Genomic DNA, 72089 nt, shown 5'->3' on the forward strand with positions numbered 1-72089 from the left:
AACTTTTGGGAGTCACTATCACTAATGGTACACCTTAACTCAAAGGTATACTCCCACTATTTTTGGCGATCTTATATAAAAATAATTTCAAAAAAATATTAAGGTTAAGGAAATGTGGAATGAAACATTATAAAAACGTTCTTTCCAAAAATAAGTGTTACAAAAATCCACAATTCCCCACCCTCGCCGAAAATATGAGTAAGTTTCTTGACTCAACCAAAAAATGATCAAGCTGATATCCTCTCGATTTTTAATAGAATTCACGTTTGCACAAAATAGTCACTCGGCCTTTCTCAAAAGTGAATGAACTCGATCTAAGGACGGCAAATCAAAATTAAGGCAGCAACCCCATATTACATCAACCCAAGTGTGATATAACAACTGATTTGCGCCATAATTCATTTATAACACCATTCTCAGCAAGTCAATAAACTGCGAGATAATTTGTTCGCATCATATAACTCATACGATTGCGATTTTTTAAAATAAAATTTAATTGAAAAATATATTTTCATAGAAAAATTTTTGGATCGCATTTATATGATGAAACAACATATTTATTATCAAAGTTCTTAGTGTGCATGTATAGGAATTTTCACATAGAAAATGCTCATATTGCCTTTTCTCTTTGACTCTACTAATCCAAGGAGAGGGATCTCATTAGCGAGAAAATATTCAATTTCTCAAGCTCACATCCATCATCCTAAGCCTCAATGGCATATTTTAGTATATCATTTCCCCACCCGAGAAATAATACCACTGAGTCAATGAGTGACCGTCCAACTTCTAAACCTCTAGGAATTCTCACTAACACCACTACTTTCAATAAGTCTTAAATCAAATTAGGTCTAGACTTATTTAATATCGCATTAAAAGCACTAATAAAAAATATTGCTTTTTGCAACAAATGCAGTATGCGACGTTTTAGCCGCTAACTAGCGATATATCTTTATTTCTTACATACTCAATATTTTTCATATTCTCCAATCCACTATAGGAGAGAAAAGAAAAATTTTGTAAGAAATTATTTTAGCCTAAAACCTGTCTTGCATCAATGTAACCACAATCAAGATTTTTAGGCTTAATTTAAGTCGTACCTAATTATTCAGACTTTTGCCATAGTTACCATGCAAACCTCCAAGGTGCTTGGTATTATTACTCTCAACGGGTGCTCCAAAGTTTATATATCTGCAAGAACCTATTTGTTCTCGCTAGAGAGAAATAAAACTTGAGCAAGATTACCAGTGCTAGTACCACATAGAGGTGCATTGATGAAAACTTTAAAAAATGAATGTGCCAATTAAGAATGTCCTCAATACTCCTGCGCACTCAAATTTTAATGTCCTGACTCGCCAAACATACTAGCAAATAGAGAGGGTATATACTTATCTGTGAGTTAATCTAAGTTGCTTCAAGATTATATGCTCAACCTCAAATATAGGAGCAATTAATCTTTGCGTTACAAAAACAACACGCAACTTCTGTTATTACCCACAATATTCAAAGGCAAAATAGTGGTTTAGCTCTATCTGACAGTTGATCCCATCAACTTCCATAAAAAATTATAGTGCAAGCGTCCTACGCGCACTTCCAATTTTACTCTAAACCTTTTAGAGGTTTCACAATAATGATGGTCTAAGACAATCTGACACTCACAATAATCTTTATTTGTTTCCAACTACTGCTCATGGAGGAGATTAATGCGACGATTAAGTCATATAAATAATCTCTAGATTTTTTTCATGGTTATCTCAAAGTTACTAAACTATGAGCATCTAATTACACACACATTTAAGAAATTTGCCGCGTTAATCTAAGTCAGAATAAAAATAATTAATACATGTCGCAAGATCGAAAATTCGCTAAGCTTCCTAATCATCTCTTGCGCCTCAATGTCTAATTATTAATTTCTAATTTAATTTTCGCGCAAATTTATATCGTATAGGAGCTTAATTCCAAATTAATCTCAACCATACTCCCACTAGGATAACCAATCTACCGAGTTAGTCACATAAAAAAAAATTATTCTCTGATCGAAGAAATTCATTTGAGCCAATCAGAAGCATGGACTAATCAAACCTGGGCTACTTAATCCTCTAATTTATCACATTCTAAAAAACTGAAGACAATTCTAAAAAATAGTCTAACAATATAAGTGATAAATTAAGCTCACAATCACATGCAATCACAATACATGTATGAAAAAATAATCATCACATTTCATTCAAATAATTATTATTCACAAAAATAATAATCTAGGCAATTTATAACGTAAAATAAAATGCCAAACAAATGTGACAAAAATAATATCATGGCAAGTATGTATTTAATAACCATAATGACATACAAAAATATTTCAAAAAAAAATATTTTATGCCACAATAACATGCTGAATAAATAACTAAAATTAACATACACACTAACAATAAGCTCTAGCCCAATGGTTGAGCTTATAGCCCTTGTGTGTGAGGTCTTGGGTTCAAAACACCACCCAAGCGTTTTGTCAAAAAAAAATTGTTCTTAGACAGCCAATGGGCCGCACCTTCTTGGGCGCCCAACTACAAAGCAGGCCTGTGCCTGCTGGGCTCACGGCCCAAATCTACAAGCACCCTTAACAGGATGTGATACGGGCCGAAGTATTTAAAAAATGGCCCAAACTAAAAAAGTTTTTGTTTTGTTGGAAAAAGATACATGGGCCTGGCCGAAAAACTTGATTTAATAATAAACAACCCATTTGTTTTACTGCCTACAACCCAAAACAAATTATGAAACAAGCCCATAGCCCAAGTCCGTATAGAAGAACAATTCATCTGGTTCCTCAAATGTAACCTACGGTTACTATTCATCATCTTCCTCAACGGTTACAGCCTACAATGCATGTAATGGAAAAAAAATTGTAACCGACGCCATCCCCATCGTGCACCCATTAATGGCTACTTCGAACCTCCTGGCAGCGCCGCCCCACCCTGCTAGTGTCACTCAGTTCACTGGTGCGTGCAGCACCTGGTGCGCGCTGTACACAGTGCAGGTGGGCAGCACCGTGCCGCACCACCAAGATGCATCGTGCACCTCTGGCTAGCAAATCGTGCTACACTAGCCTGGTGCTTGACTCTGTGCACAGCAGAGCCGCTGCACCTACCTTGGCGCACCGATCGCACAACAGATCTTTCTGCTCCGACATGCACCACGGCGCTGCACCGAGTAAGCTGCTTCACGGAAGCTCTTCAGTACCAGCCTGGTGCAAAACAAAATGCTCTACAGGCAGCAGCGGAACTGCACAGGCCAGGAGCACCGCCTAGTGCTCGACGCAGTAAGCAGTTCCGACCTCGTGTGCGGCATTGCATGCAGTAGAACTTAGCTCTGCGCACGGCCAGGGATTTTCATCTTCCTGGTGTCGCAGCTCAGCGCAGCAGAGGGTGCACCATTGCACCTGCGCTGCTTGTCGCACCGTGCTGATGGGCTATGATCCTCCATGGCTGAAACTGACTTTCAGTCGCTTTACAAGCGCTGTACTGTGGCAGCATTGCACCAACGCGGTGAACGCTGCAAGTAGGTTGTACCCACGGTGCTGCTTGTGACGCAGCACCTGCTACGGTGCTGCTTGTCGCGCAACACTGCTGGTTGCGCAGCACCACTTTGGGCGCGCAAGGCTCTGCGCTTAGCTTTGTGTGGGTGGCAATCACTGCCTATGCAGCGACACTTCCATCGTAATGATCAACTCGTCGGCAACAAAGGTTACAAATCATCGTGCATAAAAAAAATCACATAATAGAAAAAAAAATATTCTGTAAAAGAAATCACTACAAGCACGACAAAAATAGATCGAGAACAACTAATGGGCTCTGATACCAATGTTAGAAATATTAGATCAGAATACGTCGCAGAAGCGATATTACCTTACAGGAAATATCTCGGATCTAGTGCGGTTGTTCCACAGATTATCCAGTGTCATTGTTCGTTCACGATCTTTGCATTGATTGTGGAGTGTGCTACGTGGTAATACCAGAGCAACACTCACACATTTCACAGCCTAGATGCCGTGACTAGGGAGAACCATTTGAGAGAGAAAGCTTGTTTATCCAAGTCACATTTCCAAAGAGGGGGAGAGACTATGTAAATAGCCTCTCTAGTGTAACCCCCCTTTCTGGCCATTAAGAGCCAGCCATCAAGCCTCATGAAGTGGCTTAAGAGTCACTTCATAACCCCAAGAGGAGGTGAAGGGGTGCCCACTATGGGTGCCCCTTTCTTACAATAAATAATATATAATATGAAATAATTAATTCTATTGTAGTCAGTACGTACGTACTCTTCTAATTTGTGTAAGCAGGCCGGGAGCTGGAAGCCAATTAATTAATTGTATTATAAGAAGCTTGATTGTGAGATGAAAAAATTAACAATTCAACAAAAAGTGGCAACTACTGCTTCAGTACCGATCACAAATGCAAATCAAAATGCTGAAATTCATCAAATATTGGATCAGGAAGCTGCAAACACTTTGTATTTTGGAAATCAACATAGAACGTTGGTAATTAGCGTCAAAGAAATGGTTGAAAGCAGCTTCGGCCCTCCCTTATCATCAAGCCAGTGTTGTATCTATAGGACTCTAGTTGATCTTTGCAAATTGAATGAGGAAGGATACACTCCTCAGGTTATATCGATAGGTCCTTTTCACCATGGCAGCAAAAGATTAGAACTCATGGAAAAGTTGAAACTGAAATATTTTCAAAGATTCTTGCAGCAGACTGGCTTCAACGTGGAGATTTTAGTAAACGCCATACAGCTGCATGAAGAAAGAGTGCGTGGTTGTTATGCAGAAACCATCAAGTTTAGCAGTGATGTTTTCGTGAAACTAATTTTGATGGATGGGATCTTTATTATTGAATTTTTCTACGGAAAAGGGTTCCAAGAATTAAGTAGTGTTATTTGTGAGAACCACATACTGGTAAACCCAATATCATGGCAGGTAATCAATATGGACTTGAGGTTACTTGAAAATCAACTTCCTTTCTTTGTTCTTGACATATTATTCGGCCTTGCATATGCACCGGATGATGAGTCAGTGAATTTTCCCTCACTTCCCTTGCAATTGTGGTCTTTGACACCTTTCAAGAACAGAAATTTCCTGGAAATTATCTTGAAGTGCAACCCATTAGACACTTTGTTGATTTGACCAAAGCATTATTAGTTCCATAATCTAGAAAGCTATTAATGTCACCACATGAAAGTAATGATCTTGGTAGATCAACTGATCATTTATATATTGTATGTAAGAGTTTTATTTAAATTAAATGTCCCACACACCCATCTTGATAAAGTTTGGAATAGTTTAAAACTTATCAATTAATAGATGAGTTATAATGGGATAAGAAAACTTCTAAGAGATAAGATTAACTCTATATCTCTAATCACATCAAATACAAAGTCTTAAATTTCTTGATGGTCAAAAGTCTATAAATAGTACTGAAGGGTTAAAGGGTTCTCACCTACAACATCAAAGTGCCTCTAACCATCAAGAGATACTTGTGAGGCTAAGTTGCTACGGTGATCCTTCTCTCATAGTCAGATCAAATTCTTCATCAAACAGATAGAGAAATGTACATGTTTAATTATCATTGTTTTATTATTGTGGATCATAGAAAATCAAATATCTAATTATTAATGTTCATATTAAAATCTTTAACATGTGGTATCAGAGTTTCAGGTTGTAGATTTTTTATGATCTCAATAAAATATACAATATTTGATTTCATATGTACTTTCGCATCTGTTATTTTATCATGCGAAAGAATAAAAGATTGCCTTGTTTATTTGAAAGGAAAATTACGATATCCTCTATTTTATTGTTTGTTTTTCAAAAATCAGAGCGATACACATTCACTAATGTATTCGATTTCTAGTGCATCTGTCTCTCCTTTTGCCATACTGTGCATCAACTTTACTTTTGGTTTTATTCCATGCTTTCTCTGTGTATTGTTTACATTGATTGCGTGTTGAGAAAAATGTTGTATTGTATCTGTGCTGGGTAAAGGGGTTGAGAAACAGCCGTGAATGTATGATGATGAAGCCGCTGTGTGTCGGCAGCATGCGGTGTAAGGTGGCCTTGTCACTATGCCGGCAAAGGGGCAACGTAAAGGGGCAGCGCAGAGGAGCTATGTAGTCTTGAATCGGCGTTGCCCCTGCCTGATTGAGAATCTCGTCTGGGCTTATGGTTGTCGGCACTGGGAGGAGGCTGGGAACCTCCTTCGCGACGGTTCTGTGATGACGGCACAGAGGGCTTTAAAGTCCAATGGCTACCGCGTGATGTTAGTTATAATAATAAAAATAAAAAATAAAAAATAAAATTCATTCTATCTTTCTTTTATGCATGTTATTATTGTTAAATACATGTATTAAATCTTTTGTACATGTTATTATTAAATACATGTATAAATTGTTTATTTTGGCTCTCATTATCATGCCATGTATATTTGTTTATCTAATATGGGGCAAATGATTTACATCAAAATTAAAGAAAAGATTACTTGCCCAAAAGTACAAGATTTTCTTAATTTTGGTGAAAAATCATTAAACTCCATAGTAAGGTGGATAAAGTTGGAGTGAACAATTTGTGTGTCAAGATCTACTCCCAAAAGAGGGTCTTGATGATATTACTAGTTCATCCATTAAAGTAAAAGTTAGGATGAACAATTTGTATGCTAAAGTGTACTCCTAAAGGAGAATTCTGGTGATACAGCTAGTTCATCCATATAATTTAAAGTTGGAGTGAACACTTTGTATGTCAGAGTTTACTCCCAAAGGAGAATTCTGATAATACAACTAGTTCATCTACAAAATTTAATAATGATGAAAACACTTTGTGTATCAAGATCTCCTCCCAAAAGAGGGTCTTGATGACACTATTAGTTCATTTATAATTGATTAAATTCTGATTATTATTTCCGAGTGTCAAACTAAAAGCATTAATGTGATTAAAATGGCTTTTCTTGCAGTAAGTATATGAATATCTTTACAATATTTTCTATACAGAATTGACTCTAGTATAGAGAAACATGAGTATGTCAAATTTATACTACGATTTTTAGACCCTAGTTTATCTATTTTAAGTCTTAACATCAATTATTATTGATAATGGTGATAAGGGTCAGAAAAGTACAATGTTTTAGAATATTGGATTAATTATTACATATCAAACTATAGGAATTTCTTAGTTTTGTACATAATATTTACTTCAGAGGCATTATTATTTTATTAAAATAATGAGATATGAAAAAGTTGGTAGTATGATTGTTAGCTAGATACAAATTTCTGTTGCTAATTTGTATGAAAAATAATTTGTATCTTTTGGGAAATGAAGGAAATGATGGTAATAAAAATATAAGAACTGTGTCAATTGAAGTTTGAAAGAAACAATGACACATGAAGGTTTATGTGCCATAAGCATGAGACATGAGTCAAAGGGAAGGGTAAGCATTTTTTATGTATAAGTTTTGAATCAAATCTTATACAAGTTTATACATTCTTTTAGATTGAACTTTGAGTGCAAATGTTTATATGTATTTTGCCTGTATAAGTTTCAAATTAAACTCTATAAATGTTGATAATTATTTTAGTGGTTGAACTCGAGCACAAATGTTCAAATTTTAAAATTGTTTCAAAATGCTATTGATGTTTGTTCCAATATTTCTTCCAATAAAATTTGTATTTATCATACATTCGTATTAGTATTTTTGTTAAAAGTTTTTCATTTTCACTCGTGAGGCATGTATTGGAACTAAATAAAAAATTATTTATGAAATTTTGTTTACAATTTATGGCATAGAATTTAAAACATAATTTGTGACATAAAAGTTTGGAGAATATCTCAAAGAAAAGTTGTAGAGATTAGTAAATAAAATATTTTCCGCATTTAGATTTTTCTAATATTAGGATGTGTATTGATTTGTACAAAAGGAAAACAAATCAAACGTATCAAGAAAAGATGGTACAAATAATAGAAAGTTTCTTGAGATAATGCATATAGACGTATGTAAATCTTTTCTTTATATTTTTTTATAGATATAAGTATTTCATTACCTTTATAGATGATTTTCATGGTATGGAAGTATTTACCTGCTACATGAGAAGTCTCAAGCCATTAGTAATTCATGAGGCACTTCTCATGGGGAGGAAATGCAGCTAAATAGAAATGTGAAAATCATCGAATTGGATTGAAGTAGTGAATGCCAGAAAAAATATTATGAGCCAAGTTATAACCTTGACCTATTTTGGTAACTTCTTGAAAAGATGTGTAGTAAAATTATTAAAGACAATGGTATATATCTTAAATTGTGTTCCCAGTAATTAGTCTCAAAAACTTTTGAGTTGTGGAACTTGATTTAAGACTTATACATGTATGAATAGTCAATTTAAAGTAAGGCTTTACAATCCAAATGAAAGAAAGTTAGATCATATAATAGTTAATGGGTACATTATTAATTATTCATGAAGATCCAAATGATTTAACTTGTATTGTCTCTATTTATAGTTTGGATTTTGAGAAAATTGAAATGTTAGATTCCTTATGGTTGGCAAAATCAGTGAAAGTATAGAAACTAGAGATGTGATTGTTGTAAAGTGCATTTTTGTACTTCAAAAATGCTTATAGTTCATTTTATAATATCTTAATGATAATATGGAACAACAAGCAAATAATCATTTATCTCATTAGAGAAACATCATTGAAGAATTGGCTATGGAGACATCAGAACAGGTAACCTCATATGATCTTCTTGATTTGATTTTTGGTTAGGTTGCATGGTGTATTTTCAAAATTTGAATTTAACATAGAAATAAATGAAAGATTGTATATGTGTTCACAAATTATAGAAATAAGTGATTTTATAAAAAACAAATGCATAAAAGAGTGATTGAAATCTATGAATCAATGTAAAGTCTGTAATTTCATCTAAATTATCTGAAATGTATAAGTCGAATGTAAATGGGTGTTGGAGACAAAATCCTGACTTTAAAAGGCAATATTGAACGATATAAAGTCAGATTTATAATCAAGGATTTCATTCAGAAATGTGCATTGATTAGAAAGAGATTTCTAAAAAACTTGTAAGAACTCATTAAAAATCACTATGGCATGAGTAGCTCATTATGGTCTAGAGTTACATCAAAGAGATGTAAAAACAATTATAAAATGAAAGTCTGAAATCTACAAGAAACGAATAAAAGGAATAGTTAAAAGAAGTAACAAATTTTCTAAAAAAGATTGGTATCTGAAATTTGATAATACCAATATTGTTTTACAATTAAGAAAAATATTGTTAATATATATACCCATAAGTCAATGAAAGTATATTTGTATTTATGGTAATGCATGTATATGACTTTTAGCAAGTATGAATTATGGTTTGTAGTATGGTATGAAATTTATGTCTCTAAGGAACTTTAAAAATTAGTATGGTATTAAAGTTATGTCTCTAAGGAACTTTAAAAATGAAATTATGAACGAGACATCTTTTGTAAATTGGGATTGAATTTTAATACCAAAAATATTAAGTGTTAAGATTGTGTCAGTATAGTTGCATAGAGTTTTGAAAGATTTTACATAAAGAGTCATTATTCAATAGATGCTTTAAAAATAAAATGTAACATGCTCAGTATTTTACAGTCTAGAAATGATTAGGTTGTTAAGGAAATTTTATATATGATTGTTATAATAAATCTGATAATTGTACAAACCTGTATAAGGTTGAATGTTAGTTTTTCAGTTGACATTCTTGGTTGTTGCCAAAGTAACCCAAGGATGTTTGACCCAAAAGCTGTGAAAAGAGAGCAATGCTATTTGCAAGAAATTAAAGACTATATTATTGCTTTAAGAAAAACTGATACTTTTAAGGTAACTGGATATTCAGACCTTTGTTTTTGTGAGATTATTCTAATGATGAAAAATACAGTTATGATTATGTATTTTTCTATCTAGTGGAGTTATTTTATGGAAAAGTATGAGGCAAATCCCTTACTGCTTCATGTGCAGTAGGGACTGAGTTTGTGGTATACTTTGAGGCCACAATGTATAGTATCTGACTGAGGAAATTTATTTTAGGATTTGGAATTGTCGACTTATAACTAAGCCGCTAAGAAAGTATTGTAAGAATTGCTCAAAATATTTTTTTTCCGAATGATAAGTATTTAATGAAAATTTAAATACATAAGTGTTAAGGAGAAAGTATAGAAATAAATATGTCCATAGCAATATTGTATTAATGATTATACCTTAAGGGGTATGTTGAAAAGATGGGTCATATGCTTATATCCATGATGTGAACATGTTAAAGAGATCATTGAGATGTTGAGTATTTTGTTACTGAAAATTAAAAGATATCTATTATGGTTGTTTCTATTTTCTTTTCTTTCCACTTTATATATATATTGAATGGTATGGATAAATGATGACAAGATCATAATGTCTATGATAGACATGAATTGGAATCTAAGGTATTACAGTATTAGCCTTAATTATCTCAATTAAAGATCGTGTTAAATTAAGTTACTAGTGTTACGGTACATGGAAGAGAATTTGTTGATCATATAATAGAGGATCGCCATGACGTGCATTGGTAGCTGGTTTGACATTGATATTATGGAACTCATTAAATGTATTTTGAGCTATAAGAGTTTCAAGAAATGAATTTGAGCAATATGGTTAATTTTCTATGATAAACCCATGAACGGAAAATATTATTTTATGAGCGTATGGGCCAAGTGGGAGAATGTAAGAATTTTATTTAAACTCAATATCCCACACATTCATCTTGATAGAGTTTGGAATAGTTCAAAACTTATCAGTAAATAGATAAGTTATAATGAGATAAGAAAACTTCTAAGAGATAAGATTAACTCTATATCTCTAATCACAGTCAAACACAAAGTCTTAGATTTCTTGATGGTCAGAAGTCTATAAATAGTACTGAGGAGTTAAATGATTCTCACCTACAACATCAAAGTGCCTCTAACCATCGGGAGACACTTGTGAGCCTAAGTTGCTAGGGTGATCCTTCTCTCATAGTCAGATCAAATTATTCATCAAACAGATGGAGAAATATATGTGTTTAATTATTATTGTTTTATTATTGTGGATCATAAAAAATCAAAGATCTAATTATTAATGTTCATGTTAAAATCTTTAACACTGTAAGCCAATTATACGAGGGTGGAGTAAAGTTTAACCTTATAAGATCATGCAAATGCTTACTTGACCTGACAAGACACTTAAGAAACTTGGTTGGTTTGGCTAGAGCATTTTTCTTTCCATCATCTAAAAAGCCAGTCCTATCAGATGAAAGTAATGATCTTCCTAATGCTAATCATTTATATACTGCAAGCCAGTTGTACATGGCTGGAGTGAAGTTTAAGGTGAGCTCAAGCAAATGGTTAGTTGACCTGACATTCACCAACGGAACTTTGGAAATTCCACGCATTGATCTTGATAATGATACGTAAACTATTTATTGAAACGTCATAGCATTTGAGCAATGCCATTATCCACGTGATTCACATCTTTCAGACTACATTGTGCTATTGAAGTTACTAGTCACCACTCCCAAAGACGCAGAATTACTTATTAGAAAAGGAATCATAATTAGTTGCCTTGCCAACAGCGGTGCAGTGGCATCTCTTTTCCATAATCTGGATGCGAATATAATATATCATCCCAGTACCTCTGCTTATCATGGTTTGTTTCGAGATTTGAATGCATTCTATAATAACACTAAGCATACCTGGAAGGCTACCTTGAAACGTGATTATTTCGGCACTCCTTGGAAAATAGCTTCTATTGCAAGTGTTGTTGCCTTATTGCTGCTCACTCTCAGACAATTTATATGCTCCATCATCCAACTTTAAACCCGATGGATTCGAATGAAGTGATTTTGTGTGTCTTTGTTTCTTATTAACATACAATTTTATAGCTTTGTTATTATTTATACTGTTGGGATACTGGGCTTGTCTTCATGAGAATTTATTTATATTTGCACCCATAATTAATTATCTTGTTGTATTTCTATATAATAACTTCTTTTTTATTGTCAATTGCGGAACAAAACGGAGAAAATTACATTTGAACATAAAAAGTGAGGGCATTAAAATATTGGCTAAAAAACCATTCGATTGTTTATTATAATATGTCTAAGTTTTAACAATAGAATGTTCAGTTGTAAAAATAATAGGAAAATTACAATATCTATTTGCATGTAGATTTGGGGATCAAAGTATTATTATTTTTATATTTTAAATAGAATTATTGGTGTTCAAACAACTATTAAGGATGGAAAAATTTTGTCCCAAAAATAAACTATTTACTTGGTATAATTTAATTTGTAAGATTTAAATTTTAAAATTGATCTTTCAAATCAAGTTATATCACATGGATGATATGTATTGTAAAAGCTTTTAAATATAGAAAAAAATGTTTCACAAGTAATATTATTTATATAAATAATATATATATATATATATATTAATTAGAAAACGTGGCCATCCAATTCTTCTCACAGGAGACCCAGGTCAACATGTTTGTTTTTGGGACAACCAGATTGATGTTAAGATATTTTCATAATGATAAGTCACCACACGTGTGATGCCATGATAGGTCTTGAGTTTAGATAAGGTGTGGAATATTAATGCATGGTCGTCCCGCATCCATCAGCTACCATGAGTAATGCTGTGATAGGCCGTGAAATCAACGAAACCTCACATAATAATAAAACTCTCTTCTTGATCGTTGACTCAGTCCAGTAGTACTCTAAACTACAAGTCTACGACTTTTGTTGATAGAAAAAAGAACAGAGACGAGCTTCATTGTGATCTCCGTTCATTGATCACTCGCTTCATCAGTTGATCTTACTGACAAGTTAGAGACGGTGTGCGGCGACCAAAACCGAAAGTGTTTGCTTGTTTGGGTAAGCAAAACATTCACCATCACCATCTTTTTCTCCTTTTTTTATTTTGTTCCACAATTCTCCTATGTTTGTAGCTTATAATATTCTGCTTTATTTAATTTTTTATTCAGTCGTTCACCCAAGTTAGTCTCGAGTCAATCAAAATATATAATACGTTAGATCTACTTTATAATAAAAATAATTTTATAATCTTATGTACCAACCAAATCATGTCAGATTTTACTTTTATATGATTCATTTGCAGCCAAAGCATTTCTTGTTCCATATATGCCATTTGGACCTCTTTGTTTTGAATATTGAGCTATTAATTAATTAGGGTATTATTTTTCTATGTCTATATATAATATATATGATATGGTTAACTTACTTTGAATGACTAATAATGAGGTTTTGGTCATGGTGGGCAGGTAATTATTTTGGCTAAACTTTTAATGGTAATGCTAATTTTTCATTTAACGGCTTTAAAAGAAATGAATTTATAAAATTGAATTTATTTTTAATTAAAAGAAAGTCAAGTTTTATAAAATTAAATTTATTTTTAATTAAATTACATAATTTTGTTGGTTGATTGAATTTATTTTCTGCTAGATTATGTAAAAATGTCATTTTCTGAGATTTTTATTTTAAATTCAAAGAACAACAAGGAAAAAATAATTGGATAATAAAACACTAGTAAAAGAGATGTAAGGGTTAGTCTATCTGATGACTATCATCACTTCATCCGTAAAGGTGTTGATCAGAGAGCCAAATATTTGCATTGCATTAGTTTCTAGTAACTAAGCCATGTATGCAGTAGTACCATCAATTATATATCTTTTATCTTATTTACTAATTAATTTGATTTTGTAATTAATTATCTATCATACTACTGATCTAATCTAATCATCATGATCAGACCACCCAATTCAAGTTAGTCTTAATTAGCCCCGTCTATATGGATCTAATTCCATATATGTTATTATCTGGTCCTCTTTGTTTTGAATAAATAGATATTAATTTATTAGGTTACAGAAATTATAAATTTTTATGTGTAGTTCATCATCAGCTAATGCCCTCAACACGTTACATACAAATTAATTAATGCATGCATGCATGGCTTACCGATTAACTATAAATAATATGTAATACGAAATAGTTAATTCTATTGTAGTCATTAGTACTCTTCTTTGCGTAATCAGGTCGGGAGCTGGAAGCCATTAATTAATTGTATTATAAGAAGCTTAATTGTGAGATGGAAAATTCAACAATTCAACAAAAAGTGGCAATTGCTGCTGCTTCAGTACTCACAAATGCAAATCAAAATGGTAAAATTCATCAAATATTAGATCGGGAAGCAAACACTTTGAGTCGTGGAAATGGTGGAAATCAACATAGAAAGTTGGTAATTGACATCAAAGAAATGGTTGAAAGCAGCTTGGACCCTCCCTTATCATCACACAAGTGTTGTATCTACAGCATTCCGGTTGATCTTCTCAAACTGAATAAAGAAGCCTACACTCCCCGGGTTATATCGATAGGGCCTTTCCACCATGGCAGCAAAAGTTTAGAAACCATGGAAAAGTTGAAACCGAAATATTTTAAGAGATTCCTACAGCGGACTAACTTTAACGTGGAGATTTTAGTAAGCACCATAAAGCTGCATGAAGAAAGTGTGCGTGGTTGTTATGCAGAAACCATCGAGCTGTTTAGGAGTGATGATTTCGTGAAACTAATTTTGGTGGATGGTTGCTTTCTTATTGAGTTTTTCTACAGCTTATTCTCCCAAGGAATCAATAGTGTTATTCGTGAGAACCATACACTGCTAAACCCAATATCTTGGCACGCAATTATGTTGGACTTGCAGTTACTTGAAAATCAACTTCCTTTATTTGTTCTTGAGATATTATTCAGCCTTGCATGTGCACCGAATGATAAGCATCGGCCTTCCTTCACTTCGCTTGCAATTAAAGTCTTTCATGAGTACTTTCAATATCCGGAATTTCCAAGAAATCTTGAAGTGCAACCAATTAGACACTTTGTTGATTTGACCAAAGCATTTTTACTTCCATCATCCACAATGCTAGTGCTACCACATGAAAGTAAGGATCTTCCCAGTGCTAATCATTTATATACTGCAAGCCAGTTGTACGAGGCTGGAGTGAATTTTAAGGTGAGCTCTGCAAGCAAATGCTTACTTGACCTGAAATTCACCAATGGAACTTTGGAAATTCCATGCATTAATCTTGATAATTCGACGGAGACGACTTATCGAAACATCATAGCATTTGAGCAATGCCATTATCCATGTGATTCACATCTTACAGACTACATTGTGCTATTGAATTTACTAATCAACACTCCCAAAGATGCGGATTTACTTATTAGAAAAGGAATCATCATGAATGGGCTCAGCAACAGCGGTGCAGTGGCATCTCTTTTCAATAATCTTGTCACTAATATAATATATTATGGTGGGGACTCTGCTTATCGTGATTTGTTTCGAGATTTGAATGCATTCTATAATAACACTAAGCATACTTGGAAGGCTACCTTGAAACGTGATTATTTCGGCACTCCTTGGAAAATAGCTTCTACTGCAGCTGCTGTTGCCTTATTGCTACTCACTCTCGGACAATTTATATGCTCCATCATCCAACTTGTGAAGATGTGAAGAAGCTTTGTGCATGAAATTCTGGTACGTAGGACATAACATTTTATTTTACTCCTCACGTTTAGAAATTAATTTGTTAGATTGCTAGCTACATCTTGGAAAATTTGAAAATAGCATGCAGAAAGATAAGTGCTGCTTAAAATCTATTAGTACGGAGCCTCAACTCTAAATGCTGTATATATACACCCATTTTTACAGAACGTATGCTGCATTAATATCTTCTAACTTCAGCACATCTTCATTCTTTACTCTGTTCTTTATTTGCTGAGTCACCGATTGCTTTGTGATTTTCCAAACCCACCCTTGCATTTGCTAGAACCACGCATGAGGTCTTGGATTTTATGGTGATTTCTTTGTTGTTAAGTTGTGTTTTCCTCATTGCTTACTCAAGACAAGTTCTATGGCTGCCAGTTTATACAAATCGTTCGATGAAATGCCTGAACCCATGGTCGTGTACAACATACGCTCAGAATAAACAAACTCAAAGCTCGATGTTATTCCATCCATGATTTACATGACGCCCGTTGAATAATTGTGTGATATCAATGTTCTCTTTGCAATCAAGTTTTGGTTGCTTCATTTTGAAAATTTTGTGATTTACATTAAGTTCAATTGTTAAATTATGAATTTCTTTTGCAGGATCACTTATATGGGCTGAGAAAAGCAATAAGTGATAGATCATGATATGAATTTCATGCTATCAACCCGATGGATTCAAATGAAGTGATTTTGTTTGTCTTTGTTTCTTATTAACATAAAATTTTATAGCTTTGTTATTATCGATACTGTTGGGATACTGGGCTTGGCTTCATGACAATTTATTTATATTTGCTCTCATAATTAATTATGTTGTTGTATTTCTATATAATAACTTTTTTTTTATTGTCAGTTACAGAATGGAGAAATTACATTTGAACATAAAAAGTGAGGCCATTCAAATATTGGCTAAATACCCGTTCGATTGTTTATTATAATTCACTACAAGAAAAATACTTATTTGTGGCTAGTTAATTCTAGCGAAATGACTATTTACAGCTAAATTGAGTCTATTTTGATCACAAATAATCTTTTCGCCACAATTAAATGGCCACAAAAGCCCATTTTTATTGTAGTGATTTGTCTAAGTTTTAACAATATAATGTTCAGTTATAAAAATAATCGGAAAATTATTATTATTTTTATATTTTAAACATAATTATTGGTGCTCAAACAACTATTAAGGATGAAGAAATTTCGTCTCAAAAAATTATGTTTGAACGGTTTTATTGTCGTTTGAACGGTAACTATTAAAAATTAATTCCAGAGACGAAATTAAAAAGTTTTTGGAACAAAAATACTCGTCCTTCTAAAAGAAGTTTTAATAATGATATTTGTACAACTATTTTACAATATATTTTACAATTAACTAATATAACAGTACAACTTCCTAAAAATAGTTGAATTTTAAAATATACATAAAATTTAATTGTAAAATAGTTGTATAATAAATCATGTGTATCATTATTCTTTTATTTTTATCACTTTAATGTTGTTAAATTACGATTGAAGAAGTTAATCCTATTTAAAATATGCGGTCCCTCAAAATTATAATCTCGGCTTTGTCACTAGTAGGGGTTCAATTTTTGCTCACATCCAAGAAAACCCATTACAAATTAAGGAGTGACTAGTCAGTGCCTACCAATAAAAATAAAAAAAAAAAAAAAAAAAAAAAAAAAAAAAAAAAAGGAGTGACTAGTCAGGTGCAATAAAGCTCCCTTTTTATACCTGCCAATTGAAAACTGACACATAATATCATATTTAAAAAGATAATATATATATATTTATAAAAGATTTGCCCAAATCTTACATTCATATTGTCTTCTTCACCATCATCGATATAGTCGATAAGGAATGCTATTTATCATTTTATACCATATATTTTATATATTTTAATAATATTTTTTATTTTTATTATTTTTTATTTTATTTTATTCTTGTTAAATTAATTGAGTTATTCTTTTTATCATCCATACACTACATGTTTATTATACAAAAAATAAAAGAAAATTAAAATATTTATGGTGTGTAATATGTGAGAATGATAAATAAAATTATTCATTTTGAATTAGGTATTTGGTTGAACTTATTACTCTTATTCATGGAGATCATGGTGTATGAAGATTTAGTTAGTAGGAATGCAATTTTTATGAAGACCACACAAGGAGTGTAAACATGGCGATGAACCAACAACTAAATTAATAATAGAAAATCTTGCGTTGAGAAAAAAATCATATTCTCGCTCTCTCTCTCTCTTTTCTCTCTACACAGTCCTCCCCCAAAAAAATAAGACCAGATGAGGGGTGTTGGAGCTTTGGCTCCTCTCTCCCTCCTCCCTTCTTCGCTCATCCTGCCTCCTTCTTTTCTCTAGTTTTTCTTTTATTTTCTAGTTTTATTTGTTTTTTTGTTCACAGTAGGGCGAAATGCAAATATGCTATTCTCCGAGGCCAAGCGACTGCCACACGCCCCACCGCAAGATTCCCAAGGCGCAATCCTTCAAACGGACAAAAAATTTGATCGAACGTAGCGGCGCTTGAGCCATATGTGAGGCCCAAAGTATGCACGTGACATCCACACGTCACTATAAAGGGAGCTCTATCACCACAACAGTCTCGGTGTTTGCATTTTTTATATCCTCTAAGGTTGAAAATGCAGACCTACAGCTTGGAATCTACAGGTTTCCAGGTTGTAATCCTCTATTTTCTCATGTATCTTTTACGTTTTTTGTTATCTCTTTTGTTTTAGGTTAAAAAAAAATATACATAGTCCCTTGGATTTTGTCTATAGAGTGTGTCCTCTCTCTGTCTTAGACAGAGTGTGGGGTTATTTAATTCTATTTTGGGACAAAGTATGGGGTTTGTTAAATTTGTCTTAGGACAAAGTGCTATTTTTTAGACGGTTTGTCTATAGAGAGTTACAGCAATGGACTAGACCATGTCAGTCATAAAGAAATTTATGTATTGGGGAGCCTTAAAAGCAGTAATTGACTTGTATTCTATATATCTCAGATCAAATTTATAATGTCCCGTTATGAATTAATAGAATTTGTTCTATCTTAAAAAAATAATAATAAATTAATTAATTAATTAATGGAACAAGATTATGAACCAAGCATCGTATACAAATCAATTCATTGGGGAGAAAATTAACCTATTAGAGAAGAAATCTTAGGTGCCATTTGGATATTGAGTTGAAATAGAAGTTGAAAATTGAATAAAATATTATTCGAATATTATTTTTTAATATTATTATTGTTTTGAGATTTGAAAAAGTTGAATTTTTTATCATATTTTATGTGAAAATTTAGAAAAATTGTAACAATGAGATAAAATGAAATGAATCATTTCTTGTATCCAAACGAAGCTTAATCTTGGTTAAACTCTCGTTTTGGATAATGAGATGAGATAAGATAGTTTTAGATAGAAGTTAAATAAAATATTATTAGAATATTATTTTTTTAATATTATTATTATATTATATTATAAAAATTAAATTATTTATTATATTTTGTATTAGAATTTGAGAAAATTATAATGATAAAATAAATGAATTGAGATGATATCTTGATTCAAACGGGACTAAATAGTACTTTTCTCCATTTTCCTAAAAGCCAAATGTAGGAAAAAAACAGTGTTACATATAGCTTTAAGGTGGAAAAGAAAAGAAATTTGAAAAAATTGTAATGATAAAATGAATGATATCTCAATTAAAACGGGCCTAAATAATACTTTTCTCCATTTTCCTGGAAGCCAGGAGGAAAAAATACAGTGTTACTGTGTTACAGAAAACTTTTAAGGTGGAAACGAAAAGACAGGTAGTTTTTTAATGAATTGAAAAGTGGCCCATGCAGGTCTCGAACCTGCGACCTTCGCGTTATTAGCACGACGCTCTAACCAGCTGAGCTAATAGGCCTCATTGCTGTTGTGTTTTTTAATAAATATGCGAATCGTAACAGCATCATTTTGAGTTCATTGACGTGTCTCTTTCTTTTCATCCTCGTAGTTTCTCGTTTCTTCAGTATTTTCTTTCTCCAGATTCCCCTCGAAATGGCAGCAATTTACAGCCTCTACATCGTCAATAAGTCGGGTATCTTGATCTTCCACAAGGTCGGTTCCTTTCTGTTTCTCTCTTTGTCACACCATAGACTTGGGTATTGTTTTCTATTTGTTTCCCGACAAAATATTTCTTTTTTGAAAAAGAAATTCTCTTGAAGAAACTGGGTAGTAGTGAGAAAGATTAACCTTTAAGTTGTTTGAGTTCGAATCAAACTGTTTTGGATTCTTAGATTAAGGAATAATTGATTTTCTCTCTTTTTCAATTTTTTTTCCAGCTACAAGACAGATGGGTATTATGTGTATGTGTGTCTATGTATGCGTGTGTGTGTGTGTGGAAGAAAACTTCCAATTTTCCTTGGAATCTTTGTCTAGTGAAAGAGTGGTCGCTTATGTTCTTTCCAGGAAAATTTTCAGTTTTCCTTGGAAACTATTTCATATTATGTACTTTCAAGCCTTGCGTTTGTTTAATATTTCATATAAAAAATAATGAATTTTTTTATATTGGGAATACGGTTTGTTCGATGAAATTTGTTTGTGCACACCTGCACGCTTGACAATTAGGATTATGGATCTGCTGGACGGATGGACACTAATGATAGCTTGAGGGTGGCGAGTTTATGGCACTCGATGCATGCGATCTCTCAGCAGTTATCGCCAGTAGTAGGTTGTTCAGGGATTGAGCTCCTTGAAGCGGATACATTTGATCTCCATTGCTTCCAATCACTTACCGGTAAATTTTGATTTAACAACATACAATGGATCAAACACTGCAATTATTAAGGCTATTTTATAGTAGGTGTTAATTATATACAAGAAACTCGATAATGCGTCACGCAATTACGTGTTGGTAATCTCTCAAGCCTCATCCGATCACCAACGTGTGTGTTAGTTACTGTGTTAAGTTTTTGTTAATAGTGTTGTGTCATCTCAAGCTTTGTTGAGGTTGTGATCTAGGAGATTTCATGATGAAAAATTTATGCATGCATGAAACTGGAGATATTTATTGCGGTCTAAGTCTTGTATATCTAGTAAGCCTCATATGAGTGTGGACTGGTACTTTTGCGTATCTTTAGTTACCCAATTATGTCAAAGTATTTTATTTTTTCATTGTTTTAACCTACTGAAACTTAGTTTTATGAAGAAGCATTCTAGAATCTAATGGTACCTGTTGTTGCACGCGGTCATCTCAAATATTTATGAAGACTAGGAATAATTTTTTGGGGAGAGGCTAGCCCCCTGTTGCGAGCCTCCAATGTGTAAAGGGGAGGATGCCATATGTTTGAAAAAATAATCCTATGGGTAAAAGTATGCCACATAAAACAGCAAATCAGATTTGGATAAATTCTTGCCAAGGGTTTTCTTGAAAAGGACCTTAAGGTGGAAATCAATGCTTAAGGCCGTGTGCGGTGGCATACCAATGGTTGTGTGGCCTCTATATGAGCAGCAAAAGATGGGCAGGGTGGATTAGTGAAGGAATTGGAGGGGAGATTATCAATGAACGAGTCAAAAGACAGGCACTACAACAAATTTGAGATTTTGGGACGAAATTATTTAGGGATGAAATTTTTTTCATCCCTAAAAGTCATTTTTTGAGATGAAATTTAAATTTCGTCCCAAAAAATCGATGAATTTAGAAAATCGTTTGAACGTCAAAATAACCGTTCGAACAGTATTTTCTGTGACGAATTAAATCGTCTCAAAAAAATTTTCCCGTTCAAACGTGAAAAAATACGTTCAAACAGTAAAATTTGACGGATAATTACTTTATTATGGCGGGGAAAGTTCAAAAACGTTCGAACGAGAATTTGTTGTGTTCGAACGGAAAATATTTAGTGGCAAATCCTGGCGGGAAGGTTTCTAAACCGTTCGAACGGAATATATTTAGTTAGAACATATTCAAGCACCACATTTATACATTCGAGAGTATAATATTAATCTCGGTACGAAACTCAAAATATAAAAAATATCAATCATATATACAAATTCATTAATTAATTTTATGTAATTAATTTTAAAATATTTTAATGATTTCTTTTACGTTAAATAAGATTTTTAGTTAAATAAATATTATCAACCACATATATATTAATCAACCAAATAAAGCAAATTATCAAAATTCCATATATATTGTTTATAATTACAACAAAAGAAAATATAAATAAAAGATAAAAACTATTGTGATGCGAGGTCTCTACACACATCCTCGACTACAGCTAATTGTGTCTCTACCTGTGTCAGTCGAGTACTAACTGTGACCTGAGTTGCATTATTGGCATTAATCAATGTACATAACTCATTAACCTATGTACGTAACCCAGAGACGGTAGCCATAATCTCTGTACGCAACTCAGACATGGGAGTATACACTGCAGTATGCACTGCATCAATCACTGCTGATGTGTGTACGCTGATCTCAGCACGCAATATGTCAGCCATCTCCTCACGAATATATGTGCGTGATGTCTTAGCCTGTGTAGATGTCTCACCAGCCGATACTCCAATATCTCTCGGCTGCGCATCTCTCTGAATCTCAGCCCTGTCAGGAACAGCCCCACGAAAACGAAATCTAGAGTGTCCCGTGCTCCGTGATAGGGTGGTGCTGTTGATCGGTGCCATCGAAAATCGAGAACGCTCGGCAGGTTCGGACACAACCCGGCATGTAGCAAAAATCGAGTGATGAGGATCCCAAACGGAAGTATATCTGTCGTAATGAACCGTGCCTCTGATCGGATTCTCTCAAATATATAACCAACGAGGTCGATCGGAATGCCACGAGCGACCCGTATCATAAATTTCGCTCGATCCATGCCGACCTCGGTCTTGTACTGCTGTGGGTCAATATTATTGGCAATGATCAAATTCATAATCTTTAAGAAAGAAGATAAATCTGTCTGCCTATTACTCTTGGAGCCATCGTACATTGGAGCATCTGGACCAACAATCAAGTATCTGACCTCGTGATCAGCAAGTGTATCGATCTCATCTGTGTAATCTAGTCCCTCGTCCTGAGACATAGCTGCATCACCTGAAGGACCAGACTCTCTAGGCAGCAGGTTTGGATAAGCATCAAGAAGCCTAGGAATACCCAGATATGCAGCGAATCCGTCCGCTGAAAATATAACAGGAGCTCCTCGGACACAGATCCTATATGCCCCTCCATCGTCTAGGCTAGCAGCACCGAGCTCTTTATAGAACTCAGTAACGATCTCAATGAAGGAAACGAGCTCCATTCCTTCTTCTCGCTGATCTAAGATTGGTGCCCAACCACGATCATTGAATACTGATGGGAGGGAATGACCCTCCCATATAAGAGCGACAAAATCAGACAGTTTTACCTATCGCACAAGTAAAACGGTCCGCTCTCGAACTGTTTGGATGGAAGGTTCTCCTGATCTACCACGTTTACGGCCCCGATAAGACATTATTATGATCCTGAAATTTTAAAAATAAAATATACATTCAAGATTAGTGATAAAATCTAATTACGACTAAAAGATTTACAAAATTATATACTAATAGCAATTTAATAAATTAATTGATAGAACATATAATCAATCAAACGATGAAAACAATTTAATAAGCTAATAAAATGTTAATGGATTGAATTTAATAATTAGCGTTCGAACGTCTAAATATATGGTCGAACGGACAATTAATAACGTTCGAACGTGTCGATCAAGTTCGAACGTACAGGTTTACCCGTTCGAACGAACTGGTTAATACCGTTCGAACGTAAAACAGATCTAACTCGGCTATGGCTGAGTCAACTCAGTGGCCATGAAAATACTCAAAAATTAATCGATTACGTGGTTTCTTCGACTAAAAACAAAGTACTCTTCATTTCTAAACATCCTACGATAGATTTATGATGTTTTACGGTAATTATTGATGAAAAATGTAATTTAAAAAAAAACAAATAAAACCATAAAATTATAAAATAAACGGTAAAATGAGTTTGAAAATACATACATTTACTTGGGAGGAAAAGTGATTGACGTATGTGCTGATCACGACGGCAGACGGCGGTGAATGTAGTGCGTTCAAATGTTTTCTCGCTTTTTCAAACGGTGGGGATGGCGGCGTGAGAGAAATCGCTGCCTGCGATAACTTATACGTGCATAACCGTTCGAACGTTAATAGTTAAAGTTCGAACGTTAATATAAAACCGTTCGACCGTTACTATTACACGTTCGAACAGAAGTTTTGTAAGCTTATTAAAAAATATATTAAATGTATAATATATTTATATTCCTATAAATTGTTATAATATATATACTATTATAGTAGATTATATATACTGTAATATTATAATATATATTATGATAGTAGAATACTTTAAATGAAAGCATAATAACTTATAAAATATTTTTCTATAGTATAATAGTAATATATCATAATATTTTACTATCAAAGTGTTATATATGAGATATTAATATATATATATAGTACCATATAATAGCATGTAGTGCTATATGGTATGAGTTTATACTTAACTAATATATATCATATTATATATTCCATTATACTTTACCTACTAAAGTTATATATGATATTATACAACATATATATATATATATAGAGTATAGCTTACTAATATACTATCATCTTATAAATTTCTCTACACTTTATTATGTGACCATAGTATATTTGAGGCTATATATATGTGAGTATATATTACTAATACATATGATCTTAATAATATATATGATAGTATAGGTCACTATATATATGATAGTATAGGTCACTATATATACTATATATTTAGTATAGATTACTATATATATGATAGTATATATTACATTATATATGATAGTATATATAACTAATACATATGATGTTATAGTACTTTTCATTTAATGATGAAAAAAGTTATATTTAAACATAAAGGATATGTGTTCGAACGGTACTCGTAAACCGTTCGAACACATATGTTAACGTTTGAACGTAAAAAAAAACATTCGAACGGACAAGGCAAATGGCGGGAAAACATCCTGCCAATTAAAGACAGCTGGATTACTGTTCGAACGTAATTTGTTATAGTTCAAACGGATTATTGCAGTGGTGGAAAAATATCCCGCCAATTAAACTATAGTATCATCTAATATGTCTATATATTAATGTTGTTCTTTTATTCAAAGGTATAATGAAAAAAAAAATATAAATAAACATTTACAATACCGTTTGAACAGTTAGAAATTAAAGTTCGAACGGTTAATTTTCGAGCGGTAATAAATCAATAACGTTCGAACATACTTTTGTTACGTTCGAACGTGAAAATTAGGAAGGAATTTTCTCCCGCTTAATATTTTCACGTTCGAACGGTTAGTAAATAACCGTTCGAACATGAAATGTTCTTGAAAAACACGACAGAACCTCACAATTCTGTATCTCTCCTCCTGCGCTGTCGCTCCGTGTGGTAGCCCGAAAATTACCCATTCGCATATCAGAGGTATTCTTTCTCAAACTAGCCCTTAAGCTCAAAAAAATTGTTCATCTCACTCCATTATTCTCGGATTATTACTTGTAGGATAGTTTGTGATTATTCTCGGATTATTCTCGGATTATTTCCTTTTCATCTTAAAAAAATTCAGGTATTTCTTTTAAAATAGAAATGTATGGTTTGAACTTAATATTTTGCAATGTTAGAAAGTTGTATGCTTTGAGATTGTTGTTTGTGTTTGTTAGAGTTTGTAATTAATGGAGTTTTCAGCGTTGTTGAAGACGACTGGAATCTGGAATGAATACGTTCGAACGGGTTAGGATTACCGTTCGAACGTATTCATTTTGTTCGAACATAGGTTCTCATCGTTCGAACGGGTAATGACATTACATCAATAACGTATACAGAATACAAATAGTTTGGGATAGTTATAAATTATATGTACTACTAAATCACAAATAATTAGGACCAACTACCATTTAATATTGTTAATTCTAAATAAATAAAATTAATATTCAAATTAAAATACTACTAAATCTTTAAATTAAAATAGAAATAGTTAAGATTTAATAATACTTAAATACTTAAAGATAAATTAATAAAATTAATATTCAAATTAAAATACTACTAAATCTTTAAATTAAAATAGAAATAGTTAAGATTTAATAATACTTAAATACTTAAAGATAAATTAATAAAATTAATATTCAAATTAAAATACTACTAAATCTTTAAATTAAAATATAAATAGGTAAGATTTAATAATACTTAAATATTTAATTATAAATTAATAAAATTAATATTCAAATTAAAATACTACTAAATCTTTAAATTAAAATATAAATAGTTAAGATTTAATAATACTTAAATACTTAATTATAAATTAATAAAATTAATATTCAAATTAAAATACTACTAAATCTTTAAATTAAAATACTTAATTATAAACAGGTAAAACTAATATTTAAATTAAAATCTGGAATAAACCTTGAAATAATACCTACTAATTAAGTTTTTGTTGTATTGTTGTATAAATAATATGTTGTTATTGTTTGACATATATTAGCATATTTTGCATTGTTTGTTCATCAAAATAAACCTTAGACCCGTTCGAGAGTTATCAATCCGGATGAATGCTTGATTGATAACTCTTGATTGGATATAGTTAATTATTTGGATGAATCATAATGACTTTATATCTTAACACATTTATTGTAGCAAGATTCAGATACTAATTATGATTTGACAAAATTATATGCTGCATCGCACACTGATCGTAATGGAGAGTGGACTCATCCTGATGCCCGTGAAAATTATGTAAGTTTTATAACCTGTTTTAATTAAATATATTAGAATATTTATGACGATATTAATTCTTTATCTTATATATGGCTAGGATAAAATGATTGCCCTATTTAGTGAATCTGCGTCAGATCAAAATTCCTCAACAAGTGATATTGAGATTTTTACACAAGTCCTGGGTCAACGTTCAGGATATTTGAGGGGTTTGGGTCGTTGTGTAAAGCTTGGTCCCTTTTCCTCTTCTTCTAGGAATGCATCTATGACTTCTATAGCGCTAGAGAATGCGAATTCCAGAATCGAAGAATTGACTACAAGACAGCATAAGTTAGAGGCTCAATTGGCAAAACAAGCAGATATGAAGATGCGCCTCAAACAACATGAAGAACAACAAGAAGAGTTCAGAAGACAGATGCAACTCCAAATGCAGCAGCTTATGCAACAGTACAGGCCTCCAAGCAACTGATGGATTTTGGGATTATCTATTTATGTACAAACAATGCCCGTCTTGACTGTTATTTATTTAGTTTGCGCTTATTTTAACACTTTTGTGAGTGTTAAACAGTTTCTAATGTATTTTTTCAAATAGTATGAATGTCTATTTGGTTTTCTATTATTGATTTAAATTAAAGAGATATCGTTCGAACGAACGGAAAACGTTCGAACTCTATGTAACGACAATAGCGTTCGAACGTAAACGTAATGTTCGAACGAAATTTATGTTCGTAGAGTTCGAACGATCACACAACGTTCGAACGTAAATAATTTCAGTCGTGTTTGAACATAGCCTATACCGTTCGAACCCATATACCGTTCGACCTGACCATTTAACGTTCGAACACAAAGACAATTCATAACGTTCGAACGAATTCATGTGTGTTCGAACATATTTCGAAATCGTTCAAACACGTCACTACTGTTCGAACTTAAAATTTTTTCCGTTCGAACTATTTTCTAGGGCGAATTTAAACCGTGACAAAAAAAATTTTTGTTCGAACGTGTTCGAACGGTTTCCTTCAATTTCGTCCCAAAAGAAATTTTTTGGGATGAAATGGTAGTTTTCGTCCCAAAATACCTTTTGGCACAGTGATATTGGAACGACTTTGGGGCGAATTTTTTTCGTCCCAAAAATTTTTTTGAGACGAAATTGGGGTCTTTTGGGATGAAAATTTTCGTCCCAAAAGACCCTTTCTGTTGTAGTGAGGTTGGTGAGTGCAGCTGATTTAGAGAACATATTGAGTTAATGAACTTGAAAATATGGAAACAGGTGAAATAGAGGGTTTTTGCCTTTAGATTTGATGCTATTAGATTAACTTCCTCGTTGAATTTCGTTAAATCCATATTTTCTTTGTAATCCCCCTAATTTAGTATAAGAGGGTAGTGAATGGGATCACACATTGGTTGGGATTAAAGCAATGTATTAGAGTTTGATTAAAGCAATGTATGTGTTTTGTAATATTCTTAGCAAATTAGTTCAAACAATATTGTAATATGTAGTTGATTGCATCTTGTATGTCGCATGCATTTTACATTATGAATATTGATTTATTTAATTTTTTACATGCATTTAGTTAAAAAGTTAATTAATTGTTTCCAGGTTTCAAAAAACTCAGATCTACCCGGGTTCCGGCCCGACCCTGACCCGAATCAACATGGCCCGAGTTCCTACCCGGGTTTGAAACCCGGGTCCCAATCCAGATATACCCGGGTTGGAACCCGGATGAACACCCTTAATTTAGGGTGTTTTTCTTGGCTAGAAAAGATTGTTAATAAAATTGAATTATAGATATATCTATGAGGAGTCAATAAAAGCTCAACAAATATTTACATTCCTATAATGAGTTTTCTTTTAATCTATTGCTTTGCTAAAGCCTTTTAGGATTATTCCTGGCAGCTAATGTTCAAGAAGTTTTTTTAAACTAATTACTGTATAGTAATTGAGGTGCATTTATCTGTGGCTCAAAATGTCCACGGAGGTGTAACATTTTCATATGTTTTTGGGCAAGTTTTATTGAACCTTGTGGAGCTACAACAAATCTACTTGTTTCAATAGGCTCATATTTGCCTGACTTAGTGAGTTTCTTACTTGGTTATTTATTCTGCTAATGGTTATTTATTCTGCTAATGGTTATTTATCAAATTTGGTATAATTTGATTTATAAGATTTTAAATTTTAAATTTATTTTTGAAATCAAGTTATGTCACGTGAATAGTATGTAGTGTATAAACTTTTAAATATAGAAAAATAATGTTTCACGAGTAATATAAATAATGACATAATATTCTTAATATATATATATATATATATATTAATTAAAAAACGTGGCCATCCAATTCTTCTCACAGGAGACCTAGGCCAACATGTTTGTTTTTGGGACAACCAGATTGATGTTAAGATATTTTCATAATGATAAGTCACCACACGTGTGATGCCATGATAGGTCTTGAGTTTAGATAAGGTGTGGAATATTAATGCTTGGTCGTCCCGCATCCACCAGCTACCATGAGTAATGCTGTGATAGGCCGTGAAATCAACGAAACGTCAAATAATAATAAAACTCTCTTCTTGATCGTTGACTCAGTCCATGCGGTACTCTAAACTACGAGTCTACGACTTTTGTGGAAACAAAAAAGAACAGAGATCGACGAGCTTCATTGTGATCTCTGTTCGATCACTCGCTTCATCAGTTGATCTTACTGAGAAGTTTGAGACGGTGCGCGCGCGGCGACCAAAACCGAAAGCGTTTGTTTGTTAATTGGGTAAGCAAAACATTCACCATCACCTAATTCTTTTTCTCTCTTTTTTATTTTGTTCCATAATTCTCCTATTTTTATAGCTTATAATATTGAGAATCATTTATTATTTTTTATATCAAGAAACAAGAAAATGATAATTAAAAGATGATGAATGATATTTTTATTATATTTTTAAGCTTACAAATATTTATTACATATGGACTATCACTTTATCTATACGTGAGAGCCAAATGTTTGCTTTCCATTTTCATCCACAAGAGGTGATGCTTAATTAATTTTTATTAACTTACCTTGGCAACCACTTAGGGTGGTGGCTCGATGGTCCATGAATTTGACAATGAGCACGAGGTCTTGCGGTTGAATTCTGCAACAAGAATCCTGCCTCTGCTAGATATCGCTAGTGGACTACCCACCCAATATTTAGGGGCAGACGGGTGGATAGATGAATACAAATTAAATGGACAAGCGGGAGGCAGGTGGGGTTATTGTACACGTAGCCGCACCTCCTCATGAGGCTTCCCTTTCCGCCTTCTTTTCTTCATTACTTCTTCTTCATCATTTCTGTTTGTCCTCCTATTCTTCTTAATCTCATCTTCTACTTTCTCTTCCTCTTCTCCACTTTTTTTCTCACAATGACTATTACAACCACATGGAGAGCCATGATTGTGGGTCTCCGAGCGTGGATCTTGTGGTTTTCGTGCATGGAAAGCCACGGTCGTGGCTCTCCCAGCATAGATTTGGTGATTTTCATGCAAGAAGAGCTACAATAATGGCTCTACAAGCATAGATCTAGTAAGTCTCTACGCGCAAATCTAGTCAAGTGGACTCTAAATGCACATGGTTGTGAGATGTTTGCTTGTGATAAGGTAGCACAAAGGGGGCAGGGATCCGGATGGTTGATTAAGCAACCCACCCGCTCGTTGAACAGTCGGGGTGGGGATAGGGTGTAGGAGGGGTGGCTGCCCACCCCTTTTGGGCGGGAAGGACTCCTAAATTCCTAATATATTTTTTTAATCTACTCGCAAATCTTATACTAGAAAATTTAAATGCTGGCTAGGTTTTATGTAATACATTAGATTAAAAAAACTCTTTTATCGTATATTTGACCTATTATGTTAAATTATGTCAGTCTGTATACTTTATTTTGTAAGAGTTTTTGTAGATCTAGCAGTTCTCTCAATCAAATTAGCATTTAATATATTAAAATTAATCCTATTTAGCAAGAAAAAAAATACTTGTCTCGCCAGCCCCGGCCCATTTTTATACAAAATCCACCTGTCCAAGTCCACATGAATAACCCCAGGAGCCGAGCGAAGCAGGCCACATTGCCCAAGCCTACAATAATTTACTAATAAATCTTTCTAGATAGTACATCCTAATCATTGTTTTGAAGTTCAATGAAAAGATTTTTTCAAATTAGCATTTATGAACTCCGAATATTTAATATTTATCATATACAATGAAAAGAAATAGTTTAATTATAAAGTGATTTTATAAAAATAAATTTAAAAAATAATTTGATTTGATGTGGTACATCAAATTATAAATTATTTTTATTATAAAATAAATCTAATGTATCACATAAAATCACGTCAATTTATAAATTTATATTTATAGAATCTTATAACTATAATACTGCTCTATAATAAAACAGTGATACCCTAAATTAAGCTGCTAAATAATGGCTAGGATTCGAAGAAACCGCTTACTATTACAAATGTCTTTAGAAATTCAATAAATTGATTTGTTCTCCGCCAAAATAACTTTAAAATGTTCCCATGACTACTACAATATTTCATTTCTTGTAAGTAGATTATTTTAAGTTTTTAGCCGTACATGATATATGACGTTGTGATAAATGGAGAATCATAATTAGTTTATCTATCACTTTTCTTCTCAATTTTTCAAGCGTTAGTTTCTTCCCTACTTCATTAAGGAAGATAATCTTTCATTAATATCAAAAGTTAGGAAGTTTGATTTCATTGAGCGTTACACCGCCCACCATTCACATTACATAATTTAATTTGTAAAATTTAAATTTTAAAACTATATATCTTTCCAATCAAATTATGTCACGTAGATGGCGTGTAGTATAAAAACTTTCAAATAGCATTATTCATATACAAAAAAATATTTGACTTGAGTAATTATCTTTATTTTTAATTATTATTTTTTTATAGAATTTGTTAAATTTAAAACTTGTAACAATAAATCATTTCAATAGTTTTTATAAAGCAACAACAATATTAATATCCTTGTTTTGTGAACAGTTAATTATTAACTAATGGTTTATAATTAATAATTAATTGAGAAATTTCTCTTCTAATTCTCCTTGTTTTTTAATATAAAAAGCAGCACAATTTTATGGTGACTTATTTTTCATAATTAATCATTCTGTTAAAAAATAAGTAGAATTAAAAAGAAGAATTCTTCGATTAGTTAATAATATTATTATTTCTAATATATATATATATATATATATATAATCTTTAATTAGAAAAGCCATCCAAGTCTTCTCACAGGAGACCTAGACCAGAATGACAACTCCTTTTTATTTTTTATTTTTTATTTATTTTTTTAGACAGCCAGGTTACCGGATTGATGTTAAGATATTTTCAGAATGATAACATAATGATAACTACCACGTGTGTTTCCACGATAGGTCATGAGTTTAGATGAGTTGTTGAATATTAATGGCGTGGTCTTAAATCCATGCAGCCACCATGAGTTGTGCTGTCACCGGTGAAATCAACGAAACGGCCGAATAAATTAATCTCTGTTCTCGATCGTTGACTCCAGTAGTCTAACAGTACGACTTTTGTGAAAAAATAAAAAACAGAGAGGAGCTTCATTGTCTCCGTTTGATCAGTTGATATTTTATCCGTCTGACGGTCTGAGAAGTTAGAGACGGCGGCGACCAAAAGCGGAAGCGTTTGTTCGGGTAAGGAAAACACTCACCATCAACGTCTTTAATTTTCTTTCTTTTAATTTGTTCCATTTTGATGTTGTAATTATGATCATCAGACTACTGATCAGATCACCCGATTCAAGTTAGTCTTTTGCCCGGCTTATATATATAATATAGATCTAATTCCATGTATAAATACTATGATCTGGACCTCTACCTCTTTGTTTTGATTGAGATATTAATTAATTAGGATATTGACATTTTTCTGTACGTAGTTAGTTCATTAGCTATTAATGCACAAGTTACATACAAAATTGACGCATGCATGCCTGGCTGATTGGGGTATTATTTTTCTACGTAGGTGATCTATAAATAATATATATGTATGTATATATATATATATATAATATGGTTAATTTACTTCTAATGACTGATAATGGGGTTTTTGGTCATGGTGGGTAGGCTTATTAATTAATTTGTTTGCTGCGTTTTTTTAATTTCTTTCTTTTAAAGGGCGCAAGCCGTTAAATGAAAAATTAGCACCAGTATTAAAGTACTCTAATTAAATTGGCCCATATTTTTATTTCTATTGTAGTCACTCTTCTTTGTGTGAGCAGGCTGTTAGGAGGCCAATTAATTATAGAAGAAGCTTAATTGTGAGATGGAAAAATCAACAAGTGATCAAGAAATTAAACAAAAAGTGGCAACTACTGCTGCAGTCACAAATGGAAATCAAAATGCTGAAATTTGTCAATGGGATCAGGAAGCAAACACTTTTAGTCGTGAAATTAATGGAAATCAACATAGAGAGTTGGTAATTAGCATCAAAGAAATGGTTCAAAACAGCTTGGAGCCAGCCTTAATAGACGAGTGTTGTATCTTCAGAATTCCAACTTGTCTTCGCAAATTGAATGAGGAAGCCTATACTCCTCAGGTTATATCGATAGGGCCTTTCCACCATGGCAACAAAAGATTAGAACCCATGGAAAAGTTGAAACTGAAATATTTTAAGAGATTCATGCGGCGGATTAAGGACTTCAACGTGGAGATTTTAGTAAACGACATAAAGCTGCATGAAGAAAAAGTGCGTGGTTGTTATGCAGAAACCATCAACCTTACCAGTGACAACTTCGTGAAACTAATTTTGGTGGATGGATGCTTTCTTATTGAGTTTTTCGACAGCTTACGCTCCATAGGATCAGAAAGTGTTATTTGTGTGGACCGTACACTGTTAAACCCAATATCGTATGAGACAATGATGATGGATTTGCAGTTACTTGAAAATCAACTTCCTTTCTTTGTTCTTGATATCTTATTTTGCCATGGCGTACGGAGTTCTAAGCATACTTCCTTCACTTTGCTTGCAATTGATTTGTTTGAGGAACTTAACCATAAGAAATTGCCTCAAAATCTTAAAGCAGATGCAAGACATTGTGCTGGTTTGGCCAGAGCATTTTTTCTTCCATCATCCATAAATCCTGCTGGTGCTGATCATTTACATACTTCAAGGCAGTTGTGCAAAGCTGTAGTGAAGTTTAAGGTGAGCTCATGCAAATGCTTACTTGACCTGAGAAGACACTTAAGACACTTGGCTGGTTTGGCCAGAGCATTTTTTCTTCCATCATCCAGAAAGCTGCCACCATATGGAAGAACTCCTGCTAGTCATTTATATACTGCAAGCCAATTGCACGAGGCTGGAGTGAAGTTTAAAGTGAGCTCAAGCACATGCTTACTTGACCTGAAATTCACCAATGGAACGTTGGAAATTCCATGCATGGAACTGCATAATTCGACTGAGACTAGTTATCGAAACGTCATAGCATTTGAGCAATGCCATTATCCATATAATTCACATTTTACAAACTACATTGTGCTATTGAATTTCCTAATCAACACTCCCAAAGACGTGGATTTACTTATTAAAAAAGGAATCATCATTAATTGGCTTGGCAACAACGATGCAGTGACATCTTTTGTCAATAATCTGGACACAAATGTCGTATATGAGGGCAGAAAATCTGCTTATCGTGGTCTGTTTCGAGAGTTGAATGCATTCTATGAGGACCCTAAGCATACTTGGAAGGCTACCTTGAAACGCGATTATTTCAGCACTCCTTGGAAAATAGCTTCTACTGCAGCTGCTGGTATCTTATTACTGCTCACTCTCATACAAACTATATGCTCCATCATCCAAGTTGTGAAGATGTGAAGAAGCTTTGTGCATGAAATTATGGTAGGACTTAACATTTTATTTTACTCCTCACGTTTAGAAATTAATTTGTTAGATTGCAGCTATAGCTTGGAAAATTTGAACATAACATGCACAAAGATAAGTACTGCTTGAAATAATATGCCTTTATCTTCACTTTCTTCATCTAATAGTACAGAGTTGAGGCTCTGAATGCTGTATAAATACACTCATTTTTACAGAACATATCTTGTACTAATATCTTCTAACTTCACCACGTCTTCATTCTTTACTCTGTTCTTCATTTGTTGAGTTACCAATTGCTTTGTGATTTTTCAAACCCACCCTTGCATTTGCTAGAACCACACGAGAGGCCTTGGATTCTATGGTGATTTCTTTGTTGTAATTAGTTGTGTTTTCCTCATTGCTTACTCAAGACAAGTTCTATGGCTGCCAGTTAATACAAACCGTTCGATGAAATGTCTTACCCCAAGGCCGTGTACAACATATGCTTAGAATAATTGTGTGATATCAATGTTCTCGTTGCATTCAAGTTTGGGTTGCTTGATTTGGAAAAAATTGTGATATATTATATGAAAACAAGATCGTTCAAAGAGGATCTAGACTTAGTTCAATTGTTAAAATATGATTTTTTTTTTTTTTTCAGGAACACTTACATGGGCTGGGGCTAAGAATGGAGAAAATCAATAGGAAATTAAGCGAGCAATAGATCATGATATGAATTTTATGCAACAAGAGTGAAGGTCATGCTATCAACCCGATGGATTCGAATGAAGTGATTTGTGTGTCTTTGTTTAATTGTTATTAACATACAATGTTGGGATAATGAGCTTGTCTTCAAGAGAATTTATTTATATTTGCTCTCATAATTAATTAACTTGTTGCATTTCTATATAATAAATTCTTTTTTATTGTCAATGACGGAATGAAAAAAATTACATTTGAACATAAAAAAGGAGGCCATTCAAATATTGGTAGGGGTGTATCCAGCCACAATCCGGTATCCAGCGGCCCAGCCACCATGCATGAGTTATAATGTGATAGGTGAAATCATCGAAACATCCGAATAGATCTCTTTTTTTGATCGTTGACTCCACCCTAACAGTACGACGTTTGTGCCAAAAAAACAGAGACGAGCGTCATTGTCTCCGTTTGATCACTCGACTTGCTTCATCGGTTCTTTGATCTGTAAGTCTGGGAAGTTATAGACGACGGCGACCAAAAGCGAATGCGTTTGTTTGGGTAAGGAAAACACTCGACCATCACCGACTTTTTCTTTCTTTTAGGCTCCGTTGATACTTTGAGTCTGATTGAGATGAGTTGAATTTTTTATAAATAATAATAAATTAAAATAATAAAATGAGTTTTGTAAAATTTATTTAAAATAAATTTATATATATTTAAATATTAAAATCAGTTTAGACGTAGTTATAAAAAATTAAAAGAATTATAAATCTTGTACGTAAAAAATATCAAGTTAAAACAAATTATAAATTTTATGTATAAAGAAATTTTAAATTGAAATAAATTTAAAAATTAAGTATCTAAATGATAAGCTTAATTTAAAATTAGATTAAAGAGTTTAATTTAATTCAAATTCGAAACGATACCTTAATTTCTTCCATTTTTTATAACTTATTTTGAGTCATATTATCTTTTTAGCTTACCAACTGTCACCCGACAATGACCTCTTTTAATTTTCTGACCGAACCAGATTGATATTGACAATCACTTTGAAGGTGTTGGTCGGAGAGCCAAGTATCTACTTTGCATTAGTTACTAGTAACTAACCCATTTAGTTATTCAGTTAAGATAAAATAAGATGATATATTTTAAATAGTAATGAGATTGTTTAGTTAAGATAAGATAAATGGTTTGTAAAAAAAGAAAATTCTATATACTACATTACTATTTTACTTTCATCTTACTAAATAAAATGTGTCATATTTATCACTATAGAATGATTATTTATTGGATGCATATTTATCATCCAATGATATGAATATGCCACATCTTACTTAGTATGATGAAAGTAAGATGCGAGTGTGGTGTATAATATTATTCGTAAAAAATATATTTTAATAATAAGATGAGATAAATAGTTTGTACAAATATACATTTTGATAGTGAGATGAGATGAAATAATTTTAACTTTTTGAAATTTGATAAAATGGTAGGTTCCACCAACTATTAAGAAGTATTTAATTATTGGATGGAAAATATTATGAATATATTAAAAATAAGTAATATATATTATTAATTTAAAAATGCATAAATATTTTGACTTTTTCAAAATATATTTTTTTGTACTTGGCCGTAATTATTTTAATATTCTCAAATACGAAAGCATTTCTTTGTTAAAAGAAATGTTTTCCTAATTATATATTACAATAACATATACAATAAATTAATATTCCCAAAATCATTTCTTTATTTTTCTAATTATATAGTACAAGAAAATAAAAAATTCTAATAGATAATTATATATATTAAAAATGTGGTAGCCAATCTTTAGTTTCGAATTTTGTAACAAAATCTCAAACTTGCAGCAACCTTCAATTGTTAGGTGCAAGCATTGTCGTCCTGTCTATTGGGATGTGAGGTGCAGGAGACATGTCTTGTGCCAGATGGGTTGGAAAGTAATTGTCACATCGATGCACAGTGTACAGAATGCAGAGATGAGTTAAAACATGGTTGAATGTGCATTTGGATACGCATGTAAAACAAGTAGTATAGCTGAGATGAGATTTTTTGAGTCTTATCTGCGTATCCAAACTGGCCCTTAGTCTTAATTAGCCTCGTCTATATGGATCTAATTCCATATATGTTGTTATCTGGGACTCTTTGTTTTGAATAAATAGATATTAATTTATTAGGATATAGACATTATAAATTTTTATGAGTAGTTAGTTCATCAGCTAATGCAGTCAGCTCGTTACATACAAAATTGATGCATGCATGTATGGCTTGCCGATTAATTTGGGTATTATTTTTCTAGGTAGGTCTATAAATAATATATAATATGAAATAATTAATTCTATCGTAGTCGGTACGTACGTACTCTTCTAATTTGTGTAAGCAGGCCGAGAGCTGGAAGCCAATTAATTAATTGTATTATAAGAAGCTTAATTGTGAGATGAAAAAATCAACAATTCAACAAAAAGTGGCAACTACTGCTTCAATGAAGCTCTCATTTGCACTGGAGGACGCATTTAGTACTGTAGGATGCATATTGAATCTTTTTAAGAGTTCATTGTTTCCAGAGACCGTCGAAGCTCTCATTTACGCTCAAAATTGGTTAAGGACCAAACCTATCGACATCCAGGAGTTAGAAGAATACGTACAGTCGATGGAAGCAGCTTCAGTACTCACAAATGCAAATCAAGATTTTGAAATTCATCAAATATTAGATCGAGAAGCAAACACTTTGAAGTCGTGGAAATGGTCGAAATCAACATAGAGAGTTGGTAAATAGCATCAAAGAAATGGTTGAAAGCAACTTGGACCCTCCCAACTTATCATCAAACGAGTGTTGTATCTACAGGATTCCAGTTTATCTTCTCAAACTAAATGAAGAAGCCTACACTCCTCGGGTCGTATCGATAGGGCCTTTCCACTATGGCAGCAAAAGATTAGAAACCATGGAAAAGTTGAAACTGAAATATTTTAAGAGATTCCTGCAGCGGATTGACTTCAACGTGGAGATTTTAGTAAATGCAATAAAGCAGCATGAAGAAAGAGTGCGTGGTTGTTATGCAGAAACCATCAAGAAGTTTAGAAGTGACAATTTCGTGAAACTAATTTTGGTGGATGGGATCTTTATTATTGAATTATTCCACGGAATATGCTCCCAAGGAATCACTAGTGTTATTGTTGAGAACCATGCACTGTTAAACCCAATATCGTGGCATGCAATTATGTTGGACTTGCAGTTACTTGAAAATCAACTTCCTTTCTTTGCTCTTGAGATATTATTTAACCTTGCAGATGTGGAATTTCTTGGAAATCTTGAAGTGCAACCAATTAGACACGTTGTTGATTTGACCAAAGCATTTTTACTTCCATCATCCAGAAAGCTATTGTCACCAAATGAAAGTAATGATCTTGCTAGATCAGTTGATCATTTATATACTGCAAGCCAGTTGTACAAGGCTAGAGTGAAGTTTAAGGGGAGCTCAAGCAAATGCTTATTTGACCTACAATTCACCAATTAAACTTTGAAAATTCCGAGCATTAATCAGCTTGATAATGAGACGAAGACTAGTTATTGAAACGTCGTAGCATTTGAGCAATGCCATTATCCATGTGATTCACATCTTACAGACTACATTGAGCTATTGAATTTACTAATCAACACTCCCAAATATGCGGAATTACTTATTAGAAAAGGAATCATCATGAATGGGCTTAGCAACATCGATGCAGTGTCATCTCTTCACAATAATCTGGACACGAATATAGTATATTTTGGCAGGAAATCTACTTATCGTGGTTTGTTTCGAGATTTTAATGCTTTCTATAAGAACACTAAACATAGTTGGAAGGCGACCTTGAAAAGAGATTATTTCGGCACTCCTTGGAAAATAGCTTCTACTGCAGTTGTTGTTACCTTATTGCTGCTCACTCTCGTACAAGCCATATGCTCCATCATCCAAGTTGTGAAGATGTGAAGATGCTTTGTGCATGAAATTCTGGTAGGACATAACATTTTATTTTACTCCTCGCGTTTAGAAATTAATTTGTTAGATTGCTAGCTACAACTTGGAAAATTTGAACATAACATGAACAAATATAAGTACTACTTGAAATAATATATATTATTTTCACTTTCGTCATCTAATAGTACAGAGCCACAACTCTGAATGCTCTCTCTCTCTCTCTCTCTCTCTCTCTCTCTATATATATATATATATATACCCATTTTTACAGAACATATGTTGCACTAATATCTTCTAACTTCAGCACATCTTCATTCTTTACTTTGTTCTTCATTTGCTGAGTTACTGATTGCTTTGTGATTTTCCAAACCCACCCTTGCAATTTCTAGAACCGCGCATGAGGTGTTGGATTCTATGGTGATTTCTTTGTTGTTAAGTTGTGTTTTCCTCTTTGCTTACTCAAGACAAGTTCTATAGCTGCTAAATTATGATTTTTTTTTTATTCTATTTTTTTGTAGGAACACTTTCATGGGCTGAGGCTGAGAACGGAGAAAAGCAATAGGAGATTAATTAGCTAGTGATAGATCATGATATGAATTTCATGCAACAAGAGTGAAGGTCATGCTATCAACCCAATGGATTCCAATGAAGTGATTTGTGTATCTTTGTTTCTTATTTACATACAATTTTATAGCTTTGTTATTATTGATACTCTTGGGATAATGAGCTTGTCTTCTTGAGAATTTATTGTTAATGACGGAATGGAGAAAATTATTACATTTGAACATAAAAAGTGAGGCCATTCAAATATTGGTTAAAAACCATTCGATTGTTTATTATAATTTGTCTAAGTTTTAACAATAGAATGTTCAGCTGTAAAAATGATAGGAAAATTACAATATCTATTTGTATAAAGATTTGGGGATCAAATTATTATTATTTTTTATATTTTTGAAATGGAAAGTTTTGGAACAAAAATATTCATCTTTAAAAAGAAATTTTGTTGTAGTGATTTTCATTATTCCACAATATGGTATGAAATGATGGATAGATAAGTATAAAATAATAAACAATAACTTTTCAATGATTGAATGTTACATTAGACACTATGAAAAAAAAAAAAGATAATAAATGACATTTTTTTCTTTAAAATTTATAATTTTAGTATAATAGCAATAGATGAACAAACGTATAAGTCTTCATAATTTTCATTCATAATTGTTCAAAGTTGAATTAAGGGAAACAAATATTTTGAGACTTCCTTTGACAGATGAGGTTGCATCAACTTTTTGCTTTTGTAATTTTTATTTTGGCTTTGAATTTATTTTTCTTTTTTTTTTCACTCACTTATTTTTTTTAATAATGATATTTGTAAAACTATTATACAATATATTTTACAATTAACTAATATAACAGTACAACTTCCTAAAAATAGTTGAATTTTAAAACATAAAAAAAAATTAATTGTAAAATAGTTGTATAATAAATAATGTGTATCATTACTCTTTCATTTTTATTAGGTTAATGGTGTTGCTAAAAAATTTATTTAAAATAAGCGGGCCCCTCAAAATTATAATCTTGGCTTTGTCCCTAATAGGGGTTCAATAATTGCCAAGAAAACTCATTACAAAATTCAAACAAGGGAGTGACTTTTGTCCGGTGCAAAGCGCCCTTTTTACACCTGTCAATTGAAAACTGACAACTAATATTTTCATTGATTTTAATATATATATATATAAATATATATGACCAGAGATGGTATTTATCATCCCACGTCATAAATTTTATATATTTTAATCTTATTTTTTATTTTTATTTTTATTTTTATTATTTTATTTTATTTTTGTTAAACTAATTGAGTTGTTCTACTTATCATTTATGCATCACATATTTGTTATAAGAAAAATGAAAAATAATTAAAATAAATGTAATATTTAGAAATAATAAGTAGAATTACTCGTTTTGAATTGGATATTTGATTGAACTTATTACTCTTATTCATGGAGATCATGGGGCATGAAGAATTAGTTAGTAGGAATGCAATTTTGATAAAGACTACAAGGAGTGTAAACATCATGATGAACCAAGAGCTAAATTAATGGAACAAGATTCTGAACCAAGCATCGTATACAAACTAATTCATTGTGAAAAAAATTAACCTAATAGAGAAGAAATCTTAGGTGCTGTTTAGATAGTGAGTTGAGATGAAAGTTGAAAGTTAACTAAAATATTATTATAATATTATTATTATTTTAGAATTTGAAAAAATTAAATTTTTTATTATATTTTATGTAAAAATTTAAAAAAATTATAATAATGAGATATAAGAAATAAAATGAAACATTTCTTGTATCAAATGGGGCTTAATCTTGGTCAAATAGTTATTTTCTCCATTTTCCTGGAAGCCAAAGGATGGGGGGGGGGGGGGGGGGGGGGGGGGGGGGGGAAGTGTTACAGAAAGCTTAGATGGAAAAGAAAAGACACGTCGTTTTATAGAGAAATGGAAAGGAATAAATGAGGCCCATGCAGGTCTCGAACCTGCGACCTTCGCGTTATTAGCACGACGCTCTAACCAGCTGAGCTAATAGGCCACATGGATCTTCCAATACTTACTTGAATCTTAACACTTCCATTTTGCATTTCTAGTTCATTGATGAGACTCTTTGATTTCATTTCTAGTTCATTGATGAGTCTCTTTCTTTTCATCCTCGTAATTTCTCGTTTATTAAGTATTTTCTTTCTCCAAATTCCCCTCGAAATGGCAGCAATTTACAGCCTCTACATCATCAATAAGTCTGGTGGCCTGATCTTCCACAAGGTCGGTTCCTTTCTGTTTCTCTTTTTGTCACACGCTAGACTTGGATATTGTTTTCTATTTGTTTCCCGACAAAATATTTCTTTTTAAAAAAGAAATTCTCTTGAAGAAACTGGGTAGTAGTGAGAAAGACTAGCCTTTAAGTTGTTTGAGTTCGAATCAAACTGTTTTGGATTCTTAGATTAAGGAATAATTGATTTTCTCTCTTTTTCAAATTTTTTCTAGCTACCAAGACAAATGGGTATTATGTATATGTGGGTCTATGTGTGTGTGTCGAAGAAAACTTCCAATTTTCGTTGGAATCTTTGTCTTGTGAAAGAGTGGTCGCTTAGGTTCTTTCCAGGAAAATTTTCAAGTTTTCCATGGAAACTATTTCATATTATATACTTTCAAGCCTTGCGTTTGTTTAATATTTCATATAAAAAATGAAGAAATTTTTTATTGAGAATGCGGCTTGTTTGATGAAATTTGTTTGTGCACACCTGCACGCTTGACAATTAGGATTATGGATCTGCTGGACGGATGGACACTAATGATAGCTTGAGGGTGGCGAGTTTATGGCACTCGATGCATGCGATCTCTCAGCAGTTATCGCCAATAGTAGGTTGTTCAGGGATTGAGCTCCTTGAAGCGGATACATTTGATCTCCATTGCTTCCAATCACTTACCGGTAAATTTTGATTTAATAACATACAATGGATCAAACACTGCTATTATTAAGGCTGTTTTATATGTTGGAATATACAAAGCCACGTAGAGAGATTGGAACTAAAATCTCGAGAAGCCAAGCAAAGGGATTCATCTATAACTAGTTGAAAGTTAATTCAGTTATGAAGAGTCTGATATGTATAGTCAGTTAAGTTAGTTACAAACACGTGGCAGCTATTGTACAAATATTCATTAGCCTTTATAAATACAGTCATTGTATAGTCCTTTTAATTCACGAAGTCTTTCTGATGATAATGAGAAGTATACAGTTTCTTCTTAGTTTTCTTTTCCAATTCCTTTGTTTTTAGTTTGAAGTCCTAAAGTTTTACATGGTATCATCGTGTATAAGCATTCCGCTGCCTTCTTGATTCTTTTCTTGAAAACTCTTGTTTTCTTTCTTCTGCTTCTATGGCAGAATCCTCTAATGGTTCTTCTCCTCCTCCTCCTTTGGTGAATCATTCTGATGATTCCTCAAGTTCTTACCATCTACATCCATCTGATAATCCTGGTGCTCTTCTAGTTTCTGAAATATTCACTGGCGAGAATTATGTTGTATGGAGTAGATCTTTGTCAATTGCCCTTACTGTGAAGAACAAGATTGCCTTTATTGATGGAAGCTTGACTCAACCTAGTCTTGGTAATCCTAGACTTCGAGTTGCTTGGCTGAGAGCAAACAATTTGGTCTTATCTTGGTTGATGAATTCTATTGCCAAAGAAATTCATGGTAGTCTCTTATATTTCACAACTGCACTTGATATTTGGGAAGAACTCAAAACCAGATATCTTCGAAGTGATGGTCCACGAGTTTTCTCCTTAGAGAAGTCCCTTAGCTCTATTTCTCAAGGATCTAAATCTATCACTGAATACTTTAGTGATTTCAAAACTCTCTGGGATGAATATATCAGTTATAGGCCCATTCCAAGCTGTCGATGTGGAACTCTTGATAGATGCTCATGTGACATCTTAAAGAATCTTGTAGAAAGACAACAATCTGACTATGTGATGAAATTTTTTATTGGTCTGCATGATTCATATTCAATGATGCGAAGCCAATTACTTCTTCAGTCTCCACTGCCTTCCATGAATAAAGTTTTTTCTTTATTACTGCAAGAAGAAAGTCAAAAATCCTTAACAAATGCTGTTGGCATTTTCCTTGATTCACATGCCATGATTGTTGCACAATCACAGAGACAAACTCCAACAAATGGTACTCGATTCACAAAACTAAAAGGCAAAGTAGATGTAGTTTGTTCTCACTGTGGATACAATGGTCATCTAGCAGATAAGTGCTTTCAACTGATTGGTTATCCACCTGGATGGGAGGGTCCAAGAGGAAAAAGATCCATTCCTACACAATCTGGAGATGCAAACTCACGATTGCCCATTGCAAACAATGCCTCTTCTTTGGAGACAAATTTAAATTTCCCAAATATATTTTCTCAAGAACAAATTCAAAATCTTATGACTCTTGCTAATAGCCTATCCAGTTCACATATTAATTCCAATGCAACAGCTAACACTGCTTGTACCTTAGGTAATCCCTCTTCTCATAATATTGTTTCATCTTTCAAGAATCATTCCTCATGGATTCTTGATACTGGAGCAACAGATCATATGATCTGTTCTCCTCATTTCTTCAACTCAATTCATTTACCTACTAAACCATCTCTAGTTCATCTACCAAATGGCCAATCTGTTCCTATTGTGTTTACTGGAGATGTCATATTTTCTCCTGATATAACTCTGCATAATGCCTTTGTTAATCTAATTTCTGCTTCAAGATTAACTAAAGAAAATTCTATTGGATTGTTTTTTTTTCAATCCAAATGTGTTCTGCAGGACCTCAACAGCTGGAAGATGATTGGGCTTGCTGAAGTAAAGTCTGGTCTTTATCACTTACATAAGTCTTCTGCTAAAGCAAAGAGTGAAGAACCTGTTTCAATCAATTCACCTTCTACTTCTTTAGCAAATAATTGCAATATCAATTCTGATATTTGGCACCTTCGATTAGGATACATCCCACCTGCAAGATTGCAAATCATTAGTGCATCAAATCCTGTTGTACAAGTTACTCATAATCACATCTGTGAAATTTGTGCATTAGCTAAGCAAAAGAAATTACCATTTCCTATATCAAATAGTCATTCAAATAAAGCCTTTCAATTAATCCATTCTGACATCTGGGGTCCCTTTTCCACCACATCATATTCTGGCTACAATTACTTTCTTACAATTGTAGATGACTACACTCGTTTTACTTGGCTCTATCTCATGAAAACTAAAACAGATACTCGAGCTATTCTCACCAATTTTGTTACCTAGGTACAAACTCAATTCAATAGAATCATTCAAACCATTAGAACAGACAATGGACAAGAGTTTAAAATGCCTGTTTTTTTTATCAAGAACATGGCATAATTCATCAACTTTCTTGTGTTGAAACACCCCAGCAAAATGGGAGGGTTGAAAGAAAGCATCAACACCTATTAAATGTAGCTAGAGCATTACTTTTCCAATCGAAATTACCTCTTTCTTATTGGATTGATTGTGTATTAACTGCTACACATATCATAATAGAACTCCTTCATCTATTCTCAAAAATCAAACTCCATACTTCCTTTTGTTTCAAAAACCCCCAGATTATAATTATCTTAAGGTCTTTGGTTGCTTGTGTTTTGCTAGCACAATCATCAATCATCGAAACAAATTCCAACCAAGAGCCACAAAGTGTCTTTTTCTGGGTTATCCACCAAACATAAAAGGTTATAAAGTCCTTGATCTCATCACTCTTAAAACCTTTGTATCGGAATGTGGTCTTTCATGAATCCATATTTCCTTCCAAACCAAATACTGTCCATGCACCTTTCATTTTTCCTAACTTTCCTCAAATCTATGATTCAACACAATCTAACATGCCACTTACTCAACAACCTTCTGATACACTTACTGAAATACCTTCTGATACACCTAAGCAACCCGAGCCTTCAAATTTCCAAATTGAAAATCTTAGAAGGTCTGAAAGAATCAGGCATCCTCCTGCATATTTGCAAGATTTTTACTGTGATAGAATGACTCAGACAACTTCAGTACCTCAAGCATCTCTCAGCTGTAGTTCTCCTATTCTCTCTGGTAAGCCTTACTCTATACTTGATTTTCTTTCTAATTCCCAATTGTCCCCTAAATATAAGGCCTTCGTATCTGCTGTTTCTTCCATTTTTGAACCCAAAACTTTTAAACAAGCCATTTCTCATCCTCAATGGCAAATTGCTATGGCAGAAGAAATCAAAGCTCTTGAAATCAATAACACTTGGGAACTTACTATTTTACCTCCAAATAAGATTGCAATAGGTTGTAAATGGGTTTATCGTGTCAAATTCAAAGCTGATGGATCAGTTGAGAGGTATAAGGCTAGATTAGTAGCAAAGGGATACACTCAACAAGAAGGTTTTAATTTTTTTGACACTTTTTCTCCCGTTGCAAAGATGACAACTGTAAGAGTCTTACTTGCTGTTGCTGCCATAAAGCATTGGCATTTACATCAACTAGATGTAAACAATGCCTTTTTGCATGGAGACCTCGATGAAGAAGTGTATATGCAGTTACCACCAGGATACTCATCTTCAAATGACCCTCGAGTATGCAAACTTAAGAAGAGCCTTTATGGTGAAACAGGCCTCAAGACAGTGGTTTTCCAAACTGTCCTCTTCTCTGAGTCAATATGGTTTTACTCAAGGGAAATCAGATTCCTCTCTGTTCATCAAACAAACCTCAACAGATTTCATAGTTTTGCTCATCTATGTTGATGATGTTATTCTGGCCTCTAATAGCATTGATCAGATCAATCTTGTAAAGAAATTTTTACATGATTCCTTTACCATTAAGGATCTGGGAGAATTAAAATACTTCTTGGGGATAGAAGTAGCTAGATCAGCCAAGGGCATCACATTGTGTCAAAGGAAGTATGCCCTTGATATCTTGCAAGACAGTGGCTTTTCTAACCAGTAGCTTTCCCTATGGAATCTACCCTAAAGCTAAGTGCAAATGATTCCTCTCCCCCTCTATCTGATCCTACTTCATATAGAAGACTTGTTGGCAGATTATTGTACCTTACTATAACCAGACCTGACTTAGCTTACTCAGTTCAAGTTTTAAGTCAGTTTATGGCCACTCCTAGCACTATTCATCTTCAAGCTGCTGAGAGAGTACTTCGATACATCAAAGCCACACCAGGTCAAGGCATTTTCATGTCTGCAGCATCTCCCTTACATTTAAAAGCATATTCTGATAGTGATTGGGGTGGTTGCCTAGATACTAGAAGAAGTGTAACTGGTTTCACAGTTTTTATAGGAGATTCTCTTATCTCTTGCAAATCAAAGAAGCAACCCACTGTTAGCAGATCATCTGCTGAATCTGAATACAGGGCTTTAGCATTTACAACTTGTGAGATTCAATGGCTATTCTATCTTCTGGCTGACTTAAATGTTCTTCATTCCCAAGCTGTATTATTGTATACTGATAGCAAACCTACTTCTGATATTGCTTCTAATCCTGTTCACCGTGAAAGGACCAAACATATACAACTAGATTGCCACATTGTTCGAGAGAAACTACAATCAGGTCTTATCAAAATAATTCACATTCCTTCAAAGCATCAATTAGCTGATATATTGACAAAACCTCTCGGATCTCTCAATTTTCATCACTTAATTCGCAAGATGGGAATGATAAACATCCATTCTCATCTTGAGGGGGGGTGTTGGAATATACAAAGCCACATAGAGAGATTGGAACTAAAATCTCGAGAAGCCAAGCAAAGGGATTCATCTATAACTAGTTGAAAGTTAATTCAGTTATGAAGAGTCTGATATGTATAGTCAGTTAAGTTAGTTACAAGCACGTGGCAGCTATTGTACAAATATTCATTAGTCTTTATGTGTATAAATACAGTCATTGTATAGTCCTTTTAATTCACGAAGTCTTTCTGATGATAATGAGAAGTATACAGTTTCTTTTTAGTTTTCTTTTCCAATTCCTCTGTTTTTAGTTTGAAGTCCTAAAGTTTTACAATAGTAGGCATTAATTATATACAAGAAACTCGATAATGCGTCACGCAATAACGTGTTGGTAATCTCTCAAGCCTCATCCGATCACCAACGTGTGTGTTAGTTACTTTGTTAAGATTTTGTTAATAGTGTTGTGTCATCTCAGGCTTTGTTGAGGTTGTGATCTAGGAGATTTCATGATGAAAAATTTATGCATGCATGAAGCTGGAGATATTTATTGCGGTCTAAGTCTTGCATATCTAGTAAGCCTCATATGAGTATGGACTGGTACTTTTGCGTATCTTTAGTTACCCAATTATGCCAAGTATTTTATTTTTTCATTGTTTTAACCTACTGAAACTTAGTTTTATGAAGAAGCATTCTAGAATCTAATGGTACCTGTTGTTGCACATGGTCATCTCAAATGTTTATGAAGACTAGGGATAATTTTTTTGGGGAGAGGCTAGCCCCCTGTTGCGAGCCTCCAATGTATAAAGGGGAGGATGCCATATGTTTGAAAAAATCATCCTATGGGTAAAAGTATGCCACATAAAACAGCAAATCAGATTTGGATAAATTCTTGCCAAGGGTTTTCTTGAAAAGGACCTCAAGGTGAAATCAATGCTTAAGGCCGTGTGTGGTGGCATATCAATGGTTCTGTGGCCTCTATATGAGCAGCAAAAGATGGGCAGGGTGGATTAGTGAAGGAATTGGAGGGGAGATTAACAATGAACGAGTCAAAAGACGGGTGAGTGCAGCTGATTTATAGAACATATTGAGTTAATGAACTTGAAAATATGGAAACAGGTGAAAGCGAGGGTTTTTGCCTTTAGATTTGATGCTATTAGATTAACTTCCTCGTTGAATTTCGTTAAATCCATATTTTCTTTGTAATCCCCCTAATCTAGTATAAGAGGGTGGTGAATGGGATCACACATTGGTTGGGATGGAGAAAGTTTTTGTAATCTACAATGATTCCAAGGTACTCTAATTATAACTTTGACTAGTCCTTTTGGAGCACAAGCTTAGATGTGGTTTGGGTTTTTCTTGGGTTGTTACATTCTTGGTACAAATTACAACCCCCTTCATCTTCCTCACCTTCTAGTTGGCAGTCGGCCTGCCTTTTATGCTTTTGTGCTTCTTGGTTGCAATGCATCTAGTGATGGTTCACGTCCCTTCAATCAAATGGATTACAGTTTTGGTATTACTGGCCTTCTTTAGGAATCCCAGAAAGAACTTTGGTTGTGGAAGTGAGGAAGAGGTTTTTATTTTGGTGCACTATTTCATCCAAATTTTGCTTCTTTTCATTATGGTGCTGACTACTACCATTCCTTTCATCCAAATTTGTTCATCAAGAAATCTGTTGGCAATAACTCATCCAAGGTCTTCCATGCTTTTCTTTGGGGAGGAATTGGGGATGCTTCTCTTGGGAAAATCCTTACGATTGATAACCTGAGGAAACATGGTCTTATTGTTGTGGATTGGTGTTATTTGTGTAAGAAAATTGGGGAAACTGTGGATCATTTACCATTACATTGTGAGGTGGCCAAGTTATTGTGGGATGGCATCTTCAACTGGCCTGGAGTGGCATGGATAATGCCCAGAAGGGTGGTGGATATTTTGAAGTGTTGGAGAGGTCTTCTGCGTAACGTCCATATTGCTGATGTGTGGAAAACGATTCCTCTACGTCTTATGTGGTGCCTTTGGATGGAGAGAGATGGCCAGTGTTTTGAAGATCAGGAGCATTCCTTGGACAAGCTTAAGAGATTTTTCTTCGACAATCTATTTTCTCGGGCTACTGTCATTAATTTAATGGGGCTAGTTTTCATAATTTCCTTGAATCCATTACTAGTTCTCAATTTGTAGCTAGGTGTTCTCTTTGTATAACTCATGTGTACTTGGCCTATGCCTTCTTTTCTATCAATGAAATATTATCTTACCTATTAAAAGAAAAGAATCATCCAAAACTGGCTGTCATTATCTGGTAGTGGATTTCTTACCACCCTCAGGAGCCTTTAGCACATAGAATCCCATGCTTCCAAAGCACAAAAATACAAAGCTCTGACTCACTGTTTATGCAGCAGATTTTGAATTGAGGGAATATGAGAGTTTTGCGGATATTCAGAACAAAGGAAATTTGAGTTTAGTTGTTTTTGAGTTGACTGATAAGAACATTTAATTTGGTGAAGATTCATCTGCTTCTATGTTAGAATGTGCTGCTCTTGGTTTTACCTGGGGTGCAAGTCTCTGCTTTATGGATTTCACAATATTGCCACTGGGTGGAAATGCTCTTTTTGTGGACGATTACCTGGGTTTTAGGAATGTCTAATACCATTTAGAAGTAATAGTTAAACAACAGTTTCTTTTAGATAGTATTTGATCTTCTTTTCTGCAAAATGTTGACTGAAAGAATAATATTACCTTCTTGGCAGGGACAAAGTTCTTTGTGGTCTCTGAGCCGGGGACACAGCACATGGAAAGTCTCCTCAAAGTCATTTATGAATTGTACACGGATTATGTCTTGAAGAATCCCTTCTATGAGATTGAGATGCCCATAAGGTGTGAGCTTTTTGATATTCACTTGACAGAGGCAATACAGAAGGATCTTGTTGCCTTGTCAGGCAGATGATCCGCTTTGGAACTTGCATTTGACCTGAGTGTTGTTTGCTTTTATACTCCGATGTACATTTCTAGAACAGTATTATCTTGTTTTAAACTTTTATGTAATAAGATATTTTTATACTTCAAAGCAATCATAATATCTGTATGATTTTGTACTTCAAGAAAATCCTAGATGATTAAGCATGTGAAAATGTTTTAGTTGGTGATGAAGAGAGTTCTTCCTGCTGGAGTTTCCGGAAATCTTGCCCGCCCGGTTTGGATTAATAAATTTCCCAACTCATCTTATCAAATCATTACAACAAATTCAAACATGCAGATAAGTTATTTCCTTACACTTGATGACCCTCGATTGGTATTAAGTTATTATATACCCTTCATGGCATTGAGTTCAGCTGGTTCGAGAAAGGATGTTTGCATTCTGATGAATCCTACCTTCACAAAAGTTTATTATCTTTTATTTTCTCTTTACGTGACATGCTCATATTTTTATCATCTCTACCATACTTGTCATGCCATTGTCATCAAATCTGTAATTAACGTTCAGACGAACGAAGAACGATGAATTGAATACATGTGTATATAATTATAATAGCTTGCCAACAAAACCAAAGGGGAAAAAAGCCTATCTGACTTGCTGATAGTAACAAGACGACAGATTTCTTAGAGAGAGAGAGAGAGAGCAACATCACATATACTTAATATTTGTATTCGATAAAACATAAAATATGAAGAAACCCAAACAATGGCCAAGGAATGGCAAGCAGGACCCAAAAGTCCTTAACAATCCCAATGAAAAAATAACAGGAAGGTCTTCTACTTAAAATTAAAGAAGACCAAAACCAACCGATACAATATTACTTACAAGTTACATGTATAGGAAGGTCTTCCACTTAAAAAACAGAAAGACCAAAACCGACCCTTCAACTAAATAAAACCTACAGAAGCACTAAGCGGCGGATGGGGCTGAAATGTAGTTAACGACACCAGCCTTGGAAAGCGCTGCCAAAAATGCTTGCAGGTTCTTCTGTTCATCCCCTGCTTCAGCCTCTCCCGCAGGCACAGTATTCTTGTAGTCCAATGACCCATCGTTGTATATGTCCCACCATTTCTTCACCAGCATCTTGATGTCTTCCCTGTCCATGTTCTGTTCCTCCCCAGTATACCTCCATGGCTTTGACCCCTAAAAAACCAACCAAAATCACCATTAGAAGACTATCGTTCCTAGAAACAACAGTAGTATATACGAAACTCTGAGATAGTTCTCATAAAAAAAAAGGGATACTCACAGCAGCACAATAGTGAACAACCTTGACCTTGTCAAGCTCGATGTTCTCTGGGTGGCGCCACATCAAGGCCAGGACAAGGTTGTAAACTGGAGGGATTGGCTTGTAAACATCCCTAAAGAACATGTTCAGAAAGTCCTGAAAGAATCATAAATATATTTTTGGGTCAGATAATTGATTTGATTGACTAAAAACCACTCCTGAGTCCTGAAGTTTCGAGAATTACCTGCTCAGCAAAAGGGGTAGGAGGGGTAGTTTTGAGTGTCCTGAGGAGGTCATGGTATGTGGTCATCTTGGGTTCATACACAAACATGCCGGCATTGAAGTAGAGGGGAGGCTTGGGGCCTAACTCAGCAGGCCACTTGACCTTGTCTGGGCACTGCTGGCAGTAACCAACCTTGTATTGTGGACTGTGGCTCCATGTTTTCTCACAGAAGCAATCCATCACTGCATAGAAATAGTTGTCCGGGAGATCAAAGAGGTGATCTATATTCTCAAAAACTTGGATGTCTCCGTCTAGGTAGATCATCTTGTTGTACTCCACAAACTGCAATTTCCATCGTAGCAAAACTTCAAATTAAACTCCACTCACAAAGATATTGAAACTCATGCGGGTAGGAAAGAAAAACAAGAAATTTCGTTTCTTTTACAAAAAATTATGTCACCGTCAAGAAAATTTTAGTGGTGGCAGACAAAATGCTCCGTCAATTTCGTATACACTTTCACAGGAACAGCAAATATATATAACAAGAGGTTAAAAGGAGGTCAAAGCAGAAGTAAAAAGATTTTTTGGTTGCACAAGCTGACAAAAGACAAGCTTGGCTTCCTTTTCAAATCAAGAGAGAGATTCAAAGGATTCAAATGGATATGTTTCTAGAAAAAACTTTTTCCTCAATATCTGGATGGGAACCGAACCGACTAATTTACTTTTATTCGAGAAAAAACTAAGCCTTATCTGGAACAGGGCAAACTAACTAGCTAGCAGTAACAGAAAGCAGTAAATACGTGTAAACCATGAAAAATTAGAAAATGGTTACCAACAAAGCATGCATACCTCCCAAATGCGAAGCTTGGAGTAATTGATAACGTAATATGCCATGGCAAACTGGGTTTGGTTCTCAGGTGGGTAAACCGGCTCAATCTCCTTCACTATACAACCCTGAGACACCAGAATGTCACGGTGCTCCTCGGGCACGTCCGGCAAGATTGCCACCACCAGTGGGTACTTGCTCTTTGCCTTTCTCAGGCCCTTTGCCAACCCGACCACACCTTTCACGTAGTCCCCGTTGCCTGCCAAGAACGTAACGTATGCCCTGGTGGGCATGCTGGCGACCTTGGTTAGCCCAGTGGTGGTAATGTTAGGAGCCATTTGAAGTTGGTTTTTTGGAGAAATTAAGGATGATATGAACAAAGACCGGTTGAACGGATTTGATCAGAAGCCTAGCTTTTAGATGTTTGGTCTGGAAGAAAACAGTTTGTTTTTCTAGGGAAAGGAAGAAAAAGGGTAATGAGGATGAGGTTTTGGAGTTGAGAAAAGAAAATGGTTTTGTTTGTTTGGATGATGAGAAAATGTGTTTGAGAAGAAAAGGTTTGTAGTCAGAGTGAGATAGATGCTTTGTGTGGAGGACTTGCAGCTTGGGGGTGGTGGGGGTTTATATAGGATTTTGGGTTGATTTTGATTAGGTGTAATGTTGAAGATTATGGTAATTAAATAATAAATAATAAATATATTTGTTCTTGTGACTTGTCTTTAAGGTAGAGCTGGTGCTACCAATTAAACGGCATCGCTTAGACTAATGTGGTTCTAAATTTATAACTCTACCCATGATGACTCACGACGTTACTTTATAAATTGCAGTAAATTAATTACTTATTTGAAAAGAGAGAGAGAGAGAGAGAGAGAGAGAGAGAGAGAGAGAGAGGAGAGAGAGAGAGAGAGAAATTTAAGGAATTGGGCGGTGCCCGAATGGGCAGGATAATAAATGGAGAGAATAAAGCATGAAATTTGTTAAATGAGTCAACTTTGATCTTCTCATAATTGCCGAAACGGTAAAATTGGGAATGAAATCGGCAAAATTGGAGAGAGAGAGAGAGAGAGAGAGAGAACATGGGTTTATAAATCTCATAATATATAAAAATATATATATTGACAGATAGACAGTCTTAAGAATCTCATAATTTTTAGAAATATAAATTTTTTAAAAAAAATTACATATTTTACAGGTTAACTAGCGCTGCTGACCAAATCACCACTGAGCCAGTGGCTTCTAACCGCTGCACGCGAAACTCCCACGAACTTGAGGCACGTATACCGAAACTTCGACACGTGGCGTTCTCGTAGGTTGTCTTTTTGTTTAAATTAGTAATATACAATACAATCTTGGTTTTGGTTAGCGAAATGAGCCCTAATGTCAAAACGGTCAAGTAGGGTCCACAAATACATTTTTGCCACTTGTACTATGGAAGCAACGTGTCGGCTTATGATTCAGTGGACGGTGTCTCGCCACGTGGCTGAAACTTTTTTCTCTAGTTTTGTTAGTTGGTTTAAAAGGGGTAACTTATCAAATAAAATAACTAAAAAAACTATATTTGTGGGGACAATGCAATAAATAAATAAATTCGTTACATAAAAGGGGTCACGTTGCATCAGTATTTTTTGACTTGGACTGAACCGACCAATTCCATTTGGATAATATTTTAGACTTTTTTTTAATTATTATTAAAACCTCCGAAATAGCTGTTATATGACTAGGGACAGTGTTTTTGAGAATATTCCATCATAATTCTTGCAGTTCTTTTTGAATATATATATAAGCCTAGCATTGTAGTTTATTTAAAATAAATTAATATTTCTTTTATTAACTTTTTTTCTTTGAGAGTATTTTTAAAATATTTCTTTCCTTTTTCATTCCTTAATGTGAGCCATTAATTCATACCCAAATCGTGAAAAATTCAACATCAAAAGGTCAGATATTAACAAATGTTTGATGCAGAAGAGGAAAGAAATCTCACTAACGGGATATATTTTAAATGAAAATATATTTATTATGATGTGCAAGTATCATCTATTCTTTTTAAGATCCACATGAAAAAAATGAGTAAATATAAGATCCATATAAAAAAAATTATTTTTTTTAATAGTGAATTCTACTTTTTTTCAAAATAGATATACGAATATTGCATACTTTAGGATTGTATCTAGTATTATAATTGAGGAAAGAAATTTTATTTATCATGTCTATATTACACATCTGCTTTTATATTTTTTTAATTTATTTTGATGTATAGTGTAAGAATGATGAATAGAAAAACTCGTGAAAGAACGTGAGAGGATGGTATTGAAAAGCATGGGAGCCATGAATGGCTCATGAAATTGCCACCTCGAGGACCTACTACATCACATGGATTGGTCCAACAAATGCTCCTAAAATGTAACGTCTCTTGAGATAATAATAAAAAAAATAAAAAGATAACCATGCTGTCATAAGTTCATAACTATATTATTGCCATCAAAAGAAAGAAAAGTCAAGACGTGTGGATAGACTAAGATTAGGTAGCAGATGGATTCAGATTCATGCCATTGGAATTTGAATATTGGCAAGGATGTTAGAGCGCCACATGTCTTGGATCATTCTTTTGGGCTTTCTCACCGTATCTACAACAAGTTTTTTCTATACAATTCTAATTTTTTCTATAATACTTCATATTTTTCATTCATATAAATTGTTCAAAGTCAAGATATTGCTGATAATCGGTTGTAAACCTTTCTTTTGCAATAAAGTTCTACTTTGATATAAAAAAAAAATGAGTTGTGAAAATAATTGTATAATACATTATATGTATATCGTTACTTTGTTACTTTTATCACTTTAATGGTATCCCTAAAAAATTACAATTGAAGAAGTTATTTCCTATCTAAAATATGCGCCCCTCAAAATTATAATCTTGGCATTGTCCCTAAATGAGGGTTTAATTTTTGCTCGTCTCATTTCCAATAAGACTCATTACAAATTAGCGAGTGACTTTAGTCCAGATGGGATGCAAAGCCCCACTTTTACACTTGGCAATTGAAAATTGACACATAATATTTTCATTGATTTTCACTGACTTTCTCTTACAGTGTGTCTTAAGGTCCCGTTTGGTTTCACAAATAGTTTCAACTCATCTCATTTTATCTCATCTCAACATCAAAATACCATTCAATTACAAAAAATTTTTAATTTCAAATTTTCAAAATTTTCATCTAATCATTACCTAATTATTATAATTTTCTCAAATTTTTAAATAAAATATAAAAAACAATTCAAATTTTTTAAATCCCAAAATAAAAATTATATTCTAATAATTTTTAATTTTATAATATTTTTATTCAACTTTTTTGCTCTCCTTTCCCAAAATCCCATAAAACATCTTCACTCAAATCATTTTACTATTATTCATAAATTATCTTATTATTATTCACATATTTCTCATCTCATCTTATCTTATCTGTATAACCAAAAGAGACGTTTTTTTCCAGTCTCCGTTAATTGTTGTATTACATCGATCCTCAAGATGAGACACTCAAATTCATGTGTAAGCTTAAGTGTCTCTTCAAGTGAGGAAGAGATAGATAGGAGTTTGTAAGATTGTTTGGATTCAGTAGGAGTTTGTAAGATTGTTTGGATTCAGTGTTGATCTCAACTCAACTGATCTCATCTCATTTTTTCAAACTTTAAAAAAATATATAATAAACAATTTAATTTTTTTAAAATTTGAAAATAAAAATTATATTCTAACAATATTTTATTCAACTTTCAAATCTCAACTCAACTCACTATCCAAACCTCCAATTGAATTTAATAATATCAACTCAACTCACTATTCTAATAATATTGTTGCGTTTATGAATCTTTGGACAATATTAAATACCCAATACGTGTATGTAATATTCACTTTATGCTTCTATCTCTATTATGTTAGGCTCTCAAGTTTGGATAAAAATTGGAGAAGATCTTATTAATCTTGTTTATACTTTATTAATATTCATTAAATGTTGTTAGTCCCGTATCTATTATTTTAAATATAAAAATAAATATAATGTAAAAATCAATACCAAGATTTTCAGCATAAAGAAGGAACCATCATCCAAATATTTTTAATTCTACAGGAAGCTATACAAGAGCTTGACAGATGGAAAAACGAACAGAGATAATCAGGAAATTCAACAAAAAGCAGCAACAACTACAGTATTAGTAATGACAATCAACATAGAGCTGGTGAAAAAACATCAAAGAAATGTCAGAAAGTAGCTTATATCAAACGAGTGTTCTATCTACAGTATTAACTTATATCATTGAGTGATGTACTCAAGGGCGGCGCTTCAAGTGTCCGCTAGGTTAAATTCGTCTTTTTATTTTTTTTATATTTTTTTATTATTTTAAAATATTTTTAAAAAATATAATAGAATATCAATACAATAGTATTAATAGTTACTTTCTTAACTCTTAAATAAATAAAAAATTTAAAAAAATTATAATATATGAAATGTCAAAATAAATGAGTAAAGTAGCATTTTTCAATATCAATAGGGCCTTTCTACTGTGGCAGCAAAAGTAAAAACTATGGAAATGTTGAAAGTGAAATACTTTAAGAAAATCTCGCAGCGCATTGACTCCAAAGTTTAGATTTTAGTACACACGGTAAAGAAGTATGAAGAAAGTGTACGTCGCTGTTATACAAAATATAAGAGTTTTATTAAAATTTTATATCTCACACACTCATATTCTAATGGGTTTTAAATTAGTTTAAATATTATCACTTAATTTATGAGTCACAGTGAGACAAGAATACCTTTAGATTTAGTTACAGTGAAAAACAAATGTCTTTAGATTTTTTGATGGTCAGAAGTCTATAAATAGCACTGAGAGGTTAAGGGTTTTCACCTACAACTTCATTGTGCCTCTAACCATCGAGAGATATTCGGAGGTCAAGTTGCCTCTAATCAATGCTTAAGGCCGTGTGTGGGGGCATATCAATGGTTGTGTGGCCTCTATATGAGCAGCAAAAGATGGGCAGGGTGGATTTAGTGAAGGAAATGGAGGGGAGATTAACAATGAACGAGTCAAAAGACAGGTTGGTGAGTGCAGCTGAGTTAGAGAACATATTGAGTTAATGAACATGAAAATATTGAAACAGGTGAAAGAGAGGGTTTTTGCCTTTAGGTTAGATTAACTTCCTCGTTGAATTTTGTTAAATCCATATTTTCTTTGTAATCCCCCTAATTTAGTATAAGAGGGTGGTGAATGGGATCACACATTGGTTGGGATGGAGAGAGTTTTTGTAATCTACAATGATTCCAAGGTACTCCAATTATAACTTTGACTAGTCCTTTTAGAGCGCAAGCTTAGATGTGGTTTGGGTTTTTCTTGGGTTGTTACATTCCTGGTACAATTTACAACCCCCTTCATCTTCCTCGCCTTCTAGTTGGCAGTCGGCCTGCCTTTTATGCTTTTGTGCTTTTTGGTTGCAATGCATCTAGTGATGGTTCACGTCCCTTCAATAAAATGGATTACAGTTTTGGTATTACTGGCCTTCTTTAGGAATCCCAAAAGAACTCTGGTTGTGGAAGTGAGGAAGAGGTTTTTATTTTGGTGTAATAATTTCATCCAAATTTTGCTTCTTTTCATTATGGTGCTGGCTACTACCATTCCTTTCATCCAAATTTGATCATCAAGAAATCTGTTGGCAATAACTCATCCAAGGTCTTCCATGCTTTTCTTTGGGAGGAATTGGGGATGCTTCTCTTGGGAAAATCCTTACCATTGGTAACCTGAGGAAACATGGTCTTATTGTTGTGGATTGGTGTTATTTGTGTAAGAAAATTGGCGAAACTGTCAATCATTTACTATTACATTGTGAGGTGGCCAAGTTATTGTGGGATGACATCTTCAACGGGCCTGGAGTGGCATGGATAATGCCCAGAAGGGTGGTGGATATTTTGAAGTTTAACTTAATGGGGCTAGTTTTCATAATTTCCTTGAATCCATTACTAGTTCTCAATTTGTAGCTAGGTGTTCTCTTTGTATAATTCCTGCGTACTTGGCCTGTACCTTCTTTTCTATCAATGAAATATTATCTTACCTATTAAAAGAAAAGAATCATCCAAAACTGGCTGTCGTTATCTGGTTGGCGATTTCTTACCACCCTCAGGAGCCTTGGCACTTAGAACCCCATGCTTCCAAAGCACAAAAATACAAAGCTCTGACTCGCTGTTTATGCAGCAGATTTTGAATTGAGGGAATATGAGAGTTTTGCGGATATTCAGAACAAGGGAAATTTGAGTTTAGGTATTTTTGAGTTGACTGATAAGAACATTTAATTTGGTGAAGATTCATCTGCTTCTATGTTAGAATGTGCTGCTTTTGCTTTTACCTGGGGCGCACGTCTCTGCTTCATGGATTTCACAATATTGCTACTGGGTGGAAATGCTCTTTTTGTGGAAATGGTTTTAGGAGTGTCTAATACCATTTAGAAGTAATAGTTAAACAAGAGTTTCTTTTAGATAGTATTTGATCTTCTTTTCTGCAAAATATTGACTGAAAGAAAAATATTACCTTCTTGGCAGGGACAAAGTTCTTTGTGGTCTCTGAGCCGGGGACACAGCACATGGAAAGTCTCCTCAAAGTCATTTATGAATTGTACACGGATTATGTCTTGAAGAATCCCTTCTATGAGATTGAGATGCCCATAAGGTGTGAGCTTTTTGATATTCACTTGACAGAGGCAATACAGAAGGATCGTGTTGCCTTGTCAGGCAGATGATCCGCTTTGGAACTTGCATTTGACCTGAGTGTTGTTTGCTTTTATACTCCGATGTACATTTCTAGAACAGTATTATCTTGTTTTAAACTTTTATGTAATAAGATATTTTTATACTTCAAAGCAATCATAATATCTGTATGATTTTGTACTTCAAGAAAATCCTAGATGATTAAGCATGTGAAAATGTTTTAGTTGGTGATGAAGAGAGTTCTTCCTGCTGGAGTTTCCGGAAATCTTGCCTGCCCGGTTTGGATTAACAAATTTCAGAACTCATCTCATCAAATCATTACAACAAATTCAAACATGCAGATAAGTTATTTCCTTACACTTGATGACCCTCGATAGGTATTAATTCGGCACCAATAAGAAAATTGGAAATGGTGTATACCCTTCATGGCAATGAGTTCAGCTGGTTCGAGAAAGGATGTTTGCATTCTGATGAATCCTACCTTCACAAAAGTTTATTATCTTTTATTTTCTCTTTACGTGACATGCTCATATTTTTATCATCTCTACCATACTTGTCATGCCATTGTCATCAAATCTGTAATTAACGTTCAGACGAACGAAGAACGATGAATTGAATACATGTGTATATAATTATAATAGCTTGCCAACAAAACCAAAGGGGAAAAAAGCTTATCTGACTTGCTGATAGTAACAAGACGATAGATTTCTTAGAGAGAGAGAGAGAGAGAGAGAGAGAGCAACATCACATATACTTAATATTTGTATTCGATAAAACATAAAATATGAAGAAACCCAAACAATGGCCAACGAATGGCAAGCAGGACCCAAAAGTCCTTAACAATCCCAATGAAAAAATAACAGGAAGGTCTTCTACTTAAAATTAAAGAAGACCAAAACCAACCGATACAATATTACTTACAAGTTACATGTATAGGAAGGTCTTCCACTTAAAAAACAGAGAGACCAAAACCGACCCTTCAACTAAATAAAACCTACACAAGCACTAAGCGGCGGATGGGGCTGAAATGTAGTTAACGACACCAGCCTTGGAAAGCGCCGCCAAAAATGCTTGCAGGTTCTTCTGTTCATCCCCTGCTTCAGCCTCTCCCGCAGGCACAGTATTCTTGTAGTCCAATGACCCATCGTTGTATATGTCCCACCATTTCTTCACCAGCATCTTGATGTCTTCCCTGTCCATGTTCTGTTCCTCCCCAGTATACCTCCATGGCTTTGACCCCTAAAAAACCAACCAAATTCACCATTAGAACACTATCGTTCCTAGAAACAACAGTAGTATATACGAAACTCAGAGATAGTTCTCATGAAAAAAAGGGATACTCACAGCAGCACAATAGTGAACAACCTTGACCTTGTCAAGCTCGATGTTCTCTGGGTGGCGCCACATCAAGGCCAGGACAAGGTTGTAAACTGGAGGGATTGGCTTGTAAACATCCCTAAAGAACATGTTCAGAAAGTCCTGAAAGAATCATAAATATATTTTTGGGTCAGATAATTGATTTGATTGACTAAAAACCACTCCTGAGTCCTGAAGTTTCGAGAATTACCTGCTCAGCAAAAGGGGTAGGAGGGGTAGTTTTGAGTGTCCTGAGGAGGTCATGGTATGTGGCCATCTTGGGTTCATACACAAACATGCCGGCATTGAAGTAGAGGGGAGGCTTGGGGCCTAACTCAGCAGGCCACTTGACCTTGTCTGGGCACTGCTGGCAGTAACCAACCTTGTATTGTGGACTGTGGCTCCATGTTTTCTCACAGAAGCAATCCATCACTGCATAGAAATAGTTGTCCGGGAGATCAAAGAGGTGATCTATATTCTCAAAAACTTGGATGTCTCCGTCTAGGTAGATCATCTTGCTGTACTCCACAAACTGCAATTTCCATCGTAGCAAAACTTCAAATTAAACTCCACTCACAAAGATATTGAAACTCATGCGGGTAGGAAAGAAAAACAAGACATTTCGTTTCTTTTACAAAAAATTATGTCACCGTCAAGAATATTTTAGTGGTGGGAGACAAAATGCTCCGTCAATTTCGTATACACTTTCACAGGAACAGCAAATATATATAACAAGAGGTTAAAAGGAGGTCAAAGCAGAAGTAAAAAGATTGTTTGGTTGCACAAGCTGACAAAAGACAAGCTTGGCTTCCTTTTCAAATCAAGAGAGAGATTCAAATGGATATGTTTCTAGAAAAAACTTTTTCCTCAATATCTGGATGGGAACCGAACCTACTAATTTACTTTTTTTCGAGAAAAAACTAAGCCTTATCTGGAACAGGGCAAACTAACTAGCTAGCAGTTAACAGAAAGCAGTAAATACGTGTAAACCATGAAAAATTAGAAAATGGTAACAACAAAGCATGCATACCTCCCAAATGCGAAGCTTGGAGTAATTGATAACGTAATATGCCATGGCAAACTGGGTTTGGTTCTCAGGTGGGTAAACAGGCTCAATCTCCTTCACTATACAACCCTGAGACACCAGAATGTCACGGTGCTCCTCGGGCACGTCCGGCAAGATTGCCACCACCAGTGGGTACTTGCTCTTTGCCTTTCTCAGGCCCTTTGCCAACCCGACCACACCTTTCACGTAGTCCCCGTTGCCTGCCAAGAACGTAACGTATGCCCTGGCGGGCATGCTGGCGACCTTGGTTAGCCCAGTGGTGGTGATGTTAGGAGCCATTTGAAGTTGGTTTTTTGGAGAAATTAAGGATGATATGAACAAGACCGGTTGAACGGATTTGATCAGAAGGCTAGCTTTTAGATGTTTGGTCTGGAAGAAAACAGTTTGTTTTTCTAGGGAAAGGAAGAAAAAGGGTAATGAGGATGAGGTTTTGGAGTTGAGAAAAGAAAATGGTTTTGTTTGTTTGGATGATGAGAAAATGTGTTCGAGAAGAAAAGGTTTGTAGTCAGAGTGAGATTAGATGCTTTGTGTGGAGGACTTGGAGCTTGGGGGTGGTGGGGGTTTATATAGGATTTTGGGTTGATTTTGATTAGGTGTAATGTTGAAGATTATGGTAATTAAATAATAAATAATAAATATATTTGTTCTTATGACTTGTCCTTAAGGTAGAGCTGGTGCTACCAATTAAACGGCATCGCTTAGACTAATGTGGTTCTAAATTTATAACTCTACCCATGATGACTCACGACGTTACTTTATAAATTGCAGTAAATTAATTACTTATTTGAAAAGAGAGAGAGAGAGAGAGAGAGAGAGAGAGAGAGGAGAAATATTGATCCGGGATCTGATCCGACGATAAGAGAGAAATTTAAGGAATTGGGCGGTGCCGGAATGGAGAGAATAAAGTATGAAATTTGTTAAATGAGTCAACTTTATCTTCTCATAATTGCCGAAACGGTAAAATTGGGAATGAAATCGGCAAAATTGGAGAGAGAGAGAGAACATGGGTTTATAAATCTCATAATATATAAAAATATATATTGACAGATAGACAGTCTTAGATTACGTTTTGATATTGAAGTGAGTTGAGTTGAATTAAATTGAATTGAGATGATAAAATATTATTAAAATATTATTTTTTAATATTATTATTATTTTAAGATTTAAAAAAATTAAATTATTTATTATATTTTATGTTAAAATTTAAAAAAATTATAATAATAAATTAAAAAATATTTAGTAACGAAACGTACTCTTAAACTCTTAAGGTATCGTTTGAATTCGAAGATAAATTGAGATGAGTTGAGATAGATTGTGAATAGTAGTGAGATGAGTTGTGAATAGTAGTGAGATTTGTAAGTTAAAGTTGATGAATAATAATAAATAGTAGTGAGATAAGTTGAAATGAATTGAGATGACTTTTGAATATAAACTTACTCTTAAGAATCTCATAATTTTTAGAAATATAAATTTTTTAAATAAAATTACATATTTTACAGGTTAACTAGCGCTGCTGACCAAATCACCACTGAGCCAATGGCTTCTAACCGCTGCACGCGAAACTCCCACGAACTTGAGGCACGTATACCGAAACTTCGACACGTGGCGTTCTCGTAGGTTGTCTTTTTGTTTAAATTAGTAATATACAATACAATCTTGGTTTTGGTAAGCGAAATGAGCCCTAAAGTCAAAACGGTCAAGTAGGGTCCACAAATACATATTTGCCACTTGTACTATGGAAGCAACGTGTCGGCTTATGATTCAGTGGACGGTGTCTCGCCACGTGGCTGAAACTTTTTTCTCTAGTTTTGTTAGTTGGTTTAAAAGGGGTAACTTCCCAAATAAAATAACTAAAAAAACTATATTTGTGGGGACAGACAATGCAATACATAAATTCGTTACATAAAAGGGATCACGTTGCTTCAGTATATTTTGACTTTGACTGAACCGACCAATTCCATTTGGATAATATTTTAGACTTTTTTTTTTAATCATTATTAAAACCTCCGAAATAGCTGTTATATGACTAGGGACAGTGTTTTTGAGAATATTCCATCATAATTCTTGGAGTTCTTTTTGAATATATATATAAGCCTAGCTTTGTAGTTTATTTAAAATAAATTAATATTTCTTTTATTAACTTTTTTTCTTTGAGAGTATTTTTAAAATATTTCTTTCCTTTTTTACTCCTTAATTTGAGCCATTAATTCATACCCAAATCGTGAAAAATTCAACATCAAAAGGTCAGATATTAACAAATGTTTGATGCAGAAGAGGAAAGAAATCTCACTAACGGGGTATATTTTAAATGAAAATATATTTATTATGATGTGCAAGTATCGTCCATTCTTTTTAAGATCCACATAAAAAAATGAGTAAATATAAGATCTATATGAAAAAAATTATTTTTTTTAATAGTGAATTCTATTTTTTTTCAAAATAAATGTACTAGTATTGTATGTTTTAGGACTGTATCTAATATTACAATTGAGGAAATAAATTTTATTTATCATGCTTATACCACATACTTATTTTTATTATTATTATTATTATTTTATTTATCATGCTTATACCACTCGATTAAAATTGAGCTGTGAAAATAATTATATAATAAATTATATGTATATAGTTACTCTATTATTTTTATCACTTTAATGGTATCCCTCAAAATTATAATCTTGGCACCGTCCCTAATTGGGCGTTCAATTTTTGCTCGTCTCATTTCCAAGAAAACCCATTACAAATTAGGGAGTGACTTTAGTCCAGATGGGATACAAAGTCCCGCTTTTACACTTGTCAATTGAAAATTGACACATAATATTTTCACTGACTTTCTCTACTGGTGTGTCTTAGCCCCGTTTGATTTCACATCTAATCTCAGCCCATTTCATCTCGTCTCAATATTTAAACATCATTCAAATACAAATACTTTTCAATTTCAATTTTTTAAATTTTCAACTTTTTTATGTTAACATTACCTAATTATTATAATTTTCTCAAACTTTTAAATAATATATAAAAAAAAATTCAAATTTTTCAAGTAGCAAAACAAAAATTATATTCTAACAATATTTTAACCTTATAACATTTTTATTCAACTTTTTCTTTCTTATTTCGCAAAACCTCATAAAACATCTTAACTCAAATCATTTCATTATTATTCACGAACTATCTCACTATTATTCACATATTTCTTATCTCATTTTATCTTATCTGTGTAATCAAACGAGGCCTTATAATTTTATCCGATCTCCGTTAGTTGTATTATATCGATCCTCAAGATCAGACACTCAAATTCATGTGTAAGCTTAAGTGTCTCTTCAAGTGAGGGAGAGATAGGCAGGAGTCTGTAAGATTGTTTGGATTCAGAGTTGATCGCAACTCAACTCATTCCATCATTTCTCATCTTATTTAATCATTACAACTATCTCAAACTTTCAAAAAAAATATAATAAACAATTCAATTTTTTTAAATTTAAAAATAAAAATTATATTAAAAAATTATATTCTAGTAATATTTTCTTCAACTTTCAAATCTCAACTCAACTCGCTATCGAAATCTCTCCTGTGAATCTAATATTAATATCAACTTAACTCACTATTCTAATAATATTGTTGCGTTTGTGATATCCACTTTATGCTCTTGATCTCTATTATGCTAGGCTCTCAAGTTTGGATAAAAAATTGAGAAGATATTATTAACCTTATGTATACTTTATTAATATTCATTAAATGTTGTTAGGCTCGTCTCTATTATTTTAAATATGAAAATAAATATAATGTAAAAATAAATACCAGATTTTCAGCATAAAGAAAGGAACCATCATCCTAGTATTTTTAATTCTACAGGAAGCTATACAAGAGCTTGACAGATGGGAAAACGAACAAGAGATCATCAGAAAATTCAACAAAAAGCAGCAAAAACTGCATCAATGATCACAAACGGGAATCAAAATATTGAACTTGAATATTATCAAAGGGATCAAGTAAACACTTGGACTAGTACTGGGAATGACAATCAACATAGAGAGTTGGGAAAAAAACATCAAAGAAATGTTAGAAAGCATGGAGCCCCCCTTATCAAACGAATGTTGTATCTACAGGATTAGCTTATATCAATAGGGTCTTTCCACCGTGGCAGCAAAAGATTAAAAATCATGAAAAAGTTGAAAGTGAAATACTTAAAGAAATTCTTGCAGCGCATTGACTCCTAAGTTGAGATTTTAGTAAACACAGTAAAGAAGCATGAAGAAAGTACACGTCGCTGTTATACAGAATGTAAGTGTTTTATTAAAACTGTGTCTCACACACCCATATCCTAATAGGTTTAGACTAATTTAAATATTATCACTTAATTAATCAGTCATAGTGGGACAAAAATACTTCTAGATTTAGTAACAGTGAGACACAAATGTCTCTAGGTTTTTTTATGGTCAGAAGTCTACAAATAGCACTGAGGGGTTAAGGGTTCTTCCCTACAACATCATTGTGCCTCTAGCCATTGGAAGACACTTGGAAATAAAGTTGTTAGGGTGATCCATCTCTCATAATCAAGTTAGATTCTTTATCAAACTGTAATGAAATGAGGTAAGTTTTCTAACTGTTATTATTTATCATCGTGGATCATAGAAAATCGAAGATCATTATTGTTAACATCATGTTTTGTATGCATTGGGGCTGAGTTCCAACAACTCAGGTCTTCAAAACTTGGGTCTGGAAATAGAGAAAAGGCAATCTGGAAGATGGTAGCCTTGGGGCCGGAGAGTCTCCGACTCTAAAGTCAATAAATTCTCTTGAAAGTTTGTAAATAAGTATGAGAGTCTAAGGATCAGAGAGCATTTCTCGTACCTGAGACTTGTTATTTATACCATGAGTCTGGGGAGACAGATTGTGTTTGCCTCCATGGAGTCCGTGCCCCTTGTACTGTTCCTTTTGTCAGAATCCTTTAATGCTGCGTGGTTTTGCGACGACGTCATTAATGTGGCCTGTAGCTCATGTAGTGGTGACATTAATGCGGCGTGGTTTCTCGATTTGCCTCATCCCACTGGCGTCCTTGGTTGTCCCTTGATGCCTCTCATTTTAGAGGATCGAGGGTTCCCCATGCTTTCAGCCCTTAAGAGCTGGACACTATTCGAGAGGTCTCCAGGTCAATAAGTCTCATCCCCTGCAGAACGTTCCCTCACGCAAGTAACATCCAAAAGGGCCTACCCATGGGAAGGGAATCATCTTGGTTTGGGTAGTGAGAATACCTGAGAAGTGTTGAGAATGTTTGTGAATAGTAGTGAAAAAATAATAATAAAATATTAAATAGTAGTAAAAAGTAGGTGAAAAGTAATTAATAATAGAAAAGTAGGTGAAAAGTAATAATAAACTAAAGAATAGTAATGAGAGTACTTGAGATACTCTCACTTGCCAAACAATAATTGTTATGGGCTAGGCCTTTGCTTCTTGTCCCCTTAGTCACCATTCTCAAGCCTGCTGAGACAGAAAGGGAGAAAAACCTCTTGCAGTTACCCTGCTAATTTTCACCAGACTAGTACGGTGGGAATTATTATCAATCTTGAACCTACCTTGTTGTTGAGGTCGCGATCTCTCTGCTGACGTGCACACGACTCCAAAGTTTGAGGAGGTTCCAGTCGCTTTGTAACCCTGATATCGTTTCCTTTCCACTTTCGTTGGCACATCTCTTGATACTTTGATGGCGTCTTTTAAATTGTATCAATGTCGAGTGCGTCAGGCGACTCTTTGCCTTCACGTCGTTTCATGGTGTGTGTTTTTCGGGATTCAAAGCGTCTCATACTTCTCCCTTCTACCACGGGGTGTGGGAGATTAATCGTTGTCTTCCCCCTATATAAATGCGATTTGGATTAGAGTCTCATTTCCTTTCACCGCATTGTGATCTTCCTTTCATTCTTGTTCTCCCATCTTCTTCTTTTTTCTTGTTCTCCTTTCTCTACTACATTCTACTTCTTTGTCGATGGCCTTTGAGAAATCCACCCAACCTATGGCTTCCGGTGGAGGAGACGCTGATATTGGGATCGGTGTTCTTCAAGGTCCCCGACCAACAAGAGGGTGTTGTTGATGTTAAGGGCCACTCTTCTCGAGTTGCCCTCTTTCCATCCATGTTTATGTGTGGCTTGAAGCTTCATTTACCTCGCCCTGTTCGCGACTTGCTAGATTATCTTGGTCTAGCCCTCTCTTAGCTTCATCTGAATGCTTGGAGGCTCTTGATTTGCTGCAGTATCATCTGGGCTGGAATCAAACCCAGAGCAAGCTAACCTGACCGACCGTGAGTTCCTCCTTACTCACAAGGTGTTACGGAAGAAGGAGAACATCTGCAGTTTCAGGGTGATGCATGCCATCGTCAATGTGGAGTCGCGGTATCGTAAGGTGAAGGACTGGTCCACAAAGTTTTTGTTTTGTGTTTGGTCGCGGATAGGAGTTTCTGATGGGTCAGGTGAACTGTTGTGCATAAAATATCTACAAGTGCACAGAATCATAACAAGTAATAAAGTGTTTTAAAGAAAATGGATGTCGAACCCACATGAAATAATTATGTTATTGAGTATTGAAATTTACTAAATTAATTACTATTTGGAAAACCGAAATTTGAATAATAGATTATCTAAATTAAACTGAAGAAAAAAAATTAAAATTTAGATTTTTAAAGATAATAAAAATAGATCTAGAGCGTTTGATTTCATCTAACAAATCTAACACAATTTATTCTTACTTGTTATAGAATTCCAGTTATTCCAAGTTGATGATAAAAATCCTCTAACTATTCAATACTTTCTCTCAAACAATACCAAAAATATCTCCAACTAATAACTCTATATCTCTGTGTGAATTTAACTAATTGGAAACTCATTAAGTTCTTTAGATTTTTCTTGAAAATTGCACTAATTGTGGTAAAACATCTCTACTTTCGCTCAACTAATGGTATTTAATCATAGAGATTTAATCACAAATCACCTCTCGATCTCATTGTGATTCAATAGATCAAACAATAATTAACTAGAAGATTGCAAGCATTAAGAACAAAAAATAAATATTAAACACTCAATCATGGAAATATTGAAAATACGATAACTTAGAATATAAATTGTTTGTTCAATGTTAGACTACATCAAAACTCTAGAAAATAAAATTAGTTCATAATGAAATTGAAAATGACTGGTCTCCTCGCCTACCGACAGGAAAAATTCCCAACCGGGATGATAGAACCCTCTCGTCAACCTACCGAGCGGTAAAACTGCTCTCCTTTATTAGTTGTTGCCCACGATGTTGTTTAGGTTGGTTGCTTAAGTTGGTCATTTAGACTGGTCGTCCAATATAGTCACCCGGAGCCTTGCGCCAAGTCTTTGCACCCAAGAGGTAAAATATCTCGCTTATTTCCTAACTCCTGCCGCAAATTCTGGTCATGCCTCTTCAGATCTCGCTACCTCTCATTGATCTGAATCCGTAGTCTCTTGTTTTGTACCAAAATTCTCTCCTTACGTACTAAATCTTCACATTCCTTCAAATTCAAGAAAATAAAGAAATATATATAGAAATAAAATAAAATCAATAGTATTGAAGGAAAAATGACACTTTTCATAAATAAAAGAGTAATAAAAATCACACTTATCATGAACCGTCGCGAGTTCCCGATTCAAGCAAACTGGAGAAGGGTTCTGGAAGATAAGGCAATACGTCCGATGGCTACTCTTGCCTATGTGGCGCCCTCAATCCCCCTTATATAAATACACGGAGATCGAGACGCCAAGATGGGGACAACATGGTCACACATCCCAACGAAGTGCCAGTGTGTGTACATGCAACAGTGTACAAATAAAATAACGCAGCGGATAGTCAACTAAGTACCAGAATTTATTTACAATCAAACATCAGTAAAAATTTAAATAGCAGTTATACAGTCATCCATAAAAATATAATACAATAGTTTTCAAATAAACAAACGAGTGATCTCAGATCACTCCTCAGGCGGAGCCGTCTCCTCAGGCTCGCCCTCATCCTCCTCATCTGCATCAAAATCTGCGTTACCACAAAATGGTATCGCAAGTAAGTATAACCCAAATAATCCTCAAGAATAAAATGCATTTAATGCAACTAACATGCATACATATGATGAAATATGCATTTTTCCTCAAAACATCATTTTCCCCGAAAATGATAATTTTCCAACACATGCCAAAATCTCATTTGGCCCAAAAATAATCCGTAAAACATTTTCCCAGAAAATGATTTACACAAAATCCAACGCACACTATTTTCCCAGAAAATAGCCAATTAATCCGTTATTACCCTATGCACCATGGCCTCCCCTATGGACCATCCGCACTTCCTGGCTTCGTAGCGGTGCTCAGTTCCTCGCCCGGCGCGTACATGGCCAAGCACCCATACTACGCAACGAGCGATGCCCAGTTCCGCGCCCAGTGCGTACGTGGCCAAACATCCTCTAGTCCCCGCCAGCAGAAGGACCACAGAGTCGGCATGAATCTCTCGTCCGATCCCATTGTCGCCCGGCGACAATCCAAGGGACGTTACTCAGTATATTCCGCTCCCGAGTAACCAGAGGAGCTCCACCGAGATAATGCTCCATCTCGACTTGGGGTCGTGATACACACGCACCAAAATTCCATACTCACATGAAAATCCAGTTTTCATAAACACATGAACATGAATGCGATACACGAAAACCCAGTTTTCCTTTACAAACATGATCATGCGTGCCAAATGCAATGTACATGAACCAACACAATATCCAAACTAACAATAACCAGTCCCATCAAATCCAACCAAACAACTCCAATCACCAATCCATCCGACCCCCGTACTCCTCGGACTCAGTCCGGCAAAACCAATCAACAGTTCAAATACAGTGAAATGTGTTAGTGCAAAAATACATTAAATTCACAAGAATTCTTTGAAGAAATACTTACAGCGCTATAAAGCAATTTCCGAAGGATCACGAAGCTGCAAGAAGTGGAAAAACAGTTACAGAACAGTGTAAAATACACTGTGGCCGTGGGTCACAGATACCCACTTTTCAACGGAGACAAACGAAGACCCAAAAATGATAGGGTAGGGCCAAGGGAGGTTGGTGAATCTAGTGGTGGTGAAGGTTGGCCGTGGGTGGCGGCGCAATGGGCGGTAGAAGACCAAAATACCCAAATCGGAAATGTAGATGGTGGAGCTTCACCGGTGACGGATCGGAGGTGGGGTTGGGTCCAATGGGTTGCTAAGAGGTCGAGGATGAAGTGGTGTGAAGATGGTGGCCAATGGTGGTGCGACGGCGGCGCAGCAGCGGAAAGAATGCCGAGGCTTCAGTGGGCTCGTGGTGGCTAACGGCAGCGCGAATGGAGTTGAGATCAGAGGGGTAGCGTCGCCGGTGGTTGGGGAAGTTAGGGAGCCGGGCGGTGTCGACCACTGCCAGCGCACGGCGGCGGGCTGGGGAGGAGAAGAACGGACGGAGAGAGAGGGAGACAGAGAGAGAGAGAGAGAGTCGCGCGCGGGAAGGGAAACCAGGGAGGAGGAAAAGAAAAGAAAAAAAAAAGAAGAAAAGAAAAAGAAAAGGAAAAGAAAAATAGAGAGAAAAGAAATGAGGTCCAATCCTCATAACTTGGGTCACGAAAATGATCCAACGGAAACGATTTTAAAACAGCTAGTGAAATAAAATATTTCAAACACAGTGATTAATATGGAAATAAATAATTAAACCCAATAATAAGTTAATTTAATTCGAGAAGAAATTTAAACACATAACAATAATTAATTTAAAGAAAGTACTTCGAAAATTATTTTTGTAAACTAAAAATCATAAAAATAACCCAATTAAAAATCCAATAATTTTAAAATAAGAGAATAAAATTTTGAATCCACAAAAATAATTCCTTCAGTAAAAAATACACTAAAATACGGGATGTTACAGCCTAGTCTTGGCATATTTCCATTGTTTGGGATTGGGAGAAGAAGAACTCTAGTAGCGTCTTCTCGGAAGCCCTCCTTCTTCAGGAAAGCCCAAGGGGTTTTTTGCCTCCGCTTAACCACGTTCCTTATGATGACAGGGTGACTGTTGCCTGGCCTCAGGTCACCCTTGGTCGAAAGTACCCTCGGACCCTTTTCCATGGGGCAAGGGAAAGAAACCTCGCTTCGAAAGGGCCGGGGCCGGCAGTGGGCCCCTTTTTGGAGCCCAATTTACTAAAGAACGGGCGTTGACTGCGCCTGAGGTCCGTTGTCCTGCTGTCCCGGTGATGCCGATGAAGGCATCCCACTATCCTGCTAGCATGGAGGTGTCGGTAGAACCATTTTCCTTGGAGTCTTTGGACACACCGGCGAGAGGCCCTTCGACTGATGCTCCCGTAGTGCTACCCCATCAACTAAAGCTGCTGATAAGCTCTCAGAAACGGGTGAACTTAATGCCCTACTCTGGGGAGTTTATGCAGTCGAGAATCTTCGGCAGGC

General features: G+C 34.2%; 4 protein-coding genes and 2 non-coding genes across 6 annotated transcripts; 2 read left to right on the forward strand and 4 right to left on the reverse strand.

The window, feature by feature from the left end:
• Positions 1-14178: 14178 nt before the first annotated feature.
• LOC121262200 (UPF0481 protein At3g47200-like) lies at positions 14179-35097 on the forward strand. The gene is made up of 2 exons (XM_041164600.1): positions 14179-15621; positions 34948-35097. Exon 1 carries the CDS (start codon positions 14179-14181, stop codon positions 15595-15597), a length of 1419 nt encoding a protein of 472 aa, XP_041020534.1. The 3' UTR covers positions 15598-15621; positions 34948-35097.
• On the reverse strand, positions 19472-19545 carry TRNAI-AAU. The gene has a single exon. It is a non-coding gene; the product is annotated as a tRNA-Ile (tRNA).
• Positions 19605-50304, forward strand: LOC121261913 (trafficking protein particle complex subunit 4-like). The gene is made up of 3 exons (XM_041164328.1): positions 19605-19739; positions 20250-20418; positions 49957-50304. Exons 1-3 carry the CDS (start codon positions 19680-19682, stop codon positions 50151-50153), a joined length of 426 nt encoding a protein of 141 aa, XP_041020262.1. The 5' UTR covers positions 19605-19679; the 3' UTR covers positions 50154-50304.
• Positions 41477-41550, reverse strand: TRNAI-AAU. The gene has a single exon. It is a non-coding gene; the product is annotated as a tRNA-Ile (tRNA).
• A 558-nt stretch (positions 50305-50862) lies between the features above and the next one.
• Positions 50863-52813, reverse strand: LOC121261914 (galactinol synthase 2-like). Its single transcript, XM_041164329.1, has 4 exons — positions 52484-52813; positions 51656-51976; positions 51433-51567; positions 50863-51326 (listed from the first exon to the last, which is right to left on the reverse strand). Exons 1-4 carry the CDS (start codon positions 52796-52798, stop codon positions 51093-51095), a joined length of 1005 nt encoding a protein of 334 aa, XP_041020263.1. The 5' UTR covers positions 52799-52813; the 3' UTR covers positions 50863-51092.
• A 7147-nt stretch (positions 52814-59960) lies between these two features.
• LOC121261915 (galactinol synthase 2-like) lies at positions 59961-61935 on the reverse strand. The gene is made up of 4 exons (XM_041164330.1): positions 61587-61935; positions 60768-61088; positions 60545-60679; positions 59961-60439 (listed from the first exon to the last, which is right to left on the reverse strand). Exons 1-4 carry the CDS (start codon positions 61899-61901, stop codon positions 60206-60208), a joined length of 1005 nt encoding a protein of 334 aa, XP_041020264.1. The 5' UTR covers positions 61902-61935; the 3' UTR covers positions 59961-60205.
• Positions 61936-72089: the final 10154 nt, after the last annotated feature.

This window comes from Juglans microcarpa x Juglans regia, chromosome 4S, assembly GCF_004785595.1.
Source record: "Juglans microcarpa x Juglans regia isolate MS1-56 chromosome 4S, Jm3101_v1.0, whole genome shotgun sequence".
NCBI classification, from domain to species: domain Eukaryota; kingdom Viridiplantae; phylum Streptophyta; class Magnoliopsida; order Fagales; family Juglandaceae; genus Juglans; species Juglans microcarpa x Juglans regia.

Excerpts from the sequence above, each read along its gene's own strand:
- LOC121262200 (XM_041164600.1), top strand. The coding sequence starts at position 14,179 with ATGGAAAATTCAACAATTCAACAAAAAGTGGCAATTGCTGCTGCTTCA.
- LOC121261915 (XM_041164330.1), bottom strand. The coding sequence starts at position 61,901 with ATGGCTCCTAACATCACCACCACTGGGCTAACCAAGGTCGCCAGCATG. Across the intron at positions 61,089-61,586 it reads CCAAGCTTCGCATTTGGGAG|TTTGTGGAGTACAGCAAGAT; the intron begins GTATGCATGCTT and ends TGGAAATTGCAG. Across the intron at positions 60,440-60,544 it reads TTGTTCACTATTGTGCTGCT|GGGTCAAAGCCATGGAGGTA; the intron begins GTGAGTATCCCT and ends TTGGTTTTTTAG.
- LOC121261913 (XM_041164328.1), top strand. The coding sequence starts at position 19,680 with ATGGCAGCAATTTACAGCCTCTACATCGTCAATAAGTCGGGTATCTTG. Across the intron at positions 19,740-20,249 it reads GTATCTTGATCTTCCACAAG|GATTATGGATCTGCTGGACG; the intron begins GTCGGTTCCTTT and ends CTTGACAATTAG. Across the intron at positions 20,419-49,956 it reads TTGCTTCCAATCACTTACCG|GGACAAAGTTCTTTGTGGTC; the intron begins GTAAATTTTGAT and ends CCTTCTTGGCAG.
- LOC121261914 (XM_041164329.1), bottom strand. The coding sequence starts at position 52,798 with ATGGCTCCTAACATTACCACCACTGGGCTAACCAAGGTCGCCAGCATG. Across the intron at positions 51,977-52,483 it reads CCAAGCTTCGCATTTGGGAG|TTTGTGGAGTACAACAAGAT; the intron begins GTATGCATGCTT and ends TGGAAATTGCAG. Across the intron at positions 51,568-51,655 it reads CTACCCCTTTTGCTGAGCAG|GACTTTCTGAACATGTTCTT; the intron begins GTAATTCTCGAA and ends TGATTCTTTCAG.